General features: G+C 33.5%; 2 protein-coding genes across 4 annotated transcripts in view; one reads left to right on the forward strand and one right to left on the reverse strand.

The window, feature by feature from the left end:
- The window catches only part of LOC143225402 (uncharacterized), a 14,460-nt gene extending 7,682 nt beyond the window's left edge, over window positions 1–6,778 (forward strand). Inside the window, exon 2 of the mRNA XM_076454747.1 lies at window positions 2,992–6,778. Coding sequence (XP_076310862.1) covers window positions 3,066–3,881 — 816 coding nt within the window. The 5' untranslated portion in view covers window positions 2,992–3,065 and the 3' untranslated portion in view covers window positions 3,882–6,778. The remainder of the gene's footprint in view (window positions 1–2,991) is intronic.
- A 13,866-nt stretch (window positions 6,779–20,644) lies between these two features.
- On the reverse strand, window positions 20,645–45,485 carry LOC143225403 (arf-GAP with dual PH domain-containing protein 1-like). 3 transcript variants are annotated; one of them, XM_076454748.1, is made up of 8 exons: window positions 45,028–45,485; window positions 39,662–39,887; window positions 38,212–38,401; window positions 33,300–33,449; window positions 32,335–32,553; window positions 26,962–27,184; window positions 25,740–25,778; window positions 20,645–24,366 (listed from the first exon to the last, which is right to left on the reverse strand). In XM_076454748.1, the coding sequence occupies exons 1-8, from the start codon at window positions 45,275–45,277 to the stop codon at window positions 24,299–24,301; spliced, it is 1,365 nt and encodes a 454-aa protein (XP_076310863.1). In that variant the 5' UTR covers window positions 45,278–45,485; the 3' UTR covers window positions 20,645–24,298. The 3 variants fall into 3 exon arrangements, with proteins under 3 accessions (XP_076310863.1, XP_076310864.1, XP_076310866.1); XM_076454749.1 differs by lacking the exon at window positions 25,740–25,778; XM_076454751.1 differs by lacking the exon at window positions 20,645–24,366 and having other exon boundaries at window positions 25,748–25,820.
- Between the last annotated feature and the right edge of the window lie 26,604 nt (window positions 45,486–72,089).

Genomic DNA, 72,089 nt, shown 5'->3' on the forward strand with positions numbered 1-72,089 from the left:
ATCAGCAGCTAAAAATCTACAAGGAACACCCAACAGTGTTCAAGAAGCAAAAACTTTGTTGTGCAGTGTAATCAGATTAAGGTATCTAGATTTTACATGTAGAGTGAAATCCCTACATTATTGGCAAAACAAATACAAACAGAACTTACAATACTAAAATGTTATTTTATTGTAAAACAGTCTTAAAGTACTATTATAATTTTAACTAAGTGAAAGGTATAGTGATAAAAACCGAGATTCTGTTCAAACACCAAGCTGTCGATAGACAAAGTCTAAACAGTTAAGTCTGTTATGTGATCATCAGCCGATCAAATGATAAATAACCTAGTTTTCTTTAAGCAGAAAGTATAACCGTTGCGTACATAACAGAACAATGTGTTACAAACAAACAAATTAAATCGTTGTAGCTATGGTTACCAGTGTTGGCATACAAAAACGTGTGCTTGTTTTTCACGTGTTTATGAACATATTTACTATAAACATTATGTGAGGAGAGAAAATTCGATAGATGCTATGAATAGAAGTCCAAAGACACAACCTTTGGGTGGATTGTTTATTTTTATTTAACTTTTATAACATTTCGACTAGTCGTGTGACCATCATTAAGTGTAGAAGATGTTATAAAAATCTTAAATAAAAATATTAATTCCACCTAAAACATGTATCTTTGGGCTTTTGTTATGTTCCAGTGTTAGCAAACTTTAGAAGTATTAGAATCTAAACTAAGATTGTGAGAAATAATTGTCTAAACGAATCAGCGGTTTAATGTTAATTATCTCTTTTTTTTTTTTTCATTGTATTCTGTGCTCTGCCCGCCATAAGTATCAAGTCCAGAATTTTATCAATGCATGGTAACTAGCCGCTAGGGGGCTCCATTGTGTTTCTATTAAAAGTATTTTGTTTGTTTGTCCGTTTATTTATACAAACAAAATGAGAAATATGTTGTTTACTTTAATCACCCATATCAAGATCTCCAGAAAGTAAAAAAGATGGTTAACTTTACTGTCTGATTCATTTCGTAGTTCAGCTTATTTGTGCCTGATAGTGTACATGTGTTTGTGACAAACAGCATATCTTTGTTGTGGAATATCAAATATCCAGAACAAATAACTGTCAACGAATCTATATAAGTAGTATATAGAACTATATAAATACAGTATAGTATATAAAACTACATAAATATAGTATATAAAACTATAAATAAAGTATATTATGTAGTATATAAAACTATAAATAAAGTATATTACGTAGTATATAAAACTATAAATAAAGTATATTATGTAGCATATAAAACTATATAAATATAGTATATTATATGGTATATAAAACTATATAAATAAAGTATATTATGTAGTATATAAATCTATATAAATATAGTATATTATATAGTATATAAAACTATAAATATAGTATATTGTGTCGTGTATAAAATTATATAAATATAGTAAATTATATTTTAAATGAAACTATATAAAGACAGTATATCATATAGTATATAAAACCTTCGACTTTATTCAATAAATATTAAAGTTTCTTATCAAATAAACTCCTGTTTCTGGTTACACGTTTTGCCAGAAAACATATAATTATCTGTTTCTGTTTAGACATTTAGAATAATTTTTTTTATCAGATGACCTAAAGACAACTACTCAAAAACCTCAAAGGATGTACATTCCCTGAGTTTTGACTCCTTCCCCCCTCTTCATACTTACAACGCTAAATATTGTGTTTTAATATTGGTAGTAGACACAGCATAGACAACCCATTGTAGAGTTTTTAGCTTAACAACCAGTAAACAATTCTTGGATCTTCTTTCATCTGAGTTTAAAGTTAGCAATTTAACTGAGTGACCGACCATTCAAAAATCTATATTATTTTAAATAAAGTCGATTTGTTGGAGTGCTTTAAAAATGTGCAGTCTTCGTTCAAAATAATCGATTTTGTTGTAAAAAGCCTCAGAAAGTAAAAGTATCGTGAAGTGTAATTTCCCCGGGGTCACAAGAACAGGAAGCAGTTTATAACAGGCGGAAAAAAAAAGCGTAGAATATTTGTAAGTTATTTTAATTGTTTCCTTATCTTCTGTAACTCTATTTTCCCCTTCGAGTTAGAACTATAAAAATGATAATTACTTGACAACTATTCCATCCAAAAGCTATGTTTAATCTTATATATATTAATATATTTTCTGTACTATTACGTAGCATTTTTGCGTCTAGGTGACAGTAACAAAATGAACAACAGATGACAATAAATGAGGAAGATTATGTGAATTACTTTGTCCTCTTGAGAGGCCTGGCATGGCCTAGCGCGTTAAGGCGTGCGCTTCGTAATCTTAGGGTCGCGGGTTCGCGCCAAACATGCTTGCCCTCCCAGCCGTGGGGGCGTTATAATGTGACGGTCAATCCCACTATTCGTCGGTAAAAGAGTAGCCCAAGAGTTGGCGGTGGGTGGTGATGACTAGCTGCCTTCCCTCTAGTCTTACACTGCTAAATTAGGGAGGGCTAGCACAGATAGCCCTCGAGTAGCTTTGTGCGAAATTCCAAAACAAATTGTCCTCTTGAGACCTTAGATTTATATATAAAACAATAAACACACATTACACACGAAAACTACAGAAGCATGTCATGATACTAACATAAATCCATACAAAATATGTTGGTTTTTCCCATTTTAATTTTTCCTGGTCTTTCCCATAACGGTTAGTAATTCGGGTTGTTTTTGATCTGATTGTCGTTAAGCGCAAAACTGCACAATGAGCAATTTTTTCTATGCCAACCAAGAGTACTGAAACCCGTTTTTTAGCGTCGTAAGCCTATAAACTTAAAAATAACACACTAAGGGGCACCAATTAGTTTAAAAACACCGTACCTTCACTGGTTTTGATTTTATGCCTGTATGTATTTCCATAGTAGATACTGTATTTTTAACTAATAGAAAATAAACACAGTTTAATTTAGTAGTTTCTTAATGAATTTTTTCGTAATGTTGTAGATATCGACATACTAGAGAAACACTGTATGATATGGATAAAGAAATCCTGAACACCTAACATTGCCTTCGCCATCATGTCTGACAGAAGTATAAAATTGAATGTCAACCATGGCAGAAACGTTTCAACAAGGTCCAACTTCTCGTCAACGAGCCAAAGATCGACACTTGTTTCAGTTACAAGTCGATATTCATCTGGGAGGCAGAGTGTTGGCGCCAATGTTCTTATTATCGTTGGATTGTTGTTGAGCTTCTTCGGCTTAGCTATGACACTTGCTGGAGTTTATGTTGAATTTACTCATTCTGAAACTCAAGAGGCATTTATGGGAATCGGCCCTTCCCTGATCGGAATTGGCATTTTTTTTCTCTTTCTTCGTCTATTCTTCTGCCCCACATACCTAGGTAGCTGTTGTAAAAGGTTAAGTCGTTTAATTCCAACAAAAAACGTCATAAATCCTCGTTCTTCTAGTAAGGACGCCATCTCAAGGACAACTTCTGCAAAAAGATTCAACAGAAAATCTCCGGTAAGGGGTTCTGGCGCCAGTTCAGCAGGAAATACAAATGTATTAACAAAACCTGCTCTTCGCTCAATAAATAAACCCAGTACTACTGGTAAAGTGAATTTTCTTCCAGAAGACGAAACTAAGGACACTAAAACCTGCGAAAATCGACGAGATTTGGAAACCAATACTGCCGTGCGATCGTCATCCGATATTCTTCGACCTACAACTCAAGACAGTTTTATTAATGTTGTCAACGTTTCTCGTGAACAACAGATACAAAGCGGAAATGTAGAAAGCAGACCTAACGTTGATTTGAAGTCCACAAAATCGAACTCATTGGAATTTTTAGACGACTTTAGTGAAACTGTAAGAGAACTTGGACTCAAATGAAAGATGACTTCATGACGAATTATAATCTACCTTGAACTAATGGTCTTTGTTTGTGTAAATATTTATTAATTCAAAGAAAAGCCCCTATGAGGTTTATCGACATAAACTTACATAAACTGAGAACTGTGAGTAAAATACGATCGATATGACAACACCATATACCGTTTACCCTAATTGATCATTTATAAAACTCAATCTACCATACTAATAAAAATTAAATAAAACAGATTTGTTCTAAATTTCTCGCAAAGCTACACGAGGGTTTTTCTTTCTGCGCTAATTTAACTGTAGGATAGGTAGCTAGTCATCACCCCTAATGGCCAACTCTTTGGCTACGGTTTTTTTATTTCCACCATTGGAAGTGAGAGCATGTTTGTTGAGAGGGAAAGAGAACAAGCAAATTATAAGGTGAGAACCTTAACCACCTAGTCATATAGGGCTTCCTAAATAAGGTGTTATTTTATCAATAAGTTAGTGATATTCATGTAAAAAGTACTAAATTAGGTGTTATTTTATAAACAAGATAGTAATGTTTGTGTAAAAAGCACTGAATCAGGTGTTATTTAATAATAAGTTAGTAATTATTATGCAAAAAGTATTGAATTAGGTGTTATTTTATAAATAAATTAATACTGTTTACGTAAAAAATACTGAATTAGGTGTTATTTTATAAACAATATAATTATTTGTATGTAAAAATAATGAATTAGGTGCTGAAATTAGTATAAACATCAGATTCTCACGTCTCCTAATGGCACAGTGGTACGTCGGTAAAATTAGAACGCTAGAATTCGGGTTTCGATACCAGTAGTGGGCAGAGCACAGACAGCCCATTGTGTAGCTTTGCGCTTAACTACAAACAGATAATATACTGAAACCAAGAGAAAATCTTTTTTTTAAGTAACTCATACGTCCACAAACATTTTGACTTTTTTGTTTTTGTTTTATCCATGTTATGAATGCATTACTCACAATGTAGTTATTGTTTGTTTATCTTTCATGCCATTGTCGCGCCAAACATGCTCGCCCTCCCAGCCGTGGGGGCATTATAATGTGACGGTCAATCCCACTATTCGTTGGTAAAAGAGTAGCCCAAAAGTTGGCGGTGGGTGGTGATGACTAGCTGCCTTCCCTCTAGTCTTACACTGCTAAATTAGGGACGGCTAGCACAGATAGCCCTCGAGTAGCTTTGTGCGAAATTCCAAAACAAACAAACTTTCATGCCGCTAGGTTACTAGGGGACAACAATACAAATATTTATCACAATTAAGTATTAAATATTTTTGAAGAGATAATTTTTTCACACATTGTAAATGAAAGAAAAGTAGTGTTGTAGCATTATTTTATTTCTGGTGAAATCTGTTAACGTATCTAGTAAAAATAATTCAACGTTCAGTCTACATCACGAAAACAATCAACTTTATTCATGCTTTAACATTGCTACAAGCTCGTACACGGTCGTTAATTGTCGAAGGCGTTTACTTCCACGAAACAAATCAATTTACTTTACGAAGAAACTTGATAAGCTATCACTAACTAATTCGCTTTAAGCATCTTTCTGAAAAGCGCTGCACACTTCACAATTACTTCGTATTTATAATCTATCTTTAAAAAAATCCTTGATGTCGCTTTCTTAGAACTTCCTAATCTAAGCCTACTTTTTAAAACCGGTTAGTCTGAGTCATATTGTTAAAACTCATTAGATAACATTTAAATTACAACATTGAAAATATTGCTTACAGCATAACGTTAAGAGCTTTGGGTTGGAGGAATTATCTGAAACGAAATGTCGAGTTTTTTACTTGTTTGCAATCGAATTAAGAAAGAAAATTTGACAGAATACTTCATCGGAGTGAACGATTTTCTCTAATTTGGCGAAGCGTGATTAAAACTCTTTTATCTGTTATACAATATTAGAATTAGCCTTACAATCTTTTTAACACTACATTCTTTACTCATTCCCTTAGTGTTTGTTTTATTTTAAATTGACGCAGTTTGCTCAATCCAGATCTCGTCATGGCAGTTGGGAAACAACACACTGTTTATATACCCAATTTGTTACAACAATAGTTGTAATGTTGTGAAGGTAAGAACACCTTTCGTATAATAGAGAAGCATAAAACGTTGGTATTAAGAAAAGTATATGTTATAACACTATATTTTCATGGTTGTCGGCGATGCATATAATAGGCACAGTATGGTTGAAATACGCTCCTTCTTTGTAAAAAAAACCTAAGAGATTGAATGAAAAATGTTAAAGACATAACAAGCGCTTATGCCTTGAGAGAATAATCAAATTTACTTCAATGACCTTTTTTATATTAGAAATTATCTTAGTTGTCTTATTAAACTTATCTGAAGCTAATGGTTCACCCATCTAATGAGAACATTGTCTTCGAACAAAGCTAAAACAAGTGGGTGAAGGCATATTCAACTTTCAAAGATATTAATGTATTTATGTTACTTTAGGTTCTGGGCTTTGACTTCTAATAAACAACTTTAACAAATGATTCCATCGCACGTTCTCTGTATTCTGAGAATTTGATTTATAAATCTAATAAATATTAGTCATAGTTTGAAATAGCGTGGTTCATTCATCTAACATAGTATTGGTTACGGTTTCAAGTAACGTCATTCTTTCTACTTATGCAATATTAGTCACGGTTTAAAATAACGTGGCGCCTGGCTGAAAATAATTTGAGAAACGTTTCTGTAGTACATATTGATGTATAAAGTACATCTTAATAATAGTAATAAACGACCTTACAACATCAAATATTTAATTTTTATTTAACTGTATGCTCAACGTTTCACTTTAGGTTTTTTTAGGTAGGATTTTGTGGAAGAAATCTGGTCTCATAAAGTTGTTTATTACTAGTGTTCACATGTAACGTTGACAACGCTTAATTTTGTACAAAATAAAGAGATAATAATCCTTACTGATACATTGTCGTTCTAAACCAAAAAGAAAACTACACGGAAACATACTAGTACTGAAGATACGTTTGTTGCTACAGAATTACTAAGTCATGGATGTATAATTAAATGCTATTTGTATATATTTATTTATTATTACTAACGTTCGTTATAAGACCAATTAAAGTACAGCACTATTACTATCGACCGCAGTTTTTCTGCTACGATCCATACAACTGGAATACTCAAGCACCATTATTATTACCTATTGGTAAGTAGGAAAACTAACTATGTGTTTTAGATATGCAGACTTTTATAATATAGCATAGAATATCATGCACGAGCCTTCCCCAACATAGTTTAATACATCTTGTACAGAGCAGTAAATAGAATACTTAATTACTTTTCTGTAGTCTCATGGCGTATATTAAGATCGGTGGATTGGTTTGTACATCGGCGAAACGCTTCTGGTATTGAAGGCCACGTGTCAGAAGGCTGTAGAAGTGACAGTTTAAAATAAACAGTATACTTCGTGATTCTTTCACCACCGTTACTCATAAAAAACAACAACAACTTGTAAGTTTATAAATGCCATAATTATTTGTTAGTTCATAACTTCGTGTTTTTTTATTTATTATATGTACATGACTCTCCCCCCGCACATTTATTAGATCACGTATTTATTAAATACATGTGTCAGTATTTTTAGATAATCTCTTTATTAAATCTTTACGCCACTAATTTAATTAGATTACCTATTTATTAAATCTACATGTTTGAAATTTTATGAATCACCTAATTATTAAATCTACGCCTTAGGACTCAGCAGATACTTCGATGTGGTTTTGCTATAAGTGTGTGTGTGTTTTTTTATAGCAAAGCCACATCGGGCTATCTACTAAGCCCACCGAGAGGAATCGAACCCCTAATTTTAGCGTTGTAAATCCGTAAATATACCGCTGTAGTAGGGGGAGGTCTGCTATAAGAAAACACACACACACTACACCTTAGTAATTTTTAGCTCACCAATTCACTAAATTTACACCTCAGTAATTTTATTAAACTACACGTCGATGTGCGAAATGAGACACGAAAATTTACAACACTTGTGTTATTAAAGTGAAAGTTTATTTTCTGTGTGTACGTGTCAGTTTGTAAAGCTACGAAGGGATTTAGTAAAACAAAGTGAAATCATAAATTCATATACGTCTCAAGTTCCAAACAAGGATATCTTCATACTAAGTATGCAGTTTGCAAGCTGTTTTGTAATTTATCACAGCTATCAAAATAAATGTACAGCAGTAAATCCATTACATAACCTTTCTTAGATAATTAAATATTGTCAAACGCCAATTTAACTAAAGTATTATATATATAATATAGAATTAGGTGGTACATACACCACCAATATACCAAGACACTAAATCTGTGACAGAACTATTATACCACAACGACAATGATAAAATGAGATTTCCAATGCACGTGCTCAAAGAAACCCCTCTTTCTATTTATTAATGAAATCTATGGTCAGCTGGATGGAATTGCTATGAGGTCAAGATTAGCTCATTATTTGTAAATGATTTTTTATCACCAGAAAGAGAAAACATTGGCTTCAGGACTGTCCTGTAAAGTTGAAGCCAATAAATTATGAAAGATATATGGATGGCGCCTTCACCATCTTTCGAGATGTTGAGTTGGTTAAACTTTTTCAGTATCAACTTGACTGTTGAACATAAGAAACATCTTATTGGTTTACTTCTTCACACCAGTTTCAATGTGAAAATTTCCACAAAAACATTCGTAGTCTTACCTTTGAAGGTTTTACCATCATCCTAAGAAAACTGGTTCATCGAGCATACGAGTTAACCAGTAATTATGATTTTTTTACCAAGAGGAAATATTAAGGAATTTAAATAATACTTTTCCAGGAAAAGTGATAAACCAAGTTATTCATAATTAGTAATTGATAAAGTTCCTATACTCATAACCCAGGTAGGAAGTGGAGAAACACTGCTTTGTTTTATCGGAAAACATGTGATAAATATTATAAACTAGTTAAAATAGTCCGTCGGAATTATTCAAAAACATAACTGATATGTGTGTTTGTATGTGTAGAATGAACTGTTATAGAGATAAAGATGGGATATTTATTTCTCAATCATAGATTGCGTTATATCAGCTTGTGTTCTAAATGTCACTTAGTTTATATAGATTCTGTCATTAGCGCGGAAAAACGACTGTAAAAGAGTATGCGAGTTGGAAATTAAGAGACGTGCTCTATACAGTTGTAATTAACCTATAGTTATTTGTGATGAGGAGAAACCCACTTGAAGTAAAATGTGTTATCGGGACGGCTGGAATAGGTATTAAAACTTTTATTAAAATAAAGTAGAAGACAACGTTTCGACCTTCTTTGGTCATTTTCAACAAAGATAATTTACAACTGACCGGGCATGGAAACTCTCTTTATTAAAGATAACCCAAGAAGGTCAAAACGTTGTTCTGCACTTTATTTTAATTAAAGTTTTAATACCTATATCATCTGTCTCCAGAATACATTTTTAATTTATAAGTATATAAGTAAAGGTTTAAATTCTTTGCTAGGGTTAATAATAAACAGGAGCTAAGAATAAGGAAAAGTATAATTAACATGCATGTAAATTCCATGGGTTGTAGTCAAATTACTGTTAAATTAATGGAAAATATAGGGTAAATTAACTCCCATCCAATAGCGAGCTGACGAAAACCAATGAATATTTCCATGATTCAAACTTTGGAGGACATAGTAAATATGAAGATTGTTTGTTTTGAATTTTGCACAAAGCTATAAGAGGGATATTGGCGCTAGCCATTCCTAATTTAGCACTGTAAGAATAGAGGAAAGGCAACTAGTCATCACCACCCACCGCCAACTCTTGGGCTATTATTTTACCAACGAATAGTGAGATTAACCGTCACATTGTAACGTCTCCACGGCTGAAATGGTGAACATGTTTGGTGGGGCGGAGATTCGAACCTGCGACCTTCGGATTAGGAGTCAAGTACCTTAACCACCTGGCCATGCCGGGCTTAACAGGAAGATCTTGACTTGTTAAAAATACTTTTGGTTCCTGCTTGCAGTTTTAAGTTCGTAAACTTATCGCTGACTCGCCCACCTGGTTCGTACATTTGAACAGAGCCCCATGGCCCATTCCATAACAAGCCTTATACCTTAAAACAAATTGTCAAGCAAATTACAGTAGAAATGTACCAACAAATTATATACATGGAAAAAGTATGTATTAAACACAAGAGACAACTTACATATCGAGAAATCAGAGTTGTGCCATCTATCGACGGAATGTCTTAACAAATCCAAACCTCGATTCTAATAATCCTGTAAGATTTAAGTCCATAACATGATATACCCATAAGTCTAAAAGCGCCAGCTTATTGAAAACAGTAACTTGAATAAGTTAGACCATAATATTTCATGCAATTAATTAGGTACAATAAGAGTTTAAAAGGATGAAGGAGATGTTCTGGTGACGTCATTAAATAATTAGAAATGAAAACATCAGATGTTTATTAACCACAACACAACTACAGCAATTAGTAGAATGTAAATTAAATAATAATACTAATAAATGTTAGGATTCGACCTTACACCTATAACAACTAGAAATGAATGGAGAAACAATGAAGGTAACCAACAACGAAAGAAATGTTTGTGTATCATGTTCACACAAACGGGCCAATCATCTTTACATAAAATCATCATTTAGGCTACGTAACAAGAAAAACAACAACTATGAAATCTTAATAGAAGACAATGAACGGTAATTAGGCCATTATTTAAAAAGATTACTTCACTTTAAATTTATACATCCACTTTGTGTCATTTCAGATAAAGAGATACACTGCAATGGAACCGTCAACACTATCTGTCTGCCCCTGAAATCTTTAGGTCATCATTCTTCAATTTCCTTCTTTGACGTCCTTTCTTCCAGTCTTCTTTATAACATACATTTCTGTAATTTTGTGTTGAGTTATATGGCCGAGATATACTGTTTTTCTTCGCTTTATGTTTCCCACGAGTTCTTATGTTTATTTTTTTTTTTTTCTGTTTCTTGATGGTATGACAAGGCGCTCGAATTGCAATCCCTGCTATCTAGCATATTCGTTCTTTCAGCCTTGGAGACGTTATAATGTGATAATAAATCCCACTGTTCCTTAGTAAGAGAGTAACCCAAGATTTGACGGTGGGTAGTGTTGACTGGCTGCCTTCCTTCTAATCCATCACTAATAAACTTAGTGACAGCTATCTGAGATAGCCCTCGTGTAGCTTTACCTGAACTTCAAGCTTAAAACTATCTGTTCCTGATATTCTTCCAAGTTATTGCAATGCACGAGTTTCAAACGCTTCTAGATTTTACTCTATATTTGTATTTATTGTAAAAGTCCATTAGAAGATTCGTTACTGGTTAGTAACAATACCAGTACAGTAAAGCAAATCAACCCTCCAATATTAAAACTATTATGAAAGAAAAGCTGAAATGTTTCTTTAAGTCACTCGTTTAGAAAATGTTTGGAATTTTGTTTTGGGAAACAGTGCCTAAAGATTTCGAGTTTCAGTGGTCCAGCACCTGATTCTGTAAGTTATTTCATAGACTTTTATATGCAAAAAACGGCTCGTTTGGGCTGAGAAAACACTTTTACATAGAAGGTCGAAACATTGTTCGCTCTTCTATGTAAAAGTGTTTTCTCAGCCCAAACGAGCCGTTTTTTGCATATAAATTTCTCAACAAGTGGGTTTCTCGTCATCACTGATTATTTCATAGACTGCTTAGTGTCTCCTCAGGGCAAACGTGTTCAATTCAAGGTTCTACAAAAACATAGCTGCTAACGTCAGTGAACTCCAAGTAGACATAATTATGAAAATTCTTATTTATTATTTCATGAAAGTCTACCTGGAACCACATTTGTTTCTAACTGAAGCTGAAGCCATTCAACAACATAACCTTATGTAATTAAGCCGATTAAGCACCAAGAATGAAAGAAAAATAAACAAATCTCCAGGATTATCTGTATACCTTGCTTACGCACGTGCTGCTGAGATAGAAAGGGGTCAAACTCGCCACACAAAACTCCAATGCCACAAACAATATAAGATTTAATGATACAATTACGTTAGTTTTCATTTCGTATTCACAGATAGCTGAACCTTTTCTTCACAAATAATAGATCTAGGGCTCAGAAGGAGCAACTGAACAATTCAGGTCTAATTTGGGTGCATTATACAATAGAAAAGTGATACATGATATTCTAAAATTGGTGAATACATAAATATTTTTGTTTGAATAGTTAATGGCACAATATGGTATTACGTAATACTGATGTTATTTAAACATGGAGTCTGATATAGCTAATGGTCCCGAAGTCTCTAAAACAAAATATTAAAATTTATAAAATGCAGGGCATGCTTTTCACGAAAGGTTTTGTAATGTTTTCAAGGACACATAAAGAGTTGGTGTAAATGTTGTACTGAGTGATGCTCAGAGTTGTTGAGTCCCCGTATGCTGTTCAGAGGGAAACTGGCTGCACCGAATAAACTGAAGCAGAGTTATGGGCCTTCATTACAGATTATAACTTGAAACAGCTATTGATGGTTGTCAGGGTGTACTTGTCTATTATCTATAACTTTACCAATTGGGCTGTAGTTTACTGACTTAATGGTACTTTCAACAAGCCCATCACTGATAAACTACTTGTATAGTGATTACAGTTTGAAGCACCTGAAAAAGTCCAACCGCTGAATGTTTAGTTAGTTAAATTATTAGGTGTGGTAAAGGTTTATCAAATGTTTCGTCTGAATTGTTTGTTTCTCCTAATGTATTTACTGAAATGAATGCCTACCATATCTTATGATGGTATGTCAAGCAACACTATGATGTATAATCTAATAAAGAGAGGTATCATTATCCAAAGAAACTTGTGAAATGCTTAAAGTTCATATGAATGTGCATGTTAACAAATGGGAAAGTTACCACACATTAGAATAAAGTGCGGCCAGACAATAAAGCAAAGTCAGTTGAAAGAAACTGGAATTAGCTCTGTACGCTAATGCAATATGGCAACAACTAAGTACTGATTAGAATAAGCATGTAATAGTTCAGTCCTTCAAACTATGATCTTCACATGGCACATGAACAAACCAAAGCTGCACAATAAAAGTAAACTTAACAGAAAATGTATGTGAAAGAAATGATTACCTGAACTCAACTGATGAGAAGAAAACAGACTAACATCATCTGTCATGAACCAGATAAGGAAAAATTGGAAAAGTTAACCTATTCAGAAGGTTCGCTGTAACACTGATATCCAGTACTGTGAAACAGCGTTAGGACAAAGTCAAAAATTATATTTCAGTCTACTTTCAAAAAACAATTGAAGGTAAATCACAGGCGAAACATTAAAACTTTATTAATCCTCATATTTAGTACAACAGAAACTGAGTGGAAGTATTTGTCTCTCCTTTCTTGGCCTTCTTTTATCCCACAAGTTTCCTCTCCCTTGTTCTTCTATAATACCACAAGAACTTGTAGTATTACTCTTGTAATCTTCTATAATACACGAAGTCTCCTCTCTCTTGATATTCTATAATACCACAAGAACTTGTAGTATTACTCTTGTAATCTTTTATAATACTTGAAGTCTCCTCTCCCTTGTTCTTCTATAATACCACAAGAACTTGTAGTATTATTCTTGTAATTTTCTATAACACTTGAATTATCCTCTCCCTTGATCTTCTATAATACCACAAGAACTTGTAGTATTACTCTTGTAATCTTCTATAATACTTGAAGTCTCCTCTCTCTTGATCTTCTATAATACCACAAGAACTTGTAGTATTACTCTTGTAATCTTTTATAATACTTGAAGTCTCCTCTCCCTTGTTCTTCTATAATACCACAAGAACTTGTAGTATTACTCTTGTAATCTTCTATAATACACGAAGTCTCCTCTCTCTTGATATTCTATAATACCACAAGAACTTGTAGTATTACTCTTGTAATCTTCTATAATACTTGAAGTCTCCTCTCTCTTGATCTTCTATAATACCACAAGAACTTGTAGTATTACTCTTGTAATCTTTTATAATACTTGAAGTCTCCTCTCCCTTGATCTTCTATAATACCACAAGAACTTGTAGTATTACTCTTGTAATCTTCTATAATACTCGAAGTCTCCTCTCTCTTGAACTTCTAGAATACCACAAGAACTTGTAGTATTACTCTTGTAATCTTCTATAATACTCGAAGTCTCCTCTCTCTTGATATTCTATAATACCACAAGAACTTGTAGTATTACTCTTGTAAGCTTCTATAATACTCGAAGTCTCCTCTCTCTTGATCTTCTACAGTTGTAGAAGTTTGTCCTCTAATCATCTTCTATAATATACGTTTCCTCTCTCTTCATCTTTAACAATCCTACAAGTTTACCCTCTCTTGACCTTCAACAATTCTACAAGTTTGCCCTCTCTTGATCTTTTATAGTTCTAGAAGTCTGCCTTATCTTTATATTTTATAATCCCACAAGTTTTCCCTCTTTCATCTTCTGCACAAACTGAAAAAAAAAAAAAACAAGAAAAAATAACAACCAGAAAGAAGACAACTTCGACATCTATTTCCCTGAAACACCTCAAAACAGTATCTTAAACAACTTTTCAAAAATATTTTCACACAAAACTATCAACATAATTTCACAGAAAAGAAATCTTAAAAACAAAGATATTAATTCTACAGAGAACTTAAAACAAGACAACAACATCAAACATCTAAAAGTAGATAAAGTCAATGCTATAGTTATGATGAAACCAAATGAATACATTCAAAATACTACTAAAAATGAAAAAAAGACCAACACAATCTCAGAAAGCATTTATTCTTACCTACGAAAGACCGACTCACGTACGCCACAACTATACGGTACCCCGAAACCTCATAAATCCAACTGTCCACTATGATCCGTAATGTCGACCTACAAATCATTTAACTACAACCTCGGTAAATACATAGCGTGAGCATTTTCTAAATATGTAACATCAGCTGGCTCATTTTTCAAAGACTCTTTTAACTTTATATTCATTCTTAATCAACTAAATCATAAAGCATTAATGGTCAGTTTTGATGTAATCTTCTTCTTCACAGAAGTCCCAACATCTGAAGCCTGTAAGATAGCTTTAGAACTTTACATCCAAGACCCCAGCCCATTGATACACATTCCCAGTAACGAATTAGCAAACCTTACGGAATTCACTACCACCAAAACTAGCTTTATGTTCAATAACCAAAACTACCTACAAATAAATGGCCTAAATATTGGGAATCTCGCATTACCAGTTCTAGCTAACGTTTTTATGACACAGATTGAATCACAAGCGATCAATTCAGCCTTACACCCATCAACATACCTGTACCAGTATAGTGCAAAACACACACTTAGTTTTTTCAGTCCCACTACCTCAATACACCCCAATATTAAGTTCACCTATGAACATGGAAAAACTAACCAAACAGCATTTCTTAACCTCAAAATCACTATAACTGATACACAATTCAAAACAGAAATCCACAGAAAAATCACCCATACTGGACTATACACTCCCTGGGACTCAGCACACGAAACAAAATAAAAACTCAACATATTTAGAACCCAACTAAACACAACCACAAAACTATGTTCGTCCGATAAAATTAACAAAAAATCAACAAAATAAAAATACTTCATTAACATCAACAAATTTTCTCAAAAAACAGAAACTAGATTCAAAAACACAAAAAAAACATACCTTCACACGTTTTTGAACACAACCATAGAAAACACCCAGGTACTAAGTAGGGAAACAAATATAAACAAATGCAAAATCAAAGAAGCCCTACTTATACAGCAACTAAAACCAAAATTAAACCAATATAAAGGAACACCTTTATACCTATACCAATTAATAACCTAACATCCACCTACAACACCCCCTACAATCCTATACCTGTTTTAACTCTCGTCCCTAAGACGTGTGCCCGTCAGCGGTCACATTCAAACTTTCTTTTCTTAGCCCGAAGATGACGTAGGAAGGTCGAAACGTTGTTCTCTCCTTATCAATTGAAAGTACCTGAACTCAGCAAACAGTTAATATTTTTTGTGTCCCTCTTTTGTTTTAATGACAGCAAGAAGTCTTTCAGACATTGTTGCAACATATTTAATCAAAGTGTCCGTTGGTATTTCACTCCGAATGTCTTATACACTCCCATAAAGTTTCTTTGGAAGTAACTTTTGATTTATCACATTTTTAATCTATTAAATCCCAGATATTAACCCAGTGGAGTAGGTCTGGGATCTAATAGATTACTTGGCTATACATAGGTTGGATGAGTGCTTGAGGTCATTATTTTATTGATAGTCGAATCCTTTACCAATAATACACAAACCGCTAGATATACCATGATACATCAGTATCTGATGGTACTTGCACTAGTCTATTATTTCATCTATTTTACAAACATCTACTACCTCAGCAGAAAACACCCAAAAACTATCACACTGCCTTTGCCATGCTTAATGTTAGTGATATGCATTGAGATAAGTATCTTTCACCTTACATCTACTGGATGTACAATTTACACTTTGACCCAAATATTTCAGACTTGAAATCATCTGTCCATAACACCTCTTTACAATCATCAACAGTCCAACTTTTGTTTTTTTTTAGCATTTTTAAGTATCTTGACAATATTTTACATCCACGTTGATCTTTTTAACTGCTACACAACCAAATTATCCATTCTTGTTAAGTCTTCTTGATAGTGTAGATCTGGACACTTTTCTGTCATTTGATACATGGTTGTTTATCTCATGCTTGAGATCAGTGCCAGTCTTCCCTCTGTCTTGAAGGCTCCATAAACAGATACTTAACATCAGTATCACTGAATTTGAATGTTCTGCCTCTTACTTTTCTGTTTTAAAATTCACCTGTCTCTGTCTTATGGTGTAGTGTGTACTTAGTGTTTGGGGAACATTTCAGTCTTGCAGTAATTTTTCAGAGTATCTAATCAACATCAAGTAAAGATTTTATGCAAACTCTCTGCTCTACTGACAATTCTCCATAATTTTTAGGTTGTGGCATGACAAAGAAACTTAATATATAATGTTAAACATTGTTTTTATCAAGGTTTATTTGTGGACTGCTATTGAATTGATTTCTTCTGGCATGTACCAATACCATATGCTAGTTTATTTCTCTATAGTTAAGACACTTCATGGGGTACCATTACAGTTACCTCAGATCCTAAATTTGATCATAATGTTTATTCAAACGGAACCCTTATGACATGTCCTTAGTACAAGAATATTGGAATTCTACAGAATTATAAGTGTTCTCACCCTGGTTCATTCAGTTGTCAACTGGAATGAATGAAACATTCTGAAAGGGCTACAATTTACATTTTGTAATAGTATGGAAGAATTAGCCAAAAAATTGAAAGAATGACAAGATATTTTCTTGTCCTAACACTTTTTGTACAGTACTGTATATCTCTAAAATAGTAACGATCACATGTTACATCTCTTTGGTTGGTGGAATTACATGAAAACTGAAAATATATTGTATTATTTTATTAAATTACTTAGTGGCAGCATGCAATGATTTAAACTAGGTAAGAACAATTGAGATAGTTGTAAGGTTTGAAACCAAAATAATTTAGCAATTCTTATTTTTCAAACAATAAATTTTCAATGAATACTTTGTTAAAATATCATGTAGGAACATACTGACATTTATATCTAAGACGTAGACATGTTCCAGGAGTACCTAATGACAGGATGATATATAAAAACTATCAACTGTTCTGGAACTCAGTCGAAAGTTATTTTCAAATGATGCTGATTTCCATTTAAAGATTACTTTTGTAGACTTTCTTCACACTGAGAGATAACAGGCCATCTTGCCATTTAACAGTCAACCATTTTTATATAAAGTACAATATTTACTGAACTGATAAAAAAAAGTCACTCACTCTTAATATAAAGTACAACATTTATTGAACTGATCAAAAGAAAGTAACTCACTCTATATAAAGTACAACATTTACTGAACTGATCAAAAGAAAGTCACTCACTCTTTAAATAAAGTACAACATTTACTGAACTGACCAAAAGAAAGTCATTCACTCTTTAAATAAAGTACAAGGTTTACTGAACTGATCAAATGAAAGTCACTCTATAAAGTACAACATTTATTGAACTGATCAAAAGAAAGTCACTCACTCTTTACATAAAGTACATTTAAAGAACTGATCAAAAGAAAGTCACCCACTCTTTATGTAAAGGAAATTTACTGAACTGATCAAAAGAAAGTCACTCATTCTTTACATAAAGTACAACATTTACAGAACTGATCAAAAGAAAGCCACTCACTCTTTAAATAAAGCACACCATTTACTGAACTGATCGAAATAAAGTATCTCACTCTTTATGTAAAGTACAACATTTACTGAACTGATCAAAAGAAAGTCACTCATTCTTTACATAAAGTACAGTAGTTATTAGTGATATTAACTGTAATTTTGAATGTAATTTTCTTTAACATTTCTTGCATGTTTGGAGGACCATGTAACCATTATTTAAATAATGTTACATTCAGTACAAATTACTCCAGGGAAAAATCTTTAGATGTTTTTTAATGGTGTTAGAATAGTAAATTACAGATCTGACTAAACTCTGAATACAAAGTTACCCAATAAAGAGCTTGGAGGTTTAAATAAACATAAGTTATACACAAGTACTGGTCTGAATACAAGTGGTTTTTAACCTGATTGCAATCCATATTTTGTTCTAAAAAATTCAATACCAATTCAGATTGCTTTAGTGAATTTCTTTTCAAAGAACCTTTCTCACAGGTTTGGTGATGGCAGGCAGATGGGTTCTTGTTTACACTGCACAGACCCTTACCAAAAGGGTCTAAAATGCACCACATCACACTGGCATTAGATTTTGTCTTCCTAGTTTACTATTAGAAACCTGTGGCATCCATGTTTAAATTCTGCTCTGAATGTGGCATGTATTTGCATGGGTGTTATGTAGGGTTTCTTTGTGGGGATTTGCTTACAGGTTCAGGGTCCTCTTAGGAGTGTTAGTTACAAAAGTAGTTAATGATTAGAGTTTGGCTGGTACATTGAAGCATCTAGTAGTTGTGAGTGTGGGAGGAGTTCAATTCAACAAATCACCTTCCATGGGGATTTTATGCTGGTATCCACGATATGTAATGCTTCAGTACATATTATTTGGTAAATAATGCAAGTACAAAGATACATGTAATCCATGTAACCAACTTGACACATGAACAACTAGAACAAAAGCTAAAGTTTATTTTTAACATTTTCAGATCTATTCTTACACAACACACGTTCCAATGCCACTAACATCATCTTTTAAAGTTGTACTTTTCACTGTTATCCAATTATTATGCACCAAATTGACTAGCATAAGAAAGCTAAGTAATGAATGTAAACACTATTAGTAGTGTGTACATGTAGATACATAAACAAGCTAATATCTAAGTGAATGTCTTTAGTAACATCTGTATTAAATAAATGAAGATATCAGGAATTCTCTTCATTTCATGTAGGCATTTTAAATGTAATGACTTTCTCTTAATAAATTTTACTAAACAAGTTAAGTGTAATGAAATTTTCTTGATGGGTATTGTGGGTTTTACTAGAAGATAAATACATGAATATACTGAGTCTTTTAGTATATATTATAGCTATGCTAACAAACAACAAATGTCAAGAATTGTCAGCTAGACAGTTTTAACCAAAGAGACTGATGACAGTCACAGTTTTAACTAAATATTAACAAAAGTTACAGTTTTAACAAAATAGTGATAATATTCACAGTTTAACTAAACAGTTTCAACAAAATACTGACAACAGTTAGACAGTTTTAACTAAAGAGACTTATGACAATTACAGTTTCAACAAAATACTGATAACAGTTACACAATTTAACTAAACAGACTGACAACAGTCACAGTTTTAACAAAATACTAACAATAACTAGACAGCTTCAACCATAGAGACTGATGAAAGTCACAGTTTTAACTAAATACTGACAACAGTTACACAATTTAACTAAACAGACTGACAACAGTCACAGTTTTAACAAAATACTAACATTAACTAGACAGTTTCAACCAAAGAGACTGATGACAGTCAAAGTTTTAACTAAATACTGACAACAGATGACAGTCACAGTTTTAACTAAAGAGACTGATGAAAGTCAGTTTTCAAATGAAAAGACTAATAACAGTTTTAACTAAATAAACTGAAAACAGTCATAGTTTTAACTAAACAGACAGATGAAAGTCATAGTTTTAACTAAACAGACAGATGAAAGTCATAGTTTTAACTAAACAGACTGATGACAGTCACAGTTTCAACTAGAAAGACTGACAACAGTCATAGTTTTGACTACACAGACTGATGACAGAGTTTTAACTAAAGAGACTGACAACAGCCATACTTTTGACTAAACAGACTAACAGTCACAGTTTTCAAATGAACAGACTGATGACAGTCACAGTTTTAACTATACAGACTGACAATAGTTAGACAGTATTAACTAAACAGACTGGCAACAGTCACATTTACAACTAAAGAGACTGATAATAGTCTTAACAAACTGACAACAGCTAAACAGTATTAACTAAACAGACTGATGACAGTCACAGTTTTCAAACGAACAAGAACTTCAGTATTTATAATACTAAAGCCACCTTTATATATTAAAATGTTAATTAAACAGACAGAATATTTGTAGAACTGTTTTCAATATCTTTATTCACAAAGGTAACTTCTATATGTCTACATGATATAGATGTGACTGCATAGTACGATGTATGAAAAACTTTCACATCAAATCATCTACATGATATTCTCAACTTGCACATATAAAACTGGTAGACACTTTTTGCACCTGAGAAGAAGTGAAAACTTGGGACCACATAAAACTAACAAAGAAATCTTGTTCAGTCTCTGTGTGCACTTCTTTCAATATATTTTTGGTATCATAATATTGTGTTTAAATATTTAAATTTCTCCAGGTCAGGTTCATGATTGCTCTACATAATTGCATATTCAAATCAAAGAATCACCATGGATAACCTCTAAAACGAGGTTAGATACACCACATAAGAGACAGAAATAGATGTAAGTGTTCCAGTTAACCACTGGAAATACAGTTTCTTTAAAGGCTATGTTTTCTAAAAATATACAGAAATAGTAGTTTATATTTGTTTAATAGTGTTATTAAATGTGAATTTCAATATTTATCTGTAAATGTTTCATGAACAAAATCCAACAATATGTTTGTAATCACACAGATTCTAATAATGCTAAAACGAAGCATGTATTATTTTCCTATAATGAATATCCTACAAAATCATCATGTTTCTACAAACCTACACTAAATAATTATGATAATATCATGACAACAATGTCAAATAGGTTGCAGAAACATCTTTGGTTAAATTTGTAAGTATACCTACAAGCTTAAATAATTTCATGTTATAGTTAACAAAAATAATGGAAATGAAGGGTAAGAAAGAAAAGAAAATATGTTTTAGTTTTCACCGGGAAACCTGAGAATAACATCTTATCTTATATTTAATAAATTATATGAATAAAAAGAGTAATAATAAATTATAGTAATTTAAAGGCACATTAAATAGAGGACTCTTCCAGAAAGAAATACAATTTTTATAGTGTTTAAAAATACTTTTCTTAATTCTTGTAATGCAACATTCTTTGACACCAGTAACAGCCATACAGACAACCCACTCCTATTTATACTGGAATTTCTTATGCCACATGCTAAACTAGAAGAGCTATAATAATAAGACATAACAATGTATTTCACCCACTAGAGAAAGTTGCAACAGACCAGATAATGCACACAAGTAACCACAATAATAAATCAGAATAAATTAGCCAATGACAATGCTTTAAAAAACTCAGGTTTATTTAATAAACAATACTAAAAATAAGACAGTTCCTAGTCCCAGAAGTATAATAAACTTACCAATAACTTACTATACAAGATTAAAATCAGTAAAAACCTTAAAGAGACTTGAAAACAGTCACATACACTCTTCATGTTTCAGTGTATCATTTTCAGGACTGTAATGGTTTATAAGGTATAACCTTCATTTATAAAATTATCAGAGGACTAAAGTGCATATTATATAATAAAGACTGATAATATAACCTTCATCTATACAATTATCAGAAGACTAAATTGCATATTAAATAGTCTTTATACAATTATCAGAAGATTAAAGTGCATATTAAATAACTGTCTCTGATAATATAACCTTTATTTATACAATTATCAGAATAATAAAGCACATATTATATAATAAAGTCTTCTGATAATTGTATAAACAAAGGTTATACTTTACAAAATATTACAGTTCTGAAAATGAGGTACTGATGTAAATCAAAACATGAAGAATGTATGAGACTGTTTTCAAGTCTCTTTAAGGTTTTTACTAATTTTAATCTTGTATAGTAAGTTATTGGTAGTTTATTATACCTATGGGAATAGGAACTGCTTTATATTTAAAACTGTCTATTAAATAATCAGAAGCTTTTTAAACATTTAACATTACATAAGTGCCAAAGAATTCTAAAAAAAACCAACTGTAATGTTTCATGGTATAATTAGATTGTAGAATACAATTCTTTTAGATATTCAAAACTAGGAGGAGCCTGTATCAAATATATAAATAACTGGTTATTGAGTGATATACAATATGTAATTACATAAGCCTTATCAGGTATGTAAACAAGTTATTGAATAATGGTGTTGTATACAATATGTAGTCACATAAGCCTATATCAGGTATATAAATAACTGGTCATTGAGTGATGGTGTAAAAACAATATGTAGTCAAGGAAGCCTGTATCAGGTATGTAAATAGCTGGTTATTGAGTAATAGTGTGATATACAATATGTAGTTGCAGAAGCCTATATCAGGTATATAAATAGCTGGTTATTAAATGATGGTTTGATACAGAATAGGTAATTACATAAGCCTATATCAGGTATATGAATAACTAGTTACTGAATGATGGTGTGGTATACAATATGTAGTTACATACCTTTGGGAATAGGAACTGTTTTATATTTAAAACTGTCTATTAAATAATTAGAAGTTTTTTAAACATTTAACATTACACAAGTTCCAAAGAATTTCTTAAAAAACAAACTGTAATGTTTCATGTTATAATCAGATTGTAGAATACAATTCTTTTAGAATATTCAAAACTAGAAGAAGCCTATATCAGGTGGTTACTGAGTGATGGTATGATATCCAATATGTAATTACATAAGCCTTATCAGGTATATAAACAAGTTGTTGAATGATGATGTGGTATACAATATATAGTGACATAAGACTATATCAGGTACATAAATAACTGGTTATTGAGTAATAGTGTGATATACAATATGTAGTCACATAAGCCTATATCAAGTATATAAATAACTGGTTATTGAATGATGGTGGTATACAATATGTAGTTGAAGAAGCCTATATCAGGTATAAAAAAAAATGGTTATTGAATGATGGTGTGGTATACAATATATAGTTACATAAGCCTATATCAGGTATATAAATAACTGGTTATTGAGTGATGGTGTGGTATACAATATGTAGTTACATAAGCTATATCAGGTACATTGATTGATTGTGTGGTATACAATATGTAGTTATGTAAGCCATGTAAATAAGTTACTGAATGATGGTGTGGTATAAAATATGTACTTGCATAAGCCAATATCAGGTATATAAATAACTGGTTATTGAGTAATAGTGTAATACACAATATGTAGTTACATAAGCCTATATCAGGTACATAAATAACTGGTTATTGAGTAACAGCATGATACACAATATGCAGTTGCATAAGCCTATATCAGGTATATAAATAACTGGTTACTGAATAATGGTGTGGTATATAATATCTAATTACAGAAGCCTATATTGGGTATATAAATAACTGCTTATTGAGTGATTAATATGGTTTGATAAAAAACAGCTAAAATGTTGGAAGTAATGTGTGATAAACCATGTTGTGAGAAAGTTGTGGTAAAATCTTAAGTTACTGTACTCTTCTTCTGTGGTAACATTTTGAATACAAAATTCTGTTGTAATATCTTACCTGTAACTAAATCACAAATTTAGTAAAGTAAATGGTGTAAACAGAAGTCTGTTTAAGATAAAACAACAAGTAGGCTATTCAACATAACAAATGTGGTATAGTAATAACTAGATAAAAAAATATGTATTAACAACTAAGAAATTATAGTAATCTTATTTCAGAGTAGTAAGGTTTTCATTACAACCATGGAAGTTTGATTAACCATTAGGCTGTAGTAAACCAGGGATGTAAGAAACATGGTTGCTACAAAACTCGAAGTAGTTGAAGAGATGATGCTAGAGTAGACCTCTTTTTCACTAAGTTGGCTGCCACTATAATAAAAACAACGTTAAGGTTAAGATAATACAGCAACAAAGAAAATCTACATTATTAATTAGTAATACTCAAGTCACTGTAATTTGTTGTGCTCAAAGAGTATCCAATAATAATTATTATGTGAATAACTTCTCTTTTAGCTGTATGACACTCACACACATACAAAAGAAAAAAAATCACTTTATTATAAAATATTTTCCATTCATTAATGCATGAAGTAAACCTACTTCAGTTTAGTCACTTTTAGTCAGCTTTTCGAATGCTGTGTAAGACTAACACTTCATGTAATGTTATAGACTTATATAATAAATAATGTAATAAGATTGGACTGTTACATTAAAATGTTTCTACACTAAAACTATTAAAATTTAAATACTAACATCCAAATTACAAATACAACTACTTTTACACTTCCTTATAAAGTTAAACTATTATAATTGTCTACTAAGACTGACATTTTTCTAATAGATATGTTAAGATCCTTTAAGATTATAAAAGGGAATCTTCTTAATTTGAAAGACCTTAAATATTCAAGTTTGTAAAATAAAACACCAATACTCTTCCCCAAAAATGTGTATTTTGTTCCTGCAATGTTTACTTGGAAAAATTACTCTAAACATTGGAAGATAAATGTTACTTACCTAATTACTAAAAGTTTAGCAGAATCCTTGGCACCAAGTTAGTCTAATTACTACGGGTTGACCAGAGTCCTTTACATGAAGTTAGTCTAACTACTACAGGCTACCCAGAGTTCTCTGCACCAAGTTAGTTTAATTACTACAGGTTGACTACAGTCCTTTACACCAAGTTAATCTAACTACAACAGGTTAACTACAGTCCTTTACACCAACACAGTCTAACTATTACAGGTTGACTACAGTCCTTTACACCAAGTTAATCTAACTACAACAGGTTAACTACAGTCCTTTACACCAACACAGTCTAACTACTACAGGTTGACTACAGTCCTTTACACCAAGTTAATCTAACTACAACAGGTTAACTACAGTCCTTTACACCAACACAGTCTAACTACTACAGGTTGACTACAGTCCTTTACACCAAGTTAATCTAACTACAACAGGTTAACTACAGTCCTTTACACCAACACAGCCTAACTACTACAGGTCTTTACGCACCAAGTTAATCTAATCACTACAGGTTAACCAGAGCCTTTTACTTTACCATATGCAATCTAAGTTAATTTATATATGTGAACAATGTCACAGATTCTCTTCTGAATTACCTCTATTGAAAAATAAATTTAACACAAACATCTATAGACTACACACAATAATTAAACACTGGCTGTAAATATCATGATAGAAAATACATTAAAATGTACACCAAAATGTAAAATATACTTAACTGATGACAGTTCCTATATAACCATGATTTGGATTATCTTCTGGAGGTTAAAGGTTTAGGGCATGCAAAACACCTATATTAGCTTCATGAAAACATGGTTAATGTTTAAAGAAATAAAGAAAATAGGTCATTTTGTTCATGCACACGAAACAACTATGCAGTAGGAAAGATTTTGTTTATTTTAAACCACTAATATCTGCTACAGAAAATGTTAAAACCAAAGACAAGTTTATAATTTGACAAACAGTTTCAACAGTTTAAAAAGTATAACTAGTATTATAATCAGTAAAAAAAGATCAAGGATTAATTCTGATCCAGAATATTAATGGTTAATACATCCAGAAATGTACAATAAAAAACAAATGTTTAGTTTTAAATGAATAAAAACAGAGAAGAAAGGTTTCAGGGTTTCAGTTGTGCTTCTAGAATACTTACATTTTAAGTCTGTTCAAAAATTATATCAAACCTCATTAATTACAACAAAACACTGAAACTAAAAGGTTCATCAAGCATTAATTATTGTATTTTTGGAAGGAAGATTAAATGTTGGTTTTTGGTTTTACTAAACAGTTGTAGTAAATAAAAATTAACCCTATAAATACACAGCTGACAACATCTTTGAATAGTAGCAGCAATGCTCACAATTATTACCATGTTTATAAAAATATTCTTCAAATGGTGAACAATATGTTGGTAAAATCTCTTACAGTTTCTAAAACTCAAACATCTGATTTCAAATAACTATGTCAACTTTTAAATTGTGCCTTTTACATTTTGTACATGCAAACCTAAAACTAGTGATTATAGAGCTAAATGTTACTACAATCCAAGACTAAATATATTATACATGTGCTTAAGACTTAAAGTAATTTAAATTAGCAAATAAAGAAATAATATCACATAAAAAAGGAACAAAACAGAACAACAGAGTAACTTAGGATTACATGATGTAAGTAATTACAAGAATTCTAATGTTTAACTTTACTATTTTAGAAATTTTAAAATTTTTCACAAAAAATAGCTATGTTGAAATGTTTCATATTTTTATTTCAGTTGATAAATTCATTGTTTACTACACCAGTGGTGTGAAGTATAAACATCAAATGAAACTTAAAATGAAATACATTATTAAACTTAATACATTATTAAATGAAATACATTATTAAATGCTATTGTTTGCAAAAACTGTCGTTTTTCATGATTTCTTCCCATGTCTCACTTACTAAAGTTGTCTTGTGGTGTTAATGGACGACCTATGACCTGCTGTAAAGCAGTTAACCACTCCTGTCGGTCTTCATCTTTATCTGATCCAAATATGAACAATCGCTCTGGAGTCTGAAGTGTAAAACCAAAGCCATACTGTTTCACACCCTCAGGAACACTGGGTTTAATACCATAACCTTCTGCATGATAACCAAGAAATATTTCACCTTTTGGATAGGGATCCTGGAAATACACATGCAAACGTTTAGTGATATAAAAATATGTTTGCTTTGTACAGAAAGTTTGGAAGAGTTGAATATTATTATAAAAAATAGAAAGATATTTCAGTTTGAGAACTGTTTATCATAAGAGATCTTTGAGAATACGTTAAACTGTGTTTATCAACCAAGAAATATTCTCTTCAGGACAAGATTCCTTAAAGCTTTGTCAATGTCGCCATTTTTAAATCCCTTCTGTACATGTTACTGAGTTACATTAAAAAGTTAATTAAACCACTTTAATATGAATGTATTTTAATGAAATTATTATTATCAACCTAAAGTTTCATATTATCTGAACTTTATTCCTTTATTTTAAAAGGAAATATTTGAAACAACAATTAAAACTGCAGGTTTTGCTGTCACATGATCCATTTGCAGTTACAAGACTAAACATTAAACAACAGAATAAAGATTGTTAGCATACAAGGTCAAATTATAAGCAATAAAAAGAGGAGATTTTGCACTATTCAGTTATAACCTGAATAAACCTCTACCATATATGGATTTGTAGCACAAGATAGAAAAGAAGCATAGTTCATTGTTCTCTTGAAGTGTACCTAGTGCTTGGCAAATGTTTCTTATCTTATATGTATTAGTTTGCTAAACACTTAGATCACATTTAGGTTTCAGGCTTCTATATTTTAATTAGATATGTATTATTTGTGTTTATAAATGCATATTTGAAAATTTTATGATTGTATAAATTTAACTCAATATAGTTTGACTTGTAGAAATGTCTAAGGAAGATGACCTCATTCATGTGTGGAAACATTAGTGAAAGAGTTTGATGATGACCATTACCCTGTAATAACTATTACAACAATGGGGTCACATTGGTAGGAATAAGTTGGCATGCCTGCACTAAGAATAAAAGACAAAGAATTGTAAAGAAAAATTAAATATAAATGAAAAGATAAAGACAAGAAATTATGAACATGAGAAAAAAAGATGGTTACAAAACAATCTATAAACATTTAAGGTGTGTACATATATTCATTTTGTAAATTTAATCAATTCATAGTACTGCAATGCTGATGATAATATCTATAGTCAGATATAATATAGAAAATGGAAAATAAAATATAAACATTTACTTTAAAAAACATTTCATATTCATTTAGGAGCTTCTAGAGATTATTCAAATGAAACTTATAAACTTAAAAAAAAAGTATTTTTATACTTGAAATGAAAATCACATTGCCTGTGAACTATTCTGATCCTGAGTGCATATAACTACATTAAATAACAAATGTTTTATTATTAATAGTAGAAGACATTAAAATTAAACTTATTTTTCTAAATCAACATACCCTTAGGATCTAACAAGAAAAATCTAAAACAATTTCATGAACTGGTTTTATAAAGAACTTGCACGAGAGTTACAATGTAAGTAGATCATAGTCACAGAAATGAAAGACAAACCATCTTCACAGAGATAATGAAAACAATTCTACAAGCAAATGTTCTAGATGAATACTTCTTTCCTTTGATGGAAGAAAGAGAGTTGTATGTTCTAGATGTATTTATTAATGTGGTAAGATTTCCTGAAATACATTTGTTAATTATCAATTACTTAGTTCTGTAGGTATTATGACAAGTTAACAACAAGCCTCATGCTGTCATCATCTAATTCTGTAGGTATTATGACAAGTTAACAACAAGCCTCATGCTGTCATCATCTAATTCTGAAGGTATTATGACAAGTTAACAACAAGTCTCATGCTGTCATCATCCAATTCTGAAGGTATTATGACAAGTTAATAACAAGCCTCATGCTGTCATCATCTAATTCTGAAGGTATTATGACAAGTTAACAACAAGCCTCATGCTGTCATCATCTAATTCTGAAGGTATTATGACAAGTTAACAAGAAGTCTCATGCTGTCATCATCCAATTCTGTAGGTATTATGACAAGTTAACAACAAGCCTCATGCTGTCATCATCCAATTCTGTAGGTATTATGACAAGTTAACAACATGCCTCATGCCGTCATCATCCAATTCTGAAGGTATTATGACAAGTTAACAACAAGCCTCATGCCATCATCATCCAATTCTGAAGGTATTATGACAAGTTAACAACAAGCCTCATGCTGTCATCATCCAATTCTGTAGGTATTATGACAAGTTAACAACATGCCTCATGCCGTCATCATCCAATTCTGAAGGTATTATGACAAGTTAACAACAAGCCTCATGCTGTCATCATCCAATTCTGAAGGTATTATGACAAGTTAACAACAAGCCTCATGCTGTCATCATCTAATTCTGAAGGTATTATGACAAGTTAACAACAAGCCTCATGCTGTCATCATCTAATTCTGAAGGTATTATGACAAGTTAACAACAAGCCTCATGCTGTCATCATCCAATTCTGTAGGTATTATGACAAGTTAACAACAAGCCTCATGCTGTCATCATCTAATTCTGAAGGTATTATGACAAGTTAACAACAAGCCTCATGCTGTCATCATCTAATTCTGAAGGTATTATGACAAGTTAACAAGAAGTCTCATGCTGTCATCATCCAATTCTGTAGGTATTATGACAAGTTAACAACAAGCCTCATGCTGTCATCATCTAATTCTGAAGGTATTATGACAAGTTAACAACAAGCCTCATGCTGTCATCATCTACTTCTGAAGGTATTATGACAAGTTAACAAGAAGTCTCATGCTGTCATCATCCAATTCTGAAGGTATTATGACAAGTTAACAACAAGCCTCATGCTGTCATCATCTAATTCTGGTGTTACAAAAATTAAGAACAGGCCTAATGATGTCATCATCTAATTCTGAAGGTATTATGACAAGTTAACAACAGGCTTAGTGCCATCATAATTTTTAACATCAGGTCAAGTTATCTAAACTTATTTCATTATCATATGTGCAATAACAAAAAAATACTATATTTCTATATAGTATAAAGATAGAACATTGAGTTTAACTTAATGCAAAGTTGAATGTTGATATTGTTGGAAGGATTTGGGATGTAATACCTAGGGTGATCAGAAATTAAATAATTTCCTTTTATTACATTCACATAATGTATCAAGGAGACTAGAACATGGAAGATGAGGTAACGTATCAATACATGGGTGAGTTGGTTATTGAACTTAAGTCTATAAGCATCCAGTTATTTTTGTAAATGTTAAGTAAGTGCCATACAATTTCTGATATTTCTCAATATCACTGATTAAAACCTATAATACAATATCAGTAGGGTTTCTTGTATGTTTATTAGAATGAAATTATTTGATATTAGTGTTTTCTTTATAAAAAGATTTTAATGCTAACAATGTAAAAAAAAAAGACAAACATTAATTAGTTTTTTACATTTTGTCAACCAGCAGTAGAGCTGCAAGTCTTTCAAAATTTAAATTTTTCATCTACACAAAGATTCAAAACATAGTTTTTTTAGCAACTCATCTTTATGGGAAGTTCAAATATTACAACAGAAAATCTACTGTACAACCTTAATGAATTATAAATAAATTTCAATATATCTGAGATACTTTGAATGTAAATAAAAATTAAGTTGCTGTTCAAAGAACACAAACAACTGATGTTCAGATATGATTATAAGATGATGCACATTCAATATACAATTCAGTGTAAATAAATGTAAACAATTATAAAGATAATTAATAGTGTATTATTGATTTTACACATATTTTGACATGAATTTCCAACTACATGTTTACTTACTACAGACTATTTTTAGTTATGGACTTTTCTTGTGTGGGTTCTTTGTTTTTTGAATTTTGCACAAGGCTATATCAGGTCTATCTGCACTATCCATTCCTAATTTAGCAATGTAAGACTAGAGTGAAGCCAGCTAGTCATCACTACCAATTGCCAACTCTTGGGCTACCCTTTTACCAACTAATAATAGGATGATCATCAGATTATAATACTTCCACAGCTGAAGGACGAACATGTTTGGCATGACAGGAATTCACACATGCGACCCTTGGATTACGAGTTGAGCTCCCTAACTGTGAAGTTTTGATGAAAGTTTTACTCAACACTATTTACCTATTTTGTATTACGCAATGTTTCGAGCATCTTCACCACCAAATGATAATCTGTATTAGTTAGAAGCCGTCCTAACCAAATCACATCTGTGAAATGAGAATCTTGTGCATTTAAAAATAGTACTAGTTGTAACTTTGTATTTCTTTCAGATTCCATTATATGTAGTTTTATCTGAATATATAACAATGTTTTATGGCTTACTGTTTAATTAATGACATAATCCTTTGAATGTATTTTCATGTATGAGTGTTAAATCCCAATTGTAAACCGATTCAAATACTGCACGTAGCAATACAGTACTGTATAAAGGAGGTGAGGGTCCATATGCTGAATCAGATCCACGTGAGAGTGAGATTGTTACAAGAAATATCGTCGTTACCACGAAGCAGACACGAGAAACTTAAGATTTGGATTGTCCATCTTTTTTTGTATTCAAACTATGACTGTATTTGTCCCAAAGTCAGTAAGCAGCTGCTTAAGTTTTGTTGATCATAAACAAAAATATTAATTTTTGTGGGAATTTCCTCAATTCACCATGTGGGTTTGGATCTTATAACAGAATTTGCAATTTTGCCCATAAACGATACTTTTGTCTTCAATGAACTGTAATCTGAGAAAGTATGTGTCGACGCTATTCTGAATTCTTCATAGATTGACATGCTTCAATTAAATTCTGCATTTACGTTTACTGCACTTTGACATGTTTTATGTGGCCTTAATGTGTTTTATACATGAGCTATAGGAAGAAATGTTGTTCTTGCTAACCAAATCAAGTCGTGTATCATGCTACTAAAATGCTTTGTCATACTGTATACTTTCAATTGTTATTTTTCTCCATTATAGTTAACAGTCACTTATTACTTAGCACTTGCTATTTAATAAAAAGATCAGTAATACAACACTTGAGTCAAGTTGTTGGATCAGAATACACACACAAGACAGTGGGCAGTTACACTAACTACCTGGCCATGCCAGGTCTTCTTGTATGGGAGTATTATTTAAATAGATATTATATGTCACAATGAACAACAGGATTGTATTTTTCAATATTTAAGAAACAAATTGATTTACTTACAAGAGGATTTTCTAGATACATTAGTTTTCTGTCATCCAAGGTACACCAGCGAAGCTTGTAAGAATCACCACTTCTTGGACCCATTTTTCTTAGCCATCCTTCCTTAAGAAAGTCCCTTGTGAGATAGCGTGCTAGTTCTAGTTCACTCGTTCCAGGAAAAGCCACTTGAAGCCGGTTGAGTTTTGCTGACCTTATAGCTGTATACCAGTGAATTATGTCCTGAAGGCACATAAAACTAATAACTGTATACCAGTTAATTATGTCTTGTAAGTACATAAAACTATTAGCCTTATAAAAGTGAATTATGCCCTGAAAGTACACAGAACTATATAACTATAAAATTGTCACCATAAAGAAAAAAGTAAATTGTTATAAACTTTCACTGTAAAGAAACAAATAAATTGTTATAAACTGTATACAGTCACTGTCATGAAACAACTTGCTATAAACTGTATAGTGTCACTATTGAGAAAGAAGTAAATTGCTATAAACTGTACACTGTCAAAAACAAATAAATTGTTATAAACTGTCCACTGTCAAGAAACAATTTGCTATAAGCTGTACACTGTAAAAAAACAAATTGTTATAAACTATACACTGTCACTGTCAAGAAACAAATTTTTATAAACTGTACATTGTCACTGTCAAGAAATAAACTGTTATAGACTGTACACTGTCAAGAAACAATTTGCTATAAGCTGTACACTGTAAAAAAACAAACTGTTATAAACTATACACTGTCACTGTCAAGAAACAAATTTTTATAAACTGTACACTGTCACTGTCAAGAAATAAATTGTTATCAACTGTATACTGTCACTCACTATCAAGAAACAAATAAATTATTATAAACTGTATACTGTCACTGTCAAGAAACAAATTTTTATGAACTGTACACTGTCATTCCACTTTCTATACTTCTATAGACACTAAAAGCTACTCAATTGTGCACATTTCTTTAATACCTTTCCTTCCCTTGAGAAAACAAAAATATTTCTTGTTGAGCCTTCATCCACAAAGGTCAGTTGCATACCATTAGGATTACCTATTTTCGTGGGACATAAGGTGGCATTCAGTTGAGAAATTCTTATAACTGCTTTTGGTTCCTTTTGTTGCTAAAGAGATAAAAAGAAACTGTGTAATCAGTCTTATGTAACTCATATGCAGAAATGATTCCTAATCAATTTTTCTTATTTAATCAAGACAATTTATCTTTTCAACAATACTTACATTAGTTTAATGGTATAAATCATTTTATGTTTTAAAACCATTCATTCAACAGAAACACAAGAATCAAGTATACTGTTAGATTTAGATCATATACTTAAAGCACTATATCAGATTTAGATTATAGACTAAAAATACTTTATTACATTTATATTATATACATACTATATTAGATTTAGATTATATACTAAAAGTGTTAGATATCTGGCAAAAGCTTTCACCTAGAATATCTGCAATGATCCAGATATCAGCTACTTCCTGGCCATAAGAGAGCAAGATCAATAGGGAGACAGGATTATATTGCCCACTGACCTTTTGAATCTTGCCCCATATGAATTTGGAACTGGTGGTATAATATATGCTGGTTGTGAACTTAATCCAACATTCTTTCAGGCTTTGATGTCTTACCTACTGAGCATGTGCACAGGCCTACTGGAAAGCGATGACGTGCAAGAGTGTGGGATACCTATGAAAAGTATCTCAGGCCCATTTTTGAGCTTTCTGTGCAATGTGGCAGGCTGGATTCCATCATGGACAAGGATATCAAGGAAAACGTGTCAAGGTTTTACGAATACATTGAGCAGCTGCTTATATAATACAGTCAGTTACTGCTGCCACACAGCCATCTATTGATGGCTTACAGATGATGGCAGGATCAAGTTCTCCGAGAGTAGTGAAAGAGGGCCAGTTTGTGTGATTCAGCTTTCACATGAGCATGCAGGTCAGGTGATATCAACCACGACCAGTCTGTCTCAAAATTATAAGAGAATGATCACTGCCTCGTGGATTATTGTCAACCCTCTATGAAAAATGGGAGAATAATGAAGGGGAGCAAACTGAGAGATCAATAGCAGTAAAGGACTGACTAGGTGCATGGAAATAAGTAGAAGAACCAGTAATGAAAAGAAAAAGGTTGTGATCAGAGAGCATATGCTCTACAGAGTGACCCCTCCTATCAATATCATTACTTCCCCAGAGGGGATGATGTCCATTAAATTCCCCTAGGATTAAAAATGAAGACGGCAACTGTTCAATGAGAGCATCAAGGTCTGATTGATCATATGTCTCTCCAGGTGACAGGTAGAGAGAACAAACAGTGATGGTATGACCCAAGGAAACACGGATGGCTATGGCCTTCAAGGATGTGTCGAGTGGCAAAGACAGGATGGGCACATGTTTATCAACCAACAGTGTCACTTCTCCATCACACAGCTAGTCATTTCTGTACAAAGAAAACCACTGAAAGGTGACTGTATTGACAGGTTTCACAAATGTTTCCTGCAAGGAAAGACATACAGGATGGTAGGAAGCAATCAGTGTTTTGATGTCATCCAGATTATAACACAAACCTCAACACTATTCCATTGTATCAAGGTGGCCATTTTTATTTATGTGTAGGTGAATTGAGTGGAGAACCCTTCTGTTTACAACCATGTCTTTTTTTCTTTACTGTCGTTATTTGAGGAAGGTCTATCGATCTCTATGGATCCTGCGCTGGGTCATTTGGGCAGGTCTTTGTTGTTGGAAGAGGATTCCAGCAATTGAGGATGTGAACGAATGATTGTTTTGCATCTTGGGGTGGGAGAAGAAGACGTAACCGAGGTAATGTCTGTACCCTGAACCAAAGGAAGTGGATCTTGGGATTTGTTGAAATGTGTATGAGGGACAGAGATGAGTGTTGAAGTTGATTCATCAAATTTTTTAACCTTGGAGGTCAAAAGACTTTTCATTTGGTTTGAGAATGATTCTTTTGGAGACACAGAGAGATCTGTCTGCACTCCCACTGAAGTAATGGAACAAAGTGCAGCATCATACGTCAAAGATGAAATGATGGACAGCAACTTTCGAGCCTCAGGGTAGTAAGGTCATGAATCATTTTCAAAAGCTGCACCTCTTTTTCTTCCAACCATTTAGGGCAAAAACAAAAGTAGGATGGGTGAGAGCCATTGTGACTGACACAACGAGGGTCCACTTCACACTCATAGGCATCATGGTCCTTACCACTGCACCTAGCACACGTCAAGAAACCACGACATGACATCATCAAGTGACTGAACCACTGATGCTGGAAACATCTTAGAGGGTTTGGAATGTATGGCCACACCTTGCTATTAAGATAATCTGCCTTGATGGTGGCAGGTGAATGTGGTGATTTAAATGTCAGAATGTGGGCATTGGTCAGCATCGTAATTCCACCTTTGCGGGTGGAGATACGCCTCATTGCAGAAACTCCTTGGGTGGAGAAACCAGCAAGAATCTATGACTTGTTGATGCTCTTCAATTCCCTCTCAACAATAACTCCTCATGATGAATTCAAAGTAGCATGAGGTGTAACCTCAATAGGTATATCCCCAATTGCCTTTGAATGCAAGAGGAGTTCACTGTGTTGAGTGTGGATGTTTCCACCAATATGTCACCAGATCAAAGTTCTTTACTGACTTTGAAGAACCAGCAAGTCCCTCTAATCCTTTCTGAATGAAAAAGAGAGCATTTGCCTTAAAGGTGTTGAATATTGCTGCTCAATACCTTCAAGACGTGGCCGCTTACCTGTGGACTGTCATTTTACTATTTTATTTAAGTTTCGCTTTGGAGGATCCATAAAAAAAATGAATATTTCAGTGCCCACTGAACCCACTCACCATGGAGACCTACAAGGGGATGCACTAAAATGCAAATCAAGGACAATGCAGCAATGCCAGAATTTTGTGAGCACTATATCCAAAACATAGCATCAGTTACAATGTCCACAACACCTGTAGAGAACACCCAACACTGGTACTTAGTTGACCCTAGCCCAACTTGACCAGCTGACTGACCCAAGGGGAGCCACCCCAAGGTCACCTGTCTGCAGGAATTCAAGGCCAAAGTGGTGTGTTAGGATTGGACCCCTCAACCAACACAAGGGCAAACATGTGGGTGGATGTTTAGGTCCCAAAGGAGGGAAACTGAAAGAAGAGAAACTTCCCTCAGGGATCCCTTCACCATGTACAGGAATCCACACCAAGGGGTATTATATTTAAATTATATACTAAAAGTACTATATTAGATTTAGATTATGAACTAAAAATACTATATCAGATTTAGATTATATACTCGAATTACTATATTATATTTAGATTATATACTAAAAGTATGATATTAGATTTAGATTATATACTAAAAGTATTATATTAGATTTAGGTTATATACTACCGTGTTTCTCCGATAATAAGACCTACCCATAAAATAAGACCTAGTGTGATTTTTGGGGATAGTTTTAATATAAGCCCTACCCTTAAAATAAGCCCTAGTTAAGAGTGGCAGGAAGAGGAAAGAAATAAAAAAAAATTAATTTATTAATTAGTTTAATAGTTAGTTAATTAGTTTGTTTAAGTATTAATCAGTTAGTTTAATAGTTTAATAATAGTTTATTTTAAATGGTTAGTTTAATAGTTTTACTTTATAACTTCATTTTTTTAATATATCAAAATAAGACATCCCCAAAAATAAGCCCTAGTGTCATATTTTGGAGTGAAAATTAATATAAGCCCTGTCTTATTTTCGGAGAAACACGGTATATATTGAAGAACCTGACCTTACCTTTTATATAATGGAGGCTTTTAATGTTTTGTGAAAACTTGCTAAATTGTATGAATATATATGCAGTAAATTTACAGTTATATTGCATATAGCTTCACCAATAGAGGCTAAATCCTGTTATCATTTAAAGTCATTAATTTTAGTACTACTAACTTGTAATATGATGCGTATCTTCACAGTAAACATTAGAAATCATTTACATACAGAAAAATAAGATTTTTTAGTGAAGTATTTTTTGTTAAACTAAGAAAGATTTGTCTCTGAATACAATGCCTCTTTTACTTGTTCAAGGGCAGTGGATTTTCATTTTAAAAATTAAAAATGCTTTTTTTTTCATGTCAAAAATCTCAAATTTTATTTGCATCATACCAAAAAACCACCTGAATACAGTTCAAATGTTTTTTAGAAAAAACTTTATATTTTATTTGTTATTTTCTCTATACAATATTGGGTAATTTGACTAACATCGTAAACAAAAAAAAACCTATACTACCCTTTTTTTCTTTTCTAAATTTGTAACCCTGATCTGTGTCTAACTACCATTCATGCTATTATAAATTTCAAATCACTTCAGAATGTGCAGCTCATGTTATGCTATTGAATTATAAGTTGCTTGTAGATGTGTGCCTCATGAAAATATTTCATTATATTTTACCTAATCTAGCCTTAACTAACCTACATTGCTTCCTATTTTTACATTTTAGTTAATTTATAATAAGAAATACATAAGGAATAAAATACTTACTTGGGTCTTTTTTTTTTGCTTTCAACTGTAGTGACACTTAACCCTACTTTTTTACAGCAACAGTAGTAGAACACTAATTAACCAGAACGTTAGCGTAATCCTTAAGAGGTTAAAGTAAGTAAAAATGAAGTAAAAATTCATCAGTTTTGTGTTAAAGTACTGAAATTAATTTAAACCAGTTAATCAGGAAAATCTGTTGAATTTACAGATATTTCATGCTAAATATCTTAGTACATCTCTACAACAGGCAATAAATATCCTCAAATATTTTCTAAAGTTGTCATTTCACAGCACAAAGTTTATGTAAAGTATAATTTGTTACTCACTTCCTTCACGTAATATTTAAGTATATCATCTGCTTCATTAAGAAGAAATTTACGAGGATTAAATCTACCATCGTCTTTTCCACGCTTCCACAATATTCCTTCCATTTGACCACTTAAATACACCTGTTTATCAATGTGGATGAACTCCTCCCTCTCATACTTGGCCCTAATCCATTCTTCTTTCAAAACTCTAGGAAACATAGTAAGAATATTATCCATGTTTTACAACTTAAAACATAAAACCCAGATTAGCTTCTGTACTAGCATGTGAGAAACCTCTAATAAAAATTACTATAATCTCACAAAACATCAAATAATAGAAAAGTAAGACTGAGAATTTTTTGAATAAATAATTTTAATGCACCATGTCAGAACAACTGAAATCTTAATAATTAATCTTTTCCACGTTAATAATGATGTTTCAAGAGAAATATTAAAATAACACTGATAAAAGTACATCTCTGGCAGCTTTACTGAAAGGTCAAAGGCCCTTTCATGGTAACAGCCTTCAACGTTATTTGTGAACCTTGTTTCACGACATGACTACACAATACAATAATCTCAAAAATATCTTTAATGACAATGCCAGTTTCAATTTCAATTCAATTTACATATTTAGTTAGTAAGGCAAAGAAAATTTGTTTTCTGGTTTAAAAAAGGATAAGAAAAAATATGAATTATTCTGCAGCATTCTTTTCACATATCAAACTGCTGTATGACATATAAATATCAGGTTGTCTTTTTACATACACTATTTCATTCTTTTACTTCTTGCACATACGTTATAAAGTAAATGTTTTCGAATAATGTCTAGTGGAAACAAAAACATCAAGAAAGTTGATGTCTTTAAAAATGTTTCATCATATGACTCTTTAGAAGGATCCTTAATTAGATAACACATTTGTGTGCATACTGACACCTGAGTGTTTACAAACACACGGTGTCCTCATATAATACATTTGTGTATTTAATGAACTTGTCTGATAATATACTCTGTTTTTCCTTAATTAGACAATAAAAATGTTAAACCTCACAGTTTTAACCTTACAATGATTTAAAAATTACATATTGTATGCTTTATAAATATGTCTTCTGTAATATAATACTGAAAACATTATTGGTACTTAATAAACAAGTGCATGTGGAAAACTGATATTTTGTGATCAACTAATATAAACCTAATGTAACATATTGTGCTCTTGATGTTTGTACCATTAGCAATGAGTTAAGTTTTAACTGAATGTCGTGTTTTTTTTGTGTATTTGGTGTTTGTACCACTAGTGATGAGTTAAGTTTTAACTAAATGTGGTGTTTCAACAGTCTGTGCACTTGATGTTTGTACCATTAGTGATGAGTTAAGTAGTGACTAAATGTGGCATTTTAACAGTCTGTGTACTTGCTGTTTGTACCACTAATGATTAGTTAAATTTTAATTATGTGATCTACTTACTGAACATCATGTGCTAGGGGTCTCCTGTAACAGACAGGGACATGCTTCTCATACTTGACATGGGCTCTCTGATTTCCTCCATTCTCCATCATGTCTACTTGAGAAGTGTCCCAGTGGACATTCCTAATAGACTTGACCTTGCTAATGTGAGGCCCCATGCTTCTGTGAATGTCAGCACACTGGGTACAGAGAAAGATTCCCAAGTTGTAAGATGCCCATTCTGGATCTATCATGTTAGAAAAAAAAATATATGTATTAATTCTCTAGTTATTGTTAAACTCGTTGCAAGAGTGATGGCAAAGAAGAGAGGTTAACAATTCCTTAAATGTATTTCCAATGATAATTATTTCCATTCACCCTACAGCTGCTACTCATCTATTAGGGCATTTCCCGTCACTGAGCAACACTTTGTCCACGTTAATTACTGATATAAAGGATAGACAGCCAGCTTTAAACTACAGAGCAGTTCTTTTGGTAAGAGAAGAGGCTTTGAAGAAATAGAACTACATAAGCACAATATATTATCACCTGTAGGATATTTCCAACTACATCAAACTCCAATAAGCAGAATACATGATCTACAGGATACCAACAGCTACATGAAACTCCAATAAGCAGGATATATGATCATCTACAGGATACTAATAGTTGCATCAAATTCCAATAAGCAGGATATATGATCATCTACAGGATACTACCTACTGCATCAAAGCCTAATAAGCAGGATATTTGATTATCTTCCAGATACTATCAGCGACATCAAATTCCAATGAGCAGGATATTTGATTATCTACAGGATACCACTAGCTATATTAAACTCCAATAAGCAGGGTATATGATCTATAGGATACTACCAGCTACATCAAACTCTAATAAGCAGAATATATGGCCATCTACTGGAAACTACCAGCTTCATCAAACTCAAACTTGATACTAAAATACTCCTAGATAGTTCAGTTTTTATAGCACTGGCTTTGTTAGCCAGAAGTCCCAAGTTCAACTCTCTTTCTCTCTTCAATTATGGTCTTTCACTTAACTGTTACGGGCATAGTACTGTTATTATACCATTTTAACATCCATACCACACTTAAAACCCACACACATAGTTTTCCATAGACACATAAACCTGTATGACTCACCATTTCAGCATAAAAACAGGTTTGTCCCAATTACTCTGTAAGACTTTAGACACTGACATCTAGTCACTTATATAGTACAGAATTCAAAAAGTTACCAGCTAATTGACAGCTAGACAGAACTTTGTTGTACTCAAATTTTTAAATCCATCAATAGTACCTACTGAAAAACCAATAACAGCTATCACTAAACTCTCAGAGAATAATGCACGTACAAATGAGCTAGGATTATCAGTGGATTTACTCAAAATAGCCTTGACTATGCAGTAAAATAAAAGTTATGAATTCATTAAGACAAAATAGAAATTTGTTCAAAATAAGAATGTACACTTGATGTACTAACACTTCTGAAAATAAAACTTTAATAAGATGGACCAGAACAGGTTAGTTAAGAAAACCACGACAATATCAGTTAGAGAAAGACTGCAGAGTGCATAAAAGAAGTCCAGCTAAATATAGCCCTTATTACTACTGGAGTATGTAAGCTGGGCAGCATTATTGTGGTACTACAAAATTACATCAATCAATTGGTAAGCTGGACAGATATTTACTAAATGAATTTAATGATCAATTAGTAAGCTGAACAGATACTAAATGAGTTTAATGATGATCCCAGATGTATTGTACTATAAAATGATTTGAACCAACTGGTAAGCTGGACAGATATTTATTAAACAAGTTTTATGATGTTTCTTGATGTATTGTACTATAAAATGATTTGGATCAAATGGTAAGCTGAACAGATACTAAATGAGTTTAATGATGATTCTACTTGTATGTTGAACCACAAAATGATTTGGATCAACTGGTAAGCTGAACAGATAATATATAAGTTTAATGATGTTTCTAGATGTATTGTTCTTCAGGGTGTTCGAAAAGTCACTGTGCAGTTTTGTAATAATATTTTATTCAGTTTATTTCAAGCCAGCAACTGATAGTGGTGTTTAGAAACAAAATAAGAAGGATCCAGGCCTGTATTGATGTCAACGGGGATTACTTTCAACATTGTTTATAATTGTCATTCATATTTACCTCCTGTATTCTATATTGAAACATGTCCGTTTATAGATATATAAGTGCACAGTGACTTTCCAAACACCCTGAAGTACAAAATAATTTGGATGAAATGGTAAATTGGACAGATATTTATTAAATGAGTTTAATGATGATCCTAGATGTCTATTTGTATTACAAAATGATTCGGATTAACTGATAAGCTGTACAGATATTTATTAAATGAGTTTTAAGATGTTTCTTGATTATTCTTGTACTATGCAATGATTTGTATCAACTGAAAAGACAAACAGGTATTAAATTAGTTTAATGATGTTTCTAGATTTTTTGTTGTACTACAAAATGACTTGGATCAACTGGTTAGCTGAACAGATACTAAATGAGTTTCATGATGATCCTAGATATATTGTTGTACTACAAAATGATTTGGATCAACTGGTAAGCTGAATAGATACTAAATTAGTTTAATGATGTTTCTATATGTACTTTTGTACTTCAAAATGATTTGGATCAGCTGGTGAGCTGAACAGATATTTACTAAATCAGTTTATTGATGTTTCTAGATGTACTGTTGTGCTAGAAAATGATTTGGATCAACTGGTAAGCTAAACAGTTTTAAATGAATTTAATGATGATCCTAGATGTATTGTTGTACTACAATGGATCAACCAGTAAACTGAAAAGATACTAAATGAGTTTAATTATGTTTCTAGATGTACTGTTGTACTATAAAATTATTTGGATCAAGTGGTAAGCTGAAGAGATACTAAATAAGTTTAATGATGATCCTAGATGTATTGTTATCTTACAAAATGATTTGGATCAGCTGGTGAGCTGTACAGATACTTACAAATGAGTTTCAGTAATGGTAAATACATTTGAGTATTTATAATTTAAGTATGTTTAATACAGATATGAGCCAATTTAATAACATTACTACATAAAAGGATCATGGAAATATCATTGAAATCTTTAAAGACATGCTCTGGTATCAGTGAAACTAGTAGAATTTTCAAGGTATATTTACAAACATATTGATGATATCTTCATACAGAAATCACTAGTTGACTCTCAGTTGTAATACTATGTACAGTTTTGACTCTTCCTTATTTAAGGAAGAACACTGAATTGCTTGGATGTGTTAATGGACAGTTACTATGCTGGATGCTGGGATAAAATAAACAGTTGGTTCAGCATTATCTTTACAAAAAGGTTAGTGACCTTACTCAAGTGTATGGGTATTTCGATCAATCTGAAGTATAACCCAGGCCTGAGGGACAGGAGCATGGTCCCTCAAAATGTGTTGACAATCAAAAATACCACTTTCTCTTTTTAATAGCAATATGAAAAGTGATAGTATGTGTGAATTTGCATATTTTAACTTTATCTCTACTAAGTGGGTTTTAAAGACACTGTATAAACAATGTGACTGCTCCCTTCATCCTTCTGATAATGCTTTTGAAGTAGGCAAAACTAGTTATTAATTTTTAATATGTTCTTCTAATGTGTGTGTTATTAATTAATGATTTAATCTCGTACATTGTGATTCTGTTTCATTCCACATAGATGATCTGGTAAAATAGTACTGCATATAATGACATTATATTGTCATACACCATATCCAATGAGAATATACAACATACCCCATGAGAATATATGGTTGTACAACATATCTGATGAGAATATATGGTTGTACAGCATGTCTGATGAGAAAATACGGTCATACAACATAATCCATGAGAATATATGGTCAGGTAGCATGCATTACACTATTCTTGCTCATTTGATAAGGAATATAGATACATGTAGTTTCTAGACAATACAGATAGCTTCAAAACAATAATATAGTTTCTAGACTATATAGCTAGCTTCAACACAATATATATAGTTTTGTGAGAATATAAATAGTTTCACGACAATACATATAGTTTCTAGACTATATAAATCACTTCAAGATAACTTTATTAAGGGAATGAAAAAAAATTCTCCAGTTAAAGTGATTCTGGTGACTGAGTTTCTGCACAGTAGAAAATGCACATAAAGTAGCCAGTTAGGTGAACTATAATCAATAAATATTAGTGACTGACTGTGCACCTACTGTAAACACTAGATAACACAACGAACAGTTTTATTGGGGCTTCCACCCTTCAGTTTTCTTTACATATTCTCTGCTTGTATTTTTCTAAAAGTTACAATCAACTCCAATTAGCTCATTAACATATTATTTTATGAAATGAAAACTGTAAGATACCAACATAGCTGTGGTATTTAAAGAACTTTAAATTCTGATATTGCATCAACGAAACAAAAAAGTCATTTCTGAGCTTAAATGTATCAGAACTGGATTCCATTTATTGAATTCCATCTTCCAAGCTACTAATAATCTTTTACTCTTATGTACTTCAAATTTTAAGGAACTGGGATGCTATTTACAAAACCCTGTAATTACACAAAACACAATTTTTCAGAAACTGGATTCTAATAGGTTGCCTTGGATACCACCTCATGTGAACTTTTATTCTATAACCTGGGTTAAGATATATTTATATTATCTTAAGAAAAGGAAGAGGTAATCTTATTTAAATTTACAAAATGATCTTGGTCTAGTCTCTTCAACAAAAGCCAATAAAATAAGAACTAAATATGGATAAAAAACACCACCATTGAAAAATATTTGTCTGCTGTCCTACAGACATTTAGAAACAACTGTACTGTTATTCCACTAAATATGTTCTCTTATTTAAGTACTTTTCCAATAGTGAAATTTGTTCGACAGACTTATATTAAGTTACAAAGGCATAAAGTGGTTTAGGCTTAGCTTTTTTTTTTTTTTTTACAGTCTAGCTCTCTTGCAAAAGGAATTGAAGATCCTGATCCATTTGATCACTACGATAAAAGGGTTTAGAATTCTTTCAAAATCTTTGTGCTATATTTTGAAAATATTACTAATAATAATTGCTCAAGACACCTTGATTTGGGTGAAGTTTCAAATGGTCTTGTGTTAACCCGTACGATTCGATTTAAGGTAAAATTAATCAGAGCTATATACTAACATATTATTCCCGAAATTTAGAATATTCACTTTCCCACTCGTAAGTTCCAATTAATATAAACTACAACCAGTAAACGCAAGATGATTTGGTTTATACAAGTTTGTTCTTTTTTTATCTACCGTAAATACGAGTTTGTTTTCCTCAATTACTTTATTAAACCCACCTGGGGCTCTGCAGTCCACACATGTATTGTTTCCAGGCCGTTTCAACAACTCAAACAACCTTCTTCCATTCGCGTCGGCCATCTTTTGGTTTGAGTCTTTTGACACTATTTTCGTTTTCGGAATCACAAAGAAAATTTGTTTACGACGAGTTACTACACCAGAGGGCAGCAGTTCCTTTGTTTCTGATTTACTGATAAAGCTGGGGCAACAACATAGTGTTTGCAGTATTGTTCTCTTTTTAGATGGCATTAATACTACAGTTTGTAGATAATGTAAAAGACAAAAATAAAACTGATATTATTATAAGAGAATCATTAACTTACGCTTCTAAATGATTACTAAAACGTAGTTTTCGACAGCGTATTATATGAAATAGGTGGTGTTTAAGATTTTGCTCGTGAACTCTTACTACAAGAAACAACAACACGAAAGGTATACACATGTCCCATACATATGTAAATAAAACAGGAAGGAAATCCGACGTGGGAGCAGTTTCTTCCTTTTTATTTATTTATCTTTCTACTTCATTGCATTTTCAATTGTTGTAACATACGTTCATCAGAGTTGTTATATGCGTTTTGAGATTACAAATCTAAATATTTTCACATTACCCAAAGATAAACCGTACTTTGTAACAGAATTAAGCTACATTTAAATTATAATTTTAGAAATATATTAACTAAATTGCATATACATACTAATTTTTACATAAACTTTGTTTTGAAGTTAATATATCCGACTTAGTAAATTGTAACGTTACGAAATTCGTCTAAAAAGTTACTTTAACTGTAGGCTAAAGCAGAAGATATACGAGTCATATAGCTGATATTACGATCCAGTCTCACTTTGATACAGTTACAAATCCTCCGCTAGTATTTTATTATCTTATAAACACTTTGGTTTTGTTTGTCTCAAATACATACCCAAAGCTACACGAAGGCTGTTTGTGCTAACCATCTCTTAATTTCAAACAAATAGTCTAGATAAAAGGTAATCGGTGGTATGGCCCATCGCTACATCTAGAACTACTCTAATATAATAGTGTTAAGTAATGTCAAAGATGATTCCAGCTAATTTCACCATTTACATATCATGTTAAATCATGACGAAAGTGATCCCAGCCAAGTTCACTATTCATATACAGTTTCAGTGACATTCTTGTTGCCAATTGTGTTATTTGTCTTGAATTGTAAGATTTTCAGTCTTAGGTATAAACTTCTCTAAACTACTTGAAGTTTTGACGATGGTTGTAGTTACACCTGAACTAACCGTGAGGTTTTATATATTCAACAGAACTTAAAGACAACTTATGCAGTTGTAGAATAAACAGCTAGACCAGAGATCTCACAGGTTAAGCTACAAGTGAGAGTCATTAACCAGCTAGCAGTACCTGCCGCCGCGAGAACTGTCTGTTTTTTGAAATAGAATACGGTATTGTCTGTTATTTTCAAAACGCTCCCACAGATGAAAGCGTACAGCTGTTCCAAATTGTCTTGTTTCAAACGATTTGACTTACAGCCGAATACAGTAATCACTAGACCACAGCTTGTATTTAAAGTTTTTAGTCTAGTCAAATTTATTATTACTATCAGCATATGCTTTAATGCTACTATGAGCTACTTTTATTTCGTTCATGACTTCTTTTGAATCGATAATTTATTTATTAATACTATTCTCCCAGATTACAGCTATATTTTTAAAACCTTTATCAAAATGTTAACGTCATTAAACGAGTTTTTTATGTGTTTAATGAAAAGCTTTTTTTAGGTCGTTTCAGGGTTTTTAGTTCTAACAGTATAAAGGCTTTGTCTCCCACGACAATTATTACGAAAATTTTTATATCTACATCGTTTGATGTGTTAGTGTTCATTAAAGTGAAAAAAGCTATTGTATTTTTTAGAAGAAATTTAAAGATAATAAATACTCCGTTTTGGAAACAATGGATATGATTAACTTGGTAGAAGCATGTGTTGAAAACTTTTAATAACAAAGTTTATAAACAGGTACTGTTCTTCTTTATCTTTGTTTATGTTTGTTTTTGTTTTTGAATTTTGCGCAAAGTTACACGAGGGCTATCTGCGCTAGACGTCCATACTTTTGTAGTGTATGACTAGAGGGAAGGCAGCTAGTCGTCATCACCCCCCGCCAGCTCTTGGGCTACTCTTTTACCAACAAATAGTGGGATTAACCGTAACATTATAACTCCCCCACGGCTGAAAGGGCGAGCATGTTTGATCTAATGGGGATTCGAATCGCTAGAAAGATGCAATGAAAAACCTGAAATATGATTAAGGTATGACACATTATTGATTGTGTAGCATGGTATAGATGAACTAGTTAATTTTGCTAATTATTTTAATAGTATGGATAATTCTATGAGTTTTAATTACGGTATTCAAACAAATGGTTGTTTATCGTTTTTGGATGTTTTAGTGAGTAAAAATAAAAATAAATTGGAAATTATCATTTGTCGTAAACCTTTTCCATAATCACATCACATCAAAAATATTGTCACACTAAATCTATAAAAATCTGTTGTTTTATACTGTTATGTGGATAGATGTGTGTTTTTCTTATAGCAAAGCTACATCAGGCCATCTGCTGAGTCCATCGAGAGGAATTGAACGCCTGAGTTAAGCGTGAGAAATCCGTAGACTTACCGCTGTACCAGCAGAGAACTATGTGAACAGGAAACGTTGTAAATAAGATGATATTGACAATGGTTAATTATTAATTAAATATACCTGTAGAAAGAGGTTTTGATTCTACAGTTGTTGACAGAGATGCTGCGAAACTAAGAAAAGGAATAAAAATATTAAATTAAAACCATTTGCTGAAATAAATAAAAAATTATGTATGGTACTATAATTTATATCTGGCTTATCTTGACAAATAATGAAATAATTTAAAAACAAATGACTATTTTCTGATATAAAGACCATTAAACAACATAAAGAACAAATTCTTAATACAGGTAAAGATAAAATTGATTTGATGAAAAAATTCAGCATATATAAATTAACTCAAAGAGATAAAACTAGCAGAACTTTAAAATTTACAATTAATGAACACAAAAACAATGTTAAAAACAGTAACATTACGATTTCACCTTCAGCAGAACATATTAGTAAAACTAAACTCACAATCCAAAGGAAAAACTGTTATTTTAGAACAATTAGTATGAATATACGTGATTCTATTGATATAATTAAATATAAAAAAGTAAATTTATTTTATCAAATAAGGTTGACGAAAATGTTGTAAGTAGATGGCACAATTGTTTGTTTTGGAATTTCGCACAAAGCTACTCGAGGGCTATCTGTGCTAGCCGTCCCTAATTTAGCAGTGTAAGACTAGAGGGAAGGCAGCTAGTCATCACCACCCACCGCCAACTCTTGGGATACTCTTTTACCAACGAATAGTGGGATTGTCCGTAACATTATACACCCTCACGGCTGGGAGGGCGAGCATGTTTAGCGCGACGGGGGCACGAACCCGCGACCCTCGGATTAGGAGTCGCACGCCTTACGCGCTTGGCCATGCCAGGCCAGATGGCATAATATTCTTCAATGTGCAAATTAGTCTTCTGGTAATTGTATAACTAAGGGTTATATTTTACCAATCATTACAGTCCTGAAAATGATGCACTGATACATGTAGAGTGTATGAAACTCTTTATTAAAGTCTCTTTGAGGTTTTTGTTTATTTAAATCTTGTATATTAAGTTATTGGTAGTTCATTATACTTCTGAGACTGGGAACTGTCTTAATTTTAGAATTGTGTATTAAATAATCATTGTTTTAAAATATATCATGAGGTTTTAAATCATGTAAGGACATTGAAAGGATCGCACTAATACTGAAATATTAGATAAACAAATGACGAAAGTGTTTAAAACGTGTTAAACTTCAGTTAATGGAAAGTTAGATATTCTATTATGAATGATGAGACCCACTTGTAACAGTTTCTGTTCGTGATGTCAAGGTATTCACTTGAAGTAAATATAAAGTATCAATATGGGTAATGAAGCTTTGTAACTTCTCTTGTGTTTAAAACAAGTTTTTAGAACAGTTTAATATTATGTTCATCTCGAAAGATAAACAAATCTCTAAGTATATGTTTTGCGTTAAACCATTGCTATCACATTTTTAAACGGGACTTGCAAGTATTTAACTTATAGATAATCTAATGAAAAACCTTAGGTGTGAAAGAAAAGTGCACCAAATATTGGTGGCCAAATTAGTTGATATACTTATAGAATTTACAAGAAATGTACAACAAATATTTATTCATTATTTAGTTAGATATTTTACTTATCATTATCATGTCCATAAGTAAACAAAAATTTGGTTTTTGGTTAGATATTTTTTTATTGAAACGTACCAACTAATCGCAACAAATAAGAAAGTAACAGTCGATAGCAGCTCAAATTAGCTTTAGGATCGCACCCTTATTATTTGGAACAGACCTATACTTTACAGAAACAACTGGATTATTTAAGATGCATGGTAACAGTTTTCCTATCTAAAACAGTGCTGATAGTTTCTTTTATACAAACTCTGTGGACTTTAGATTAATAGTTTCTTGTCATCTCCCCATGCAATTGGTACAGCTGTATCAAGCATCATTAATTATGCTGTTTACTTAAGCTAATATCGCGTGACGCTAAGTGCTCTTTAATTAAAATAATTTCATAAAATTTAGTAAATTTGTGCTGAAACGTTGGCAATGAATAATCAATAATAACCGTCCACCCACATGGTTCTTTTGTAAACTTGAGCTGGAAACTGCTAATATAGGTTTCTTAGCTTTACCAACACGTATGTCTTTGTTCTTCCGCTCATCTTATAGTTTCGTTTATATAAATCAGCCGTCTTTAATCTAAATGATATAAAACTAAAAACAGTCCACTTTTACTTTTAAACTGTAATAAACATTTCTGACTGAAAACTCATGTTATTTTTTGAGTATGCCTGTGCAATAATTTTTGGAAGATTTGAGTGATTTTTTTTTACTAGCTTGCACTTTTGGTTTACAGTTGCATCAAAAGATACTGCTAATTGTAGGTTGTAAAGATTTATAGGAAGAAACTCAATCAAAATTAGAGATGTTATATCTTAGTTATTTCGTACTAAATTGCTTTGAAATTTGGTATGTGAAGTAATAGTCCAGTAGAAGACATACACTGAAAATATGTGCCAGTTTAGATTACCACAGTCTGAAATACAAAAGATGGAATGTCACAAAATTATCACTCCTGTTAATAGCACACAGTGTATCCTGCAGGTTATTGTTTTGATTTACTTTTGCACAAGTTAAAACGGTTTTTCCTGATTGGTACTCGTACCCCGACATTAAAGAAATATTTCTAGAACCACGTCTCACAACTTCACCCCGAGTTACTATAAAATCAGTAACCACAGGCGAGGGTCAGAGGGTTTAATAACAACTACATCACACGGATCCTAGCTCGTGGAGTATAATACCATACATACAACTCCACTGAAGGATTGAAAGAAGGAAGACCGCTATAAAAAGGTATTGTTCTGATAATTAAATGAAACTGATGTTATAAAACTGACACATCAACAACACGTTCACAGATCTTTCAGTTGTATACAGATTTAAACTGCTTGATACATTGAATATTAATTTAAATAATTATTTGTTTATATATTTATTTTAATTGACACTGTTTTGGCAAATATCACATTTCTGAAATGAAAAGTTCCGAACTGTTTTTGGAGGAAAATGTTATGTGCTGCTATCTAGCGACTAAAAAGATAAAACTATTATGAAATATGGAAATAATTTACTTTTAAACTGAATTTACTATTAAGTAGTAAGTAATTTTCCTTTTTATTATTTTCCCACAAAAATACGTATAGTAGCAGAACACGATAATATTACTCATATTAATTAAGATGGTGTATACTGTATAAGAACAATATTTTTAATTATTACTTTCAAGAGATACAGCATAACATAGAAAACTCAATTTTATGTTTGTTTGTTTGTTTGTTTGTTTTGAATTTCGCACAAAGCTACACGAGGGCTATCTGTGCTACCCGTCCCTAATTTAGCAGTGTAAGACTAGAGGGAAGGCAGCTAGTCATCACCACCCACCGCCAACTCTTGGGCTACTCTTTTACCAACGAATAGTGGGATTGACCGTCACATTATACACCCCCACGGCTGGGAGGGCAAGCAAGTTTGGCAGATAGCCCTCGAGTAGCTTTGTGCAAAAAACAAAACAAACAAACTTATCAAACACACTAGAGAAAGTGACACAACTCTTTTTCAATCATAGTATAATATATAATACTATTTTAAAATAAATTTAAGCTTTCAAAATGACCTATTTGACTTGAAAATATGAAACTAATAAAAAATAAGATTATATAGTCTATAGGATTTGTTTTTGAATTTCGCGTGAAGCTACATGAGGGTTATCTGCGCTAGCCGGCCCTAATTTTGCAGTGTAAGACCAGAGGGAAACCAGCTGGTCATCACCACCCACTGCCAAATTTTGGGCTACTCTTTTATCAACAAATAACGAGATTGCCCGTAACATTATAAACGACTCCAAGTTTGAAAGGGCAAGCATGTTTGTTGCGACGGGGATTCGAACCCATAACCCTCAGATAGTCTATAGGAAGGGATATATATATACATATATATATGCATCCAGGATTAATAACTGCCCACAGACCTTGAAGAGTATATTAAACAAAACTCACAAATATATTATTTATACTTTAAAGGCAAAAGTGAGTGAGAAAACTAGATCATCAACTGCACTTTATTACGCAAAGTTTACTGGATTAAATTCACAGACTTCATGTTTATATTTTTATATAACTTAAACGATCCCGGGGGCATAGCGGTATGTCTGCAGGCTTACAAAGCTAAAAATTGGGTTTCGACATAGGCAGAGCACAAATAACCAATTGTACAGCTTTGTGCATAATTACAAACAATCATAATTAAACACAATGAATACTTTGTTCTGCTTTACCAACATTTAAATTATTTTATTGTAGTTATTAATGTCAGAAATATTTCTTGCACATATCACGTAATACTTTAAATACAATTTTCACCAAAGAAACCTTTCGCTACTCACTTTAATTATCCAGAAGTTTAGGACGATAGATCTATATTTCACTAGTATTTCTAACCATACTTATATAAGTATACAGTCATGTGAAGAATTAGGACACCCTATAAAAGCCTGTGTATTTTTGTAACATGTTTGGATACATAGATATTTAATTTTAATTTTAACAATACTGAGAAATTATAGGAATATAACTAAACAATTAAAACTGAAGAAAAGACTTTCCAAGATCTTCTGAAAATGTTATGCTACAAAAATGCATATTCGAACTGAGGAAAAAGTTCGCACACCTTACCCCCTGATAGCTAGTGTTTTCCCCTTTGGCTGAAATAACTGTAGTGAGACGCTTCTTGTAGCCATATACCAGTCTCTGACATCAGTCTAAAGAAAGTTTGTACCACTCCTCAATGCAGAATTCTTTCAGCTGCGAGATGTTTGAGGGGTTTCTTGCATGTACAGCCCGTTTCAAGTCACCCCACAGCATCTCAATGGGATTAAGATCTGAGCTTTGACTCGGTCATTCAAGGACTCTCCATTTCTTAGTTTTTAGCCAGTCCTTGGTGGATTTTCTGGTATGTTTTGGGTCATTGTCGTGTTGCAGGGTCCAGTTCCGCTTCAGCTTTAATTTTCTTACAGATGGTCTCACATGCACCCTTTGAAACACAGTAGAATTCGTGGTGGGTTCTATCATTGTGAGCTGCCCAGATCCTGCTGCAGCAAAGCAACCCCAAACCATGACATTTCCACCTCCATGCTTCACAGTTGGTATGAGGTTCTTTTCCTGGAATGCTATATTTGGTTTACGTCAAGCATGTCCTCTGTTCTGGTGCCCAAATAATTAAATTTTGGACTCATCTGTCCAAAGAACATTATTCCAGAAGTCCTAGTCTTTGTCTACATTCTCTCTGACAAACTTCAGTCTAGCCTTGATGTTTCTCTTAGAGAGCAAAGGTTTCCTCCTTGCACACCTCCCATGCAAGTTAAACTTGTGTAGTCTCTTTCTGATTGTAGAGGCATGCACTTTCACATCAACAGTAGCCAGAGCCTGCTGTAGGTCTCGTGATGACATTTTAAGGTTTTGGAGATCTCTTTAACATCTTTCGGTCTGTTCTCGAGGTAAACTTGCTTGGACGACCAGACCTGGGCATGTTGGCAGTTGTTTTGAAAGCCCTCCACTTGTTGACTATTTTCCGGACAGTGGAATTGCTGATTTCAAAATCTTTTGAGATCTTTTTAAATCCCTTACCAGACTCATAAGCTGCTAAAATTTTCTTTCTGAAGGCCTCAGACAGCTCTTTTGCTCTCATTTTGAATTTATTAACAACAAAGAAAACAGGACAAAAAGGCAAGACAAGAAATATAAACAAGCAAAAAACATTAAACATATACAAACATGAATATTAACAAATGGGAAAAAACAATAAATATGTACAAAGATTAATATGAACAAAAAGAAAATTGTAAATATACACAACATAAATTAAAAAAACAACACAAGAGAGCGGAGGCAAGGCAGCTCAGAAGCCGATCTCAACACGACCCCCAACCAATGCACAAAGGGGCGAAACGTCTTGTCGCCATAGTTGGTAAAACGTCCCGGAACCCAGGCCCCGACCCCACTCCCTCTTCGCAGCAGCGGCCGCTGACATCCGACCACCGCCGCTGCACGCGAGAAACGTCCGGACCAAAGTCCAGTAACACATCAGGGCTGCAAGCCCCCCCCCACCTCCCCACTATTCTCACTCATCCCTGAGAGACAGGGAAGAGCGGGAAAGTCTAAGAGACTCAGGAATGACCCTGGTGATGGTAGCTCATCCAGAGTCGGGGTTGGTGCCACAGGGGAGGGAGCTGGCACGTCTGCAGAACCGAAGGCCGTTGCCGAGGACCCCTCAAAGCCCTCAGCTGCAGTATCACCAGCAGCAGGAGCCAGGGGCTCCTCAGAGTCCCTGACTGCCCCCACTGACCCATCCCGAATAGGGGGCAGGACCCTCCACAGAGGGCCACACTCCCACACAAACAGGGGGGACAAGACCCTCCTAAGAGGGCCCCTCCCCGACACTTAAGAGGAAGATTGATTTTGGGCGCCCACACTTCCCCAATCCCCACTTCACCCGACAGGGAGGCCTGAGCCCCACAAAGCCTGGTGACGCCACAGGGCCACCCAAGTCGTCCTGGACCCCACAGGGGCCCCATCCAGACCCGGGCCTGAAGGAGGAGCCCAAGCCTACTCAGAGGCCCCCTCCACCCCAACAGGACCAGGAGCGTCACCCACACTCACCTAGGAACAAGTCACCTCTAACTGGGCGGTTAGGACCTGGCCTTCCTCAGAAGACCTTGCCACGGCCTCCCCGGATGCCACAGCCTCCGGGCCAGGCGCCCTTTCAGGGACCCTACCCACAGTCATTGCAGTCGACTCAGTAGGAGTCGCCGCCGCCCCTGCCCGTTTTGCCCTGGTCTTACGGGGCTTAGGTGTTGGTGGCAGCCTTGCAACCACCGAGGCATACGTTGTCACACGCCTCGGGCACCGCGAGGGCGCGTGGCCACCAACACACACTGTACACTTATCGGTGCAGGCACTGTCCACATGTCCGAAAGTCTGACATATCCCACACCGCGGGGTCAGGCAGTCAGCCACCAAATGGCCCTCCGTGACACAACGGCGACAGAGGCGACGCATGCCTGGGTAATTACATGTTACCCGGTGCCCCTGTACCGTAAGAAAGTTTGGTACCGGCGTCCGCATGTCCATACACACCCGCCGGGTCCCCGTACACACCTGAGGGCACTACTGCTGCGCCTCAAACTCTATTTTCCTGACAGTCCCATACGTCGTCAACACGTCCTTGACGACGTCATGGGGAATTTCGAATGGGGCCGACTGGAGTGTTATCCACTTAATGTTCAGTCCGACCGGCTCTACGGACACACGCTGGTCCCCCAAGGGAAAGTCCCCCTGGTCCAGCAAGCGACGGGCGTGGGCGGCCGACGTGAACGTCGCCACATGCCGCCCGTTTCCAAAATGTTGCTACCCCCGACAGCAGCGTTCAAGGCGTCAATGATCGCCGAGGGTAGCGAGGCCGCGGGCACCACAAAGCGGATAGACCGCGGCCGAACAGAGTATGGCTGGAGGGCCGAAACCATACTGACCTACGAGTTCTGACACGCACACAAACAAAAAAGGCACTAGCGCGACACTCGACCAAGAGTCACGGCCGAACACGATACAGCACACGGTAATAAACACTACATACACACCCGGAACTTGCACGGCAAAGACCGACACGCTAATCCACGCAAAATCACAAAACAGGAAACGGTGCTCACTCTCACTTCAACAGTCAGGAGCACACCACACTAAATGTCTGAAGTTTAAATAGGGCAAGCCTTTGTTTGTTTGTTTGTTTTTGGAATTTCGCACAAAGCTACTCGAGGGCTATCTGTGCTAGCCGTCCCTAATTTAGCAGTGTAAGACTAGAGGGAAGGCAGCTAGTCATCACCACCCACTGCTAACTCTTGGGCTACTCTTTTACCAACGAATAGTGGGATTGACCGTCACATAATACGCCCCCACGGCTGGGAGGGCGAGCATGTTTAGCGCGACGCGGGCGCGAACCCGCGACCCTCGGATTACGAGTCGCACGCCTTACGCGCTTGGCCATGCCAGGCCCGAGGGCAAGCCTCATTTACAATGCTGAGTAACGATCTTCTAATCACGAACATGGACCATACGTTTTGTTTGAATACAACCAACACCAGTCTGTTTGAAGGCTATTAATATCACATACACCATAGAGGTCATTGATCAAAACCCATTTCAGAATTTCTAATTATATGTCTTCTGGACTTAGTTCAGTGAGTATGGAGAATGCTTGCAATAGGAAATAAACATTGGTAAACAGTGAAGTAGTTGGTTAGTTGTTAGGTTTTGACACAAAGCAGTTGGTGGTAAAATATGATCAGTATTAGATTACTTACTTTTCAATAACTAAGTTGAAATTAGATTACCTGAAGACTTTTTATTTTCTACTTCAGTAACGTGAATAGAAAGTTAATTACATTGTTCTCTGCTATCATGAAACGAAAATGAATAAAGAACGAATTGGCGACTTTTCCTTGATACCTTGAATCGTCTGTTTTTTTGGACAGTGCAAATAATGGTTGAAATGTTTTATAACAATCAAAACATTAACGATTACACAGGTCAAAGAATGATAGAATTAAGCGCATGTTTCACTTTTTAAAGACGTAATTAAAACTAGAGGGCAAAAACCAAGTAACGTTTGTAGTTTGTTTGAGGACTCGCACAGCTAAAATTTGAGTTTTAATATTCATGGTTGGCACATCACAGATATTTCATTGTGTACCTTTGTGATTAACAACTGAGGATTAAATATTCTAAATATATATGAAGCACATATATACTTTTATAACACAACTTCTCTATAATATTTCAAGGCCTATTTTAAGAGGAGAAGATAACTTGAGACACTACTAACATTGGAAGTGAAGAGATGACTTGAGTGACCACTAACATGGGACGTGAAAAGATGACTTGAGTGACCACTAACATGGGACGCGAAAAGAACGACTTGAGTGACCACTTACATGGGACATGAAGAGATGACTTGAGTGACCACTAACATGGGACGTGAAAAGATGACTTGAGTGACCACTAACATGGGACGCGAGAAGAAAGACTTGAGTGACCACTTACATGGGACATGAAGAGATGACTTGAGTGACCACTGATATTGTACGTGACTTGGTGTTTATGATTACGATGACATTGTGCTGTTAGTAAATTATTATCACGGCGTTGTATCAGTAGTTTATTATTACTATGGCGTTGTATTATTAGTTTATTATTACCATGATGTTGGATTATTAGTTTGTTATTACCATGACGTTGTATCATTAGTTTGTTATTACTATGACGTTGGATTATTACTTTGTTATTACCATGACGTTGTATCATTAGTTTATTCCACAAGATTTATTTTGCTTGTGCCACCTAGTGGTTTAAAATAGATATATTCTTAATTAAATAGTGTGTTTATATCGCAAAGACAGTATCTTGTTTCCGGTAGAAGAAACAAAATCTGAAACACTTGTCCCTCCTGAAGTACTACAGTGGCACATCTACACGTGTGGAAGGTTTTGTTCATTCATGTTTCATTGCGGCACATGCACGTTCCGGAAACTATCGATCGAGAGAAATCCCAAATGTTGCCATGTTGATAAGGGCGAACGTTAAGCTCAAGAGAAACCGCAAAAGTAAATTATCGTGAAATTGATTTATCGAGCTAAGGTGAAATCCTACACAAGAGCTCCTGTACAGAATGGTTTTAGAACTGGACATCTCGTGAAATTTACGTGAGCTAATTAACGGTACAAACCTCATGGTTTCACGGTCCAGCTGAGCTCGTATTTACCTCTTCTGGTCCTTGAAAAAAAACATTGAAACGGAATCTGTACCCTTTGGAATTTATTTAAGGTCCGTACCTTACCCCCTCTAGCGCTCAGTGGTAATCCTTTGGGCTAAAAAACCAGGTGTCGATACCCGTACAGCCATTGTTATGAAGAGAACGTTCTAACAGTTTGCTAAGCCAGACACCACAGTCTTTAATCAGCATGAGTTGAAAGATGTTTAACATTCGGTTAAACATTTAATAGTTTAATAAGCTATCTTATCTTTTGTATATCTTTTGTAAGTAATTAAAGCCATTATTGTCTATAGTTTCTTATGTAAGCGTTTACTCCTTTCCAAATAGAGAAAAAGACGGAAGATAGAAGAGTTGAAATAACCCATTCATTGTTTGTCATATTTATCAAAAAGGTAAGAGTCAGAGACATGCATGAGACAAAATATATTTTTAAAAAACGCTTACAATAAAAGGACATTCATGCCGTTGGGTTAGATACAAATATTAACAAAGAACCTCATTAAGTTACACAGGTTCATGTGATCTTATTCCTTGTGAACATTAAGTTACACAGGTTTATGTGATCTTATCCCTTGTGAACATTAAGTTACACAGGTTCATGTGATCTTATTCCTTGTGAACATTAAGTTACACAGGTTCATGTGATCTTATTCCTTGTGAACATTAAGTTACAGATGTTCATGTGTTCTTATTTCTTGTGAACTTTAAGTTACACAGGTTCATTTGATCTTATCCCTTGTGAATATTAAGTTACACATGTTCATGTGATCTTATTTCTTGTGAACATTAAGTTACACAGGTTCATGTGATCTTATTCCTTGTGAACATTAAGTTACACAGGTTCATGTGATCTTATTTGATCCTTGTGAACATTAAGTTACACAGGTTCATGTGATCTTATTCCTTGTGAATCTTATTAAGTTACACAGGTTCATGTGATCTTATTCCTTGTGAACATTAAGTTACACAGGTTCATGTGATCTTATTCCTTGTGAACATTAAGTTACACAGGTTCATGTGATCTTATTCCTTGTGAACATTAAGTTACACATGTTCATGTGATCTTATGTGATTAAGTTACTTTCATTCCTTGTGAACATTAAGTTACACAGGTTCATGTGATCTTATCCCTTGTGAACATTAAGTTACACAGGTTTATTTGATCTTATCCCTTGTGAACATTAAGTTACACAGGTTCATGTGATCTTATTCCTTGTGAACATTAAGTTACACAGGTTCATGTGATCTTATCCCTTGTGAACATTAAGTTACACAGGTTCATGTGATCTTATTCCTTGTGAACATTAAGTTACACAGGTTCATTTGATCTTATCCCTTGTGAATATTAAGTTACACATGTTCATGTGATCTTATTTCTTGTGAACATTAAGTTACACAGGTTCATGTGATCTTATCCTTGTGAACATTAAGTTACACAGGTTCATGTGATCTTATCCCTTGTGAACATTAAGTTACACAGGTTCATGTGATCTTATTCCTTGTGAACATTAAGTTACACAGTTTTATGTGATCTTATTCCTTGTAAAGATTAAGTTACACATGTTCATGTGATCTTATTCCTCGTGAACATTAAGTTACACAGGTTCATGTGATCTTATCCCTTCTGAACATTAAGTTACACAGGTTCATTTGATCTTATCCTTGTGAACATTGTGAATATTAAGTTACACAGGTTCATGTGATCTTATTCCTTGTGAACATTAAGTTACACAGGTTTATGTGATCTTATTCCTTGTGAATATTAAGTTACACAGGTTCATGTGATCTTATTCCTTGTGAACATTCATGTGATCTTATTCCTCGTGAACATTAAGTTACACAGGTTCATGTGATCTTATTCCTTGTGAACATTAAGTTACACAGGTTTATTTGATCTTATCCCTTGTGAATATTAAGTTACACATGTTTATGTGATCTTATTCCTCGTGAACATTAAGTTACACAGGTTCATGTCATCTTATTCCTCGTGAACATTAAGTTACACAGGTTCATGTGATCTTATCCCTTGTGAACATTAAGTTACACAGGTTCATGTGATCTTATCCCTTGTGAACATTAAGTTACACAGGTTCATGCGAGCTTATTCCTTGTGAACATTAAGTTACACAGGTTCATGTGATCTTATCCCTTGTGAATATTAAGTTACACAGGTTCATGTGATCTTATTCCTTGTGAACATTAAGTTACACAGGTTCATTTGATCTTATTACCTTGTGAACATTAAGTTACACAGGTTCATGTGATCTTATTCCTTGTGAACATTAAGTTACACAGGTTCATGTGATCTTATCCCTTGTGAACATTAAGTTACACAGGTTCATGTGATCTTATTCCTTGTGAACATTAAGTTACACAGGTTCATGTGATCTTATTCCTTGTGAACATTAAGTTACACAGGTTCATGTGATCTTATTCCTTGTGAACATTAAGTTACACAGGTTCATGTGATCTTATCCCTTGTGAACATTAAGTTACACAGGTTCATGTGATCTTATCCCTTGTGAACATTAAGTTACACAGGTTCATGCGAGCTTATTCCTTGTGAACATTAAGTTACACAGGTTCATGTGATCTTATTCCTTGTGAACATTAAGTTACACAGGTTCATGTGATCTTATTCCTTGTGAACATTAAGTTACACAGGTTCATGTGATCTTATCCCTTGTGAACATTAAGTTACACAGGTTCATGTGATCTTATTCCTTGTGAACATTAAGTTACACAGGTTCATGTGATCTTATTCCTTGTGAACATTAAGTTACACAGGTTCATGTGATCTTATCCCTTGTGAACATTAAGTTACACAGGTTCATGTGATCTTATTCCTTGTGAACATTAAGTTACACAGGTTCATGTGATCTTATTCCTTGTGAACATTAAGTTACATGTTTATTCATGTGATCTTATTCCTTGTGAACATTATTAAGTTACATTCCTTGTTTAAGTTACATGTGATCTTATCTTATTCTCGTGAACATTAAGTTACACAGGTTCATGTGATCTTATCCCTTGTGAACATTAAGTTACACAGGTTCATGTGATCTTATTCCTTGTGAACATTAAGTTACACAGGTTCATGTGATCTTATCCCTTGTGAATATTAAGTTACACATGTTCATGTGATCTTATTTCTTGTGAACATTAAGTTACACAGGTTTATGTGATCTTATCCCTTGTGAACATTAAGTTACACATGTTCATGTGATCTTATTCCTTGTGAACATTAAGTTACACAGGTTCATGTGATCTTATCCCTTGTGAACATTAAGTTACACAGGTTCATGTGATCTTATTCCTTGTGAACATTAAGTTACACAGGTTCATGTGATCTTATCCCTTGTGAACATTAAGTTACACAGGTTCATGTGATCTTATTCCTTGTGAACATTAAGTTACACAGGTTCATGTGATCTTATCCTTGTGAACATTAAGTTACACAGGTTCATGTGATCTTATTCCTTGTGAACATTAAGTTACACAGGTTCATGTGATCTTATCCCTTGTGAACATTAAGTTACACAGGTTCATGTGATCTTATTCCTTGTGAACATTAAGTTACACAGGTTCATGTGATCTTATTCCTTGTGAACATTAAGTTACACAGGTTCATGTGATCTTATTCCTTGTGAACATTAAGTTACACAGGTTCATGTGATCTTATTAAGTTACACAGGTTCCTTGTGAACATTAAGTTACACAGGTTCATGTGATCTTATCCCTTGTGAACATTAAGTTACACAGGTTCATGTGATCTTATTCCTTGTGAACATTAAGTTACACAGGTTCATGTGATCTTATCCCTTGTGAACATTAAGTTACACAGGTTCATGTGATCTTATCCCTTGTGAACATTAAGTTACACAGGTTCATGTGATCTTATTCCTTGTGAACATTAAGTTACACAGGTTCATGTGATCTTATCCCTTGTGAACATTAAGTTACACAGGTTCATGTGATCTTATTCCTTGTGAACATTAAGTTACACAGGTTCATGTGATCTTATCCCTTGTGAACATTAAGTTACACAGGTTCATGTGATCTTATCCCTTGTGAACATTAAGTTACACATTTCATGTGATCATTCCTTGTGAACATTAAGTTACACATGTTCATGTGATCTTATCCCTTGTGAACATTAAGTTACACAGGTTCATGTGATCTTATCCCTTGTGAATATTAAGTTACACATTAAGTTACATTCATGATCTTATTCCTTGTGAACATTAAGTTACACAGGTTCATGTGATCTTATCCCTTGTGAACATTAAGTTACACAGGTTCATGTGATCTTATCCCTTGTGAACATTAAGTTACACAGGTTCATGTGATCTTATCCCTTGTGAACATTAAGTTACACAGGTTCATGTGATCTTATTCCTTGTGAACATTAAGTTACACAGGTTCATGTGATCTTATTCCTTGTGAACATTAAGTTACACATGTTCATGTGATCTTATTTCTTGTGAACATTAAGTTACACAGGTTTATTTGATCTTATCCCTTGTGAATATTAAGTTACACATGTTCATGTGATCTTATTCCTTGTGAACATTAAGTTACACAGGTTTATTTGATCTTATCCCTTGTGAACATTAAGTTACACAGGTTTATGTGATCTTATCCCTTGTGAATATTAAGTTACATTCATGTGATCTTATTCCTTGTGAACATTAAGTTACACAGGTTCATGTGATCTTATCCCTTGTGAACATTAAGTTACACAGGTTCATGTGATCTTATTCCTTGTGAACATTAAGTTACACAGGTTCATGTGATCTTATTCCTTGTGAACATTAAGTTACACAGGTTCATGTGATCTTATCCCTTGTGAACATTAAGTTACACAGGTTCATGTGATCTTATCCCTTGTGAACATTAAGTTACACAGGTTCATGTGATCTTATTCCTTGTGAACATTAAGTTACACATGTGATCTTATTCCTTGTGAACATTAAGTTACACAGGTTCATGTGATCTTATTCCTTGTGAACATTAAGTTACACAGGTTTATGTGATCTTATTCCTTGTAAACATTAAGTTACACAGGTTCATGTGATCTTATCCCTTGTGAACATTAAGTTACACAGGTTCATTTGATCTTATCCCTTGTGAATATTAAGTTACACATGTTCATGTGATCTTATTTCTTGTGAACATTAAGTTACACATGCTTATGTGATCTTATTCCTCGTGAATATTAAGTTACACATATTCATGTGATCTTATTCCTCGTGAACATTAAGTTACACAGGTTCATGTGATCTTATTCCTTGTGAACATTAAGTTACACAGGTTTATTTTCTTATTTTGTGAACATCTTACATGTTCATGTGATCTTATTCCTTGTGAACATTAAGTTACACAGGTTCATGTGATCTTATTCCTTGTGAACATTAAGTTACACAGGTTCATGTGATCTTATTCCTTGTGAACATTAAGTTACACAGGTTCATGTGATCTTATCCCTTGTGAACATTAAGTTACACAGGTTCATGTGATCTTATTCCTTGTGAACATTAAGTTACACAGGTTCATGTGATCTTATTCCTTGTGAACATTAAGTTACACAGGTTTATTTGATCTTATCCCTTGTGAATATTAAGTTACACATGTTCATGTGATCTTATTCCTTGTGAACATTAAGTTACACAGGTTCATGTGATCTTATCCCTTGTGAACATTAAGTTACACAGGTTCATGTGATCTTATTCCTTGTGAACATTAAGTTACACAGGTTCATGTGATCTTATCCCTTGTGAACATTAAGTTACACAGGTTCATGTGATCTTATTCCTTGTGAACATTAAGTTACACATGTTCATGTGATCTTATTCCTTGTGAACATTAAGTTACACAGGTTCATGTGATCTTATTCCTTGTGAACATTAAGTTACACAGGTTCATGTGATCTTATCCCTTGTGAACATTAAGTTACACAGGTTCATGTGATCTTATTCCTTGTGAACATTAAGTTACACAGGTTCATGTGATCTTATTCCTTGTGAACATTAAGTTACACAGGTTCATGTGATCTTATCCCTTGTGAACATTAAGTTACACAGGTTCATGTGATCTTATTCCTTGTGAACATTAAGTTACACAGGTTCATGTGATCTTATTCCTTGTGAACATTAAGTTACACAGGTTCATGTGATCTTATTCCTTGTGAACATTAAGTTACACAGGTTCATGTGATCTTATCCCTTGTGAACATTAAGTTACACAGGTTCATGTGATCTTATTCCTTGTGAACATTAAGTTACACAGGTTCATGTGATCTTATTCCTTGTGAACATTAAGTTACACAGGTTCATGTGATCTTATTCCTTGTGAACATTAAGTTACACAGGTTCATGTGATCTTATCCTTGTGAACATTAAGTTACACAGGTTCATGTGATCTTATTCCTCGTGAACATTAAGTTACACAGGTTCATGTGATCTTATTCCTTGTGAACATTAAGTTACACAGGTTCATGTGATCTTATCCCTTGTGAACATTAAGTTACACAGGTTCATGTGATCTTATTCCTTGTGAACATTAAGTTACACAGGTTCATGTGATCTTATTCCTTGTGAACATTAAGTTACACATGTTCATGTGATCTTATTCCTTGTGAACATTAAGTTACACAGGTTTATGTGATCTTATTCCTTGTGAACATTAAGTTACACATGTTCATGTGATCTTATTCCTTGTGAACATTAAGTTACACAGGTTTATTTGATCTTATCCCTTGTGAACATTAAGTTACACAGGTTCATGTGATCTTATCTTGATTAAGTTACACTTGTTCATGAATCTTATTAAGTTACACACAGGTTCATGTGATCTTATTCCTTGTGAACATTAAGTTACACAGGTTCATGTGATCTTATCCTTGTGAACATTAAGTTACACAGGTTCATGTGATCTTATTCCTCGTGAACATTAAGTTACACAGGTTCATGTGATCTTATCCCTTGTGAACATTAAGTTACACAGGTTTATTTGATCTTATCCCTTGTGAACATTAAGTTACATAGGTTCATGTGATCTTATCCCTTGTGAACATTAAGTTACACAGGTTCATGCGAGCTTATTCCTTGTGAACATTAAGTTACACAGTTTTATGTGATCTTATTCCTTGTAAAGATTAAGTTACACATGTTCATGTGATCTTATCCCTTGTGAACATTAAGTTACACAGGTTCATGTGATCTTATCCCTTGTGAACATTAAGTTACACATGTTCATGTGATCTTATTCCTTGTGAACATTAAGTTACACAGGTTCATGTGATCTTATCCCTTGTGAACATTAAGTTACACAGGTTTATTTGATCTTATCCCTTGTGAATATTAAGTTACACAGGTTCATGTGATCTTATTCCTTGTGAACATTAAGTTACACATGGTTTATTTGATCACAGGTTATCTTATTCCTTGTGAACATTAAGTTACACAGGTTCATGTGATCTTATTCCTTGTGAACATTAAGTTACACAGGTTCATGTGATCTTATCCCTTGTGAACATTAAGTTACACAGGTTCATGTGATCTTATTCCTTGTGAACATTAAGTTACACAGGTTCATGTGATCTTATTCCTTGTGAACATTAAGTTACACATGTTCATGTGATCTTATCCCTTGTGAACATTAAGTTACACAGGTTTATTTGATCTTATCCCTTGTGAATATTAAGTTACACTTGTTCATGTGATCTTATTCCTTGTGAACATTAAGTTACACAGGTTTATTTGATCTTATCCCTTGTGAATATTAAGTTACACTTGTTCATGTGATCTTATTCCTCGTGAACATTAAGTTACACAGGTTCATGTGATCTTATCCCTTGTGAACATTAAGTTACACAGGTTCATGTGATCTTATTCCTTGTGAACATTAAGTTACACAGTTTTATGTGATCTTATTCCTTGTAAAGATTAAGTTACACATGTTCATGTGATCTTATTTCTTGTGAACATTAAGTTACACAGGTTCATGTGATCTTATCCCTTGTGAACATTAAGTTACACAGGTTCATGTGATCTTATTCCTTGTGAACATTAAGTTACACAGGTTTATTTGATCTTATTCCTTGTAAACATTAAGTTACACAGGTTTATTTGATCTTATCCCTTGTGAATATTAAGTTACACTTGTTCATGTGATCTTATTCCTCGTGAACATTAAGTTACACAGGTTCATGTGATCTTATCCCTTGTGAACATTAAGTTACACAGGTTCATGTGATCTTATTCCTTGTGAACATTAAGTTACACAGGTTCATGTGATCTTATCCCTTGTGAATATTAAGTTACACATGTTCATGTGATCTTATTCCTTGTGAACATTAAGTTACACAGGTTCATGTGATCTTATCCCTTGTGAACATTAAGTTACACAGGTTCATGTGATCTTATCCCTTGTGAACATTAAGTTACACAGGTTCATGCGAGCTTATTCCTTGTGAACATTAAGTTACACAGTTTTATGTGATCTTATTCCTTGTGAACATTAAGTTACACATGTTCATGTGATCTTATTCCTCGTGAACATTAAGTTACACAGGTTCATGTGATCTTATCCCTTGTGAACATTAAGTTACACAGGTTCATTTGATCTTATCCCTTGTGAATATTAAGTTACACATGTTCATGTGATCTTATTTCTTGTGAACATTAAGTTACACATGCTTATGTGATCTTATTCCTCGTGAATATTAAGTTACACATATTCATGTGATCTTATTCCTCGTGAACATTAAGTTACACAGGTTCATGTGATCTTATTCCTTGTGAACATTAAGTTACACAGGTTTATTTGATCTTATCCCTTGTGAATATTAAGTTACACTTGTTTATGTGATCTTATTCCTTGTGAACATTAAGTTACACAGGTTCATGTGATCTTATTCCTTGTGAACATTAAGTTACACAGGTTCATGTGATCTTATTCCTTGTGAACATTAAGTTACACATGTTCATGTGATCGTATTCCTTGTGAACATTAAGTTACACAGGTTCATGTGATCTTATTCCTTGTGAACATTAAGTTACACAGGTTCATGTGATCTTATTCCTTGTGAACATTAAGTTACACAGGTTCATGTGATCTTATTCCTTGTGAACATTAAGTTACACAGGTTCATGTGATCTTATCCCTTGTGAACATTAAGTTACACAGGTTCATGTGATCTTATTCCTTGTGAACATTAAGTTACACAGGTTCATGTGATCTTATTCCTTGTGAACATTAAGTTACACAGGTTTATGTGATCTTATTCCTTGTGAACATTAAGTTACACAGGTTCATGTGATCTTATCCCTTGTGAACATTAAGTTACACAGGTTCATGTGATCTTATCCCTTGTGAACATTAAGTTACACAGGTTCATGTGATCTTATCCCTTGTGAACATTAAGTTACACAGGTTCATGTGATCTTATCCCTTGTGAATATTAAGTTACACATGTTCATGTGATCTTATTCCTCGTGAACATTAAGTTACACAGGTTCATGTGATCTTATCCCTTGTGAACATTAAGTTACACAGGTTCATGTGATCTTATTCCTTGTGAACATTAAGTTACACATGTTCATGTGATCTTATTCCTCGTGAACATTAAGTTACACAGGTTCATGTGATCTTATCCCTTGTGAACATTAAGTTACACAGGTTCATGTGATCTTATCCCTTGTGAACATTAAGTTACACAGGTTCATGTGATCTTATTCCTTGTGAACATTAAGTTACACAGGTTCATGTGATCTTATTCCTTGTGAACATTAAGTTACACAGGTTTATTTGATCTTATCCCTTGTGAATATTAAGTTACACAGGTTCATGTGATCTTATTCCTCGTGAACATTAAGTTACACAGGTTCATGTGATCTTATCCCTTGTGAACATTAAGTTACACAGGTTCATGTGATCTTATTCCTTGTGAACATTAAGTTACACAGGTTCATGTGATCTTATCCCTTGTGAATATTAAGTTACACAGGTTCATGTGATCTTATTCCTTGTGAACATTAAGTTACACAGGTTCATGTGATCTTATCCCTTGAACATTAATTATTAAGTTACACTTGTTCATGTGATCTTATTCCTTGTGAACATTAAGTTACACAGGTTCATGTGATCTTATCCCTTGTGAACATTAAGTTACACAGGTTCATGTGATCTTATTCCTTGTGAACATTAAGTTACACAGGTTCATGTGATCTTATTCCTTGTGAACATTAGTTACACATGTTCATGTGATCTTATTCCTTGTGAACATTAAGTTACACAGGTTTATGTGATCTTATTCCTTGTGAACATTAAGTTACACAGGTTCATGTGATCTTATTCCTTGTGAACATTAAGTTACACAGATCTTATCCCTTGTGAACATTAAGTTACACAGGTTTATTTGTGATCTTATCCCTTGTGAACATTAAGTTACACAGGTTCATGTGATCTTATTCCTTGTGAACATTAAGTTACACAGGTTCATGTGATCTTATCCCTTGTGAACATATTAAGTTACACAGGTTCATGTGATCTTATTCCTTGTGAACATTAAGTTACACAGGTTCATGTGATCTTATTCCTCGTGAACATTAAGTTACACAGGTTCATGTGATCTTATCCCTTGTGAACATTAAGTTACACAGGTTCATGTGATCTTATTTTGAACATTAAGTTACTTATCCCTTGTGAACATTAAGTTACACAGGTTCATGTGATCTTATCCCTTGTGAACATTAAGTTACACAGGTTATTCTTATTCCTTGTGAACATTAAGTTACACAGTTTTATGTGATCTTATTCCTTGTGAACATTAAGTTACACATGTTCATGTGATCTTATCCCTTGTGAACATTAAGTTACACAGGTTCATTTGATCTTATCCCTTGTGATCTTATTCCTTGTGATTAAGTTACACAGGTTCATGTGATCTTATTCCATTAAGTTACACATGAATCACAGGTTATCTTATCCTTGTGAACATTAAGTTACACAGGTTTATGTGATCTTATCCCTTGTGAATATTAAGTTACACTTAAGTGATCTTATTCCTTGTGAACATTAAGTTACACAGGTTTATTTGATCTTATCCCTTGTGAATATTAAGTTACACTTGTTCATGTGATCTTATTCCTCGTGAACATTAAGTTACACAGGTTCATGTGATCTTATCCCTTGTGAACATTAAGTTACACAGGTTCATGTGATCTTATTCCTTGTGAACATTAAGTTACACAGGTTCATGTGATCTTATTCCTTGTGAACATTAAGTTACAGGTCTTATTCTTTGATCCCTTGTGAACATTAAGTTACACAGGTTCATGTGATCTTATCCCTTGTGAACATTATTACACAGTGATCTTATCCCTTGTGAACATTAAGTTACACAGGTTCATTTGATCTTATCCCTTGTGAACATTAAGTTACACAGGTTCATGTGATCTTATTCCTTGTGAACATTAAGTTACACAGGTTCATTTGATCTTATCCCTTGTGAATATTAAGTTACACTTGTTCATGTGATCTTATTCCTCGTGAACATTAAGTTACACAGGTTCATGTGATCTTATCCCTTGTGAACATTAAGTTACACAGGTTCATGTGATCTTATTCCTTGTGAACATTAAGTTACACAGGTTTATGTGATCTTATTCCTTGTGAACATTAAGTTACACATGTTCATGTGATCTTATTCCTTGTGAACATTAAGTTACACAGGTTTATTTGATCTTATCCCTTGTGAACATTAAGTTACACATGTTCATGTGATCTTATTCCTTGTGAACATTAAGTTACACAGGTTCATGTGATCTTATTCCTTGTGAACATTAAGTTACACAGGTTCATGTGATCTTATCCCTTGTGAACATTAAGTTACACAGGTTCATGTGATCTTATTCCTTGTGAACATTAAGTTACACATTCTTATGTGAACATTAAGTTACACAGGTTCATGTGATCTTATTCCTTGTGAACATTAAGTTACACAGGTTCATGTGATCTTATTCCTTGTGAACATTAAGTTACACAGGTTCATGTGATCTTATTCCTTGTGAACATTAAGTTACACAGGTTCATGTGATCTTATCCCCTTGTGAACATTAAGTTACACAGGTTCATGTGATCTTATCCCTTGTGAACATTAAGTTACACAGGTTCATGTGATCTTATTCCTTGTGAACATTAAGTTACACAGGTTCATGTGATGTGATCTTATCTTATTCCTTGTGAACATTAAGTTACACATGTTCATGTGATCTTATTCCTTGTGAACATTAAGTTACACAGGTTCATGTGATCTTATCCCTTGTGAACATTAAGTTACACAGGTTCATTTGATCTTATCCCTTGTGAATATTAAGTTACACATGTTCATGTGATCTTATTCCTTGTGAACATTAAGTTACACATGTTCATGTGATCTTATTCCTTGTGAACATTAAGTTACACATGTTCATGTGATCTTATTCCTCGTGAACATTAAGTTACACAGGTTCATGTGATCTTATTCCTTGTGAACATTAAGTTACACAGGTTCATGTGATCTTATCCCTTGTGAACATTAAGTTACACAGGTTCATGTGATCTTATTCCTGTGAACATTAAGTTACACAGGTTCATGTGATCTTATTCCTTGTGAACATTAAGTTACACAGGTTCATGTGATCTTATTCCTTGTGAACATTAAGTTACACAGGTTCATGTGATCTTATTCCCTTGTGAACATTAAGTTACACAGGTTCATGTGATCTTATTCCTTGTGAACATTAAGTTACACAGGTTCATGTGATCTTATCCCTTGTGAACATTAAGTTACACAGGTTTCATGTGTGATCTTATCCTTGTGAACATTAAGTTACACAGGTTCATGTGATCTTATCCCTTGTGAACATTAAGTTACACAGGTTCATGTGATCTTATTCCTTGTGAACATTAAGTTACACAGGTTCATGTGATCTTATCCCTTGTGAACATTAAGTTACACAGGTTCATGTGATCTTATTCCTTGTGAACATTAAGTTACACAGGTTCATGTGATCTTATCCCTTGTGAACATTAAGTTACACAGGTTCATGTGATCTTATCCCTTGTGAACATTAAGTTACATAGGTTCATGTGATCTTATCCCTTGTGAACATTAAGTTACACAGGTTCATGCGAGCTTATTCCTTGTGAACATTAAGTTACACAGGTTCATGTGATCTTATGATCTTATTCCTTGTGAACATTAAGTTACACAGGTTCATGTGATCTTATCCCTTGTGAACATTAAGTTACACAGGTTCTTGATCTTATTCCTTGTGAACATTAAGTTACACAGGTTCATGTGATCTTATTCCTTGTGAACATTAAGTTACACAGGTTCATGTGATCTTATTCCTTGTGAACATTAAGTTACACAGGTTCATGTGATCTTATTCCTTGTGAACATTAAGTTACACAGGTTCATGTGATCTTATCCCTTGTGAACATTAAGTTACACAGGTTCATGTGATCTTATTCCTTGTGAACATTAAGTTACACAGGTTCATGTGATCTTATTCCTTGTGAACATTAAGTTACACAGGTTCATGTGATCTTATTCCTTGTGAACATTAAGTTACACAGGTTCATGTGATCTTATTATTCCATGTGATCTTATTCCTTGTGAACATTAAGTTACACAGGTTCATGTGATCTTATTCCTTGTGAACATTAAGTTACACAGGTTCATGTGATCTTATTCCTTGTGAACATTAAGTTACACAGGTTCATGTGATCTTATTCCTTGTGAACATTAAGTTACACATTAAGTTCATGTGATCTTATTCCTTGTGAACATTAAGTTACACAGGTTTATTTGATCTTATCCCTTGTGAATATTAAGTTACACAGGTTCATGTGATCTTATTCCTTGTGAACATTAAGTTACACAGGTTCATGTGATCTTATCCCTTGTTAAGTTACACAGGTTCATTGATCTTATCCCTTGTGAACATTAAGTTACACAGGTTCATGTGATCTTATTCCTTGTGAACATTAAGTTACACAGGTTCATGTGATCTTATTCCTTGTGAACATTAAGTTACACAGGTTCATGTGATCTTATTCCTTGTGAACATTAAGTTACACAGGTTCATGTGATCTTATTCCTTGTGAACATTAAGTTACACAGGTTCATGTGATCTTATTCCTTGTGAACATTAAGTTACACAGGTTCATGTGATCTTATTCCTTGTGAACATTAAGTTACACAGGTTCATGTGATCTTATTCCTTGTGAACATTAAGTTACACAGGTTCATGTGATCTTATCCCTTGTGAACATTAAGTTACACAGGTTCATGTGATCTTATTCCTTGTGAACATTAAGTTACACAGGTTCATGTGATCTTATTCCTTGTGAACATTAAGTTACACAGGTTCATGTGATCTTATCCCTTGTGAACATTAAGTTACACATGTTCATGTGATCTTATTCCTTGTGAACATTAAGTTAC

This window comes from Tachypleus tridentatus, chromosome 9 (assembly GCF_004210375.1).
Source record: "Tachypleus tridentatus isolate NWPU-2018 chromosome 9, ASM421037v1, whole genome shotgun sequence".
In the NCBI taxonomy this organism is placed as follows: Eukaryota; Metazoa; Arthropoda; class Merostomata; order Xiphosura; family Limulidae; genus Tachypleus; species Tachypleus tridentatus.

Excerpts from the sequence above, each read along its gene's own strand:
- LOC143225403 (XM_076454748.1), bottom strand. The coding sequence starts at position 45,277 with ATGCCATCTAAAAAGAGAACAATACTGCAAACACTATGTTGTTGCCCC. Across the intron at positions 32,554-33,299 it reads TTTTCTCAAGGGAAGGAAAG|GACATAATTCACTGGTATAC; the intron begins GTATTAAAGAAA and ends ATGTGCCTTCAG. Across the intron at positions 24,367-25,739 it reads TTATATAGGAACTGTCATCA|TGGCAGCCAACTTAGTGAAA; the intron begins GTTAAGTATATT and ends TTTTTATTATAG.